The sequence below is a fragment of the Aphelocoma coerulescens genome, unplaced genomic scaffold (genome assembly GCF_041296385.1).
Source record: "Aphelocoma coerulescens isolate FSJ_1873_10779 unplaced genomic scaffold, UR_Acoe_1.0 HiC_scaffold_75, whole genome shotgun sequence".
Lineage (NCBI taxonomy): Eukaryota > Metazoa > Chordata > Aves > Passeriformes > Corvidae > Aphelocoma > Aphelocoma coerulescens.
This window is the reverse complement of record NW_027184061.1, coordinates 1851803-1920654: the sequence shown is the minus strand read 5'-3', so window position 1 is coordinate 1920654 and position 68852 is coordinate 1851803. Positions and strand designations below refer to the sequence as shown.

The 68852-nt window shown below is 60.0% G+C and overlaps 3 protein-coding genes across 4 annotated transcripts; 1 reads left to right on the top strand and 2 right to left on the bottom strand.

Annotated features, from left to right (window-relative positions):
• Window positions 1–9061: 9061 nt before the first annotated feature.
• MDC1 (mediator of DNA damage checkpoint 1) lies at window positions 9062–27231 on the bottom strand. Its single transcript, XM_069000141.1, has 8 exons — window positions 27206–27231; window positions 25651–26089; window positions 22813–25491; window positions 21395–21688; window positions 17198–17383; window positions 15085–15198; window positions 13625–13735; window positions 9062–9786 (listed from the first exon to the last, which is right to left on the bottom strand). The coding sequence occupies exons 1-8, from the start codon at window positions 27217–27219 to the stop codon at window positions 9067–9069; spliced, it is 4557 nt and encodes a 1518-aa protein (XP_068856242.1). The 5' UTR covers window positions 27220–27231; the 3' UTR covers window positions 9062–9066.
• Window positions 27232–27581: 350 nt separating this feature from the next.
• Window positions 27582–42509, top strand: TUBB (tubulin beta class I). Its single transcript, XM_069000145.1, has 4 exons — window positions 27582–27727; window positions 31995–32103; window positions 35733–35843; window positions 39366–42509. The coding sequence occupies exons 1-4, from the start codon at window positions 27671–27673 to the stop codon at window positions 40421–40423; spliced, it is 1335 nt and encodes a 444-aa protein (XP_068856246.1). The 5' UTR covers window positions 27582–27670; the 3' UTR covers window positions 40424–42509.
• Window positions 42510–45215: 2706 nt separating this feature from the next.
• Window positions 45216–64333, bottom strand: FLOT1 (flotillin 1). 2 transcript variants are annotated; one of them, XM_069000163.1, is made up of 12 exons: window positions 64175–64333; window positions 63644–63719; window positions 63471–63561; window positions 62172–62315; window positions 61413–61532; window positions 60538–60633; window positions 60142–60294; window positions 59494–59675; window positions 57981–58026; window positions 52476–52613; window positions 48175–48330; window positions 45216–45735 (listed from the first exon to the last, which is right to left on the bottom strand). In XM_069000163.1, the coding sequence occupies exons 1-12, from the start codon at window positions 64215–64217 to the stop codon at window positions 45643–45645; spliced, it is 1338 nt and encodes a 445-aa protein (XP_068856264.1). In that variant the 5' UTR covers window positions 64218–64333; the 3' UTR covers window positions 45216–45642. The 2 variants fall into 2 exon arrangements, with proteins under 2 accessions (XP_068856264.1, XP_068856263.1); XM_069000162.1 differs by having other exon boundaries at window positions 63471–63525; window positions 64175–64327.
• Window positions 64334–68852: the final 4519 nt, after the last annotated feature.

Sequence of the window (68852 nt, the reverse complement as noted above, 5' to 3'; positions counted from 1 at the left end):
CCACCCACCAGTGCCACCAGTGACCCACCAGTGCCACCAGTGCCACCAGTGCCACCCACCAGTGCCACCAGTGACCCACCAGTGCCACCCACCAGTGACCCACCAGTGCCACCAGTGCCACCAGTGCCACCCACAGAGCCACCAGTGACCCACCAGTGACCCACCAGTGCCGCCAGTGCCACCAGTGACCCACCAGTGCCACCAGTGCCGCCAGTGCCACCAGTGACCCACCAGTGCCACCCACAGAGCCACCAGTGACCCACCAGTGACCCACCAGTGCCACCAGAGCCACCAGTGCCACCAGTGCCACCCACCAGTGACCCACCAGTGACCCACCAGTGCCACCAGTGCCACCCACCAGTGCCACCAGTGACCCACCAGTGACCCACCAGTGCCACCAGTGCCACCCACCAGTGCCGCCAGTGCCCCACCAGTGCCACCAGTGCCACCAGTGCCACCCACCAGTGACCCACCAGTGCCACCCACCAGTGGCGCCAGTGCCACCAGTGCCACCCACCAGTGACCCACCAGTGACCCACCAGTGCCACCAGTGCCACCAGTGCCACCCACAGAGCCACCAGTGACCCACCAGTGACCCACCAGTGCCACCAGTGCCACCAGTGCCACCCACAGAGCCACCAGTGACCCACCAGTGACCCACCAGTGCCACCCACAGAGCCACCAGTGCCACCAGTGACCCACCAGTGCCACCCCCAGTGCCACCCCCAGAGCCACCAGTGCCACCCCCAGTGCCACCAGTGACCCACCAGTGCCACCAGTGACCCACCAGTGACCCACCAGTGACCCACCAGTGCCACCAGTGACCCACCAGTGCCACCCCCAGTGCCACCAGTGCCACCAGTGCCACCCACAGAGCCACCAGTGCCACCAGTGACCTCTCAGTGCCACCAGTGCCACCCCCAGTGCCACCCACAGAGCCACCAGTGCCACCAGTGCCACCAGTGCCACCAGTGATCTCCCAGTGCCACCCCCAGTGCCACCAGTGACCTCCCAGTCCCTCCCAGTACCCCTCCAATCCCCTCCCAGTCCCCTCCCATTCCCTCCCAGTCCCACCCAGTCCCCCCCCAATCCCCTCCCAGTGCCTCCCAGTTCCCTCCCAGTCCCTCCCAGTTCCCTCCCAGTCCCTCCCAATCCCACCCAGTCCCACCCAGTCCCCCCCAATCCCCTCTAGTTCCCTCCCAGTCCCTCCCAGTGCCCCTCCAATCCCCTCCCAGTCCCCTCCCAGTTTCCTCCAGTCCCTCCCATTCCCCCCAATCCCCTCCCAGTCCCACCCAGTCCCCCCTAACCCCTCCAGTTCCCTCCCAGTTCCCTCCCAGTTCCCTCCCAGTCCCTCCCAGTCCCCCTAATCCCCTCCAGTTCCCTCCCAGTTCCCTCCCAGTCCCTCCCAGTTCCCCCAGTACCGGCTCAGGGCCCGGCCCAGTTCCCCCAGGGCCTCCTCGGCCGCCTCCGCCCGGCGCCGCTCCCGGGACACGGCCTGGGCACGGAGCGGCCCCGGGGTCACCGAGGGCCACCAAGGGCCACCAAAGGGCCACCGAGGGCCACCAAAGTGTCACCAAGGGCCACTGAAGGGTCACCAAGGGCCACCGAGGGCCACCGAGGGCCACCAAAGTGTCACCAAGGGCCACCAAAGGGCCACCGAGGGCCACCAAAGTGTCACCAAGGGCCACCAAGGGCCACCAAAGTGTAACCGAGGGCCACCAAGGGCCACTAAAGGGCCACCGAGGGCCACCAAAGTGTCCCAAAAATGTCCCCAAAATGCCCCAAAATGCCCCGAAATGTCCCCAAAGTGTCCCCACATGGCCCCAGCTGTCCCCTCTGTCCGTCTGTCCATCCATCCCCTCTCTGTCCCCTTTGTCCGTCCCCCCATCCCCCCTGTCCGTCCGTCCGTCTGTCCCCCCACGTCCATCCGTGTCCCCCCTCTGTCCATCTGTCTGTTCCCCCCATCCGTCTGTCTGTCCACCCCCCCTTTCCCCCCGTCCGTCCTTCCCCCCCGTTCCCCCCCCATTCCCCCGTCCGTCCATCCGTCCGTCCCCCTCTGTCCCTCTCTGTCCCCCCTGTCCGTCCGTCTGTCCATCCCCACCTGTCCCCCATCCCCCTGTCTGTCCGTCTGTCCGTCTGTCCATCCCCCCGTCCCCCCTGTCCATCCGTCTGTCCGTCCCCACCTGTCCCCCATCCCCCTGTCCATCCGTCCGTCTGTCCGTCCCCCCATCCCCCCTGTCCGTCCGTCTGTCCGTCCCCACCTGTCCCCATCCCCCTGTCTGTCCGTCCATCCCCCCGTCCCCCCGTCCATCCGTCTGTCCGTCCCCACCTGTCCCCCATCCCCCTGTCCATCCGTCCGTCTGTCCGTCCCCCCATCCCCCCTGTCCGTCCGTCTGTCCGTCCCCACCTGTCCCCCATCCCCCTGTCCATCCGTCCGTCTGTCCGTCCCCCCATCCCCCCTGTCCGTCCGTCTGTCCGTCCCCACCTGTCCCCCATCCCCCTCTCCGTCCGTCCGTCTGTCCGTCCCCACCTGTCCCCCCTGTCCGTCTGTCCATCCCTCTCTGTCCCCCCCTTTCTGTCCGCCCATCCGTCCATCCCCACCTGTCCCCCCTGTCCCCCCCGTCCGTCCCCACCTGTCCCCCCGTCCGTCTGTCCGTCCGTCCGTCCGTCCCCCCCTGTCCCCCCTGTCTGTCCGTCCGTCCGTCCGTCTGTCCATCCCCCCCTGTCCCCCCTGTCTGTCCGTCCGTCCGTCCGTCCCCACCTGCTCCCGCAGCCGCTGCTCCTCTCCCCTGCTCAGGCTCAGCCGCAGCAGCAGCTCCAGAACCTTCCGGCGCCAGCGCTGCAGCAGCACCTGGGCACCAAATAATGCACCTGGGCACCCCGAAACCCACCTGGGCACCCCGAAACCCACCTGGGCACCAAATAATGCACCTGGGCACCCCGAAACTCACCTGGGCACCAAATAATGCACCTGGGCACCCCGAAACCCACCTGGGCACCCCGAAACCCACCTGGGCACCAAATAATGCACCTGGGCACCCCGAAACCCACCTGGGCACCCCGAAACTCACCTGGGCACCAAATAATGCACCTGGGCACCAAATAATGCACCTGGGCACCCCGAAACCCACCTGGGCACCCCAAAACTCACCTGGGCACCAAATAATGCACCTGGGCACCCCGAAACCCACCTGGGCACCCCAAAAATGGAACTGGGCACCAAATAATGCACCTGGGCACCAAATAATGCACCTGGGCACCCCAAAAATGCACCTGGGCACCCCGAAACCCACCTGGGCACCCCGAAACCCACCTGGGCACCCCGAAACTCACCTGGGCACCAAATAATGCACCTGGGCACCCCGAAACCCACCTGGGCACCCCGAAACCCACCTGGGCACCAAATAATGCACCTGGGCACCCCGAAACCCACCTGGGCACCCCGAAACTCACCTGGGCACCAAATAATGCACCTGGGCACCCCGAAACCCACCTGGGCACCCCGAAACTCACCTGGGCACCAAATAATGCACCTGGGCACCAAATAATGCACCTGGGCACCCCGAAACCCACCTGGGCACCCCAAAACTCACCTGGGCACCAAATAATGCACCTGGGCACCCCGAAACCCACCTGGGCACCCCAAAAATGGAACTGGGCACCAAATAATGCACCTGGGCACCAAATAATGCACCTGGGCACCCCAAAAATGCACCTGGGCACCCCGAAACCCACCTGGGCACCCCGAAACCCACCTGGGCACCCCGAAACTCACCTGGGCACCAAATAATGCACCTGGGCACCCCGAAACCCACCTGGGCACCCCGAAACCCACCTGGGCACCCCGAAACTCACCTGGGCACCAAATAATGCACCTGGGCACCCCGAAACCCACCTGGGCACCCCGAAACCCACCTGGGCACCCCGAAACTCACCTGGGCACCCCAAAACTCACCTGGGCACCAAATAATGCACCTGGGCACCCCGAAACCCACCTGGGCACCCCGAAACCCACCTGGGCACCAAATAATGCACCTGGGCACCAAATAATGCACCTGGGCACCCCGAAACTCACCTGGGCACCCCAAAAATGGAACTGGGCACCAAACAGCTCACCTGGGCACCCAAAAATGGACCTGGGACCCCCCAGTCTCCTCCCAGTCCCTCCCAGTTCTCCCAGGTAGGGGGGGAATGGGAGGGACTGGAAGAGACTGGGGCACTAGGGGGGGTAACTGGGAGCACTGGGAGTTACTGGGAGTTACTGGGAGGGTAACTGGGAGAGTAACTGGGAGTTACTGGGGGGGTAACTGGGAGTTAGTGAGAGTTACTGGGAGTTACTGGGAGTCACTGGGGAGGTAACTGGGAGTCACTGAGGGGGTAACTGGGAGTTACTGGGGAGGTAACTGGGCATTACTGGGCGTTACTGGGAGGCACTGGGAGTTACTGGGAGCACTGGGAGTCACTAGGAGTTACGGGGAGTTACTGGGGGGGTAACTGGGAGTCACTGGGAGCACTGGGCATTACTGTGGGCGTTACTGGGAGCACTGGGAGTCACTGGGAGCATTACTGGGAGTCACTGGGGGCATTACTGGGAGCACTGGGAGCACTGGGGGCATTACTGGGAGCACTGGGAGTCACTGGGGGCGTTACTGGGAGCACTGGGGGCATTACTGGGAGCACTGGGAGCGTTACTGGGAGCACTGGGAGTCACTGGGGGCGTTACTGGGAGCACTGGGGGTGTTACTGGGAGCACTGGGTGCGTTACTGGGAGCACTGGGAGCATTGGGGGCATTAAAGGGCATTACTGGGAGTCACTGGGGGTGTTACTGGGAGCACTGGGAGCATTGGGGGCGTTACTGGGAGCACTGGGGGCATTACTGGGAGCACTGGGGGAGTTACTGGGAGCACTGGGAGCACTGGGGGTGTTACTGGGAGCACTGGGGGAGTTACTGGGAGCACTGGGGGCATTACTGGGAGCACTGGGGGCGTTACTGGGAGCACTGGGGGCGTTACTGGGAGCACTGGGAGCACTGGGGGCGTTACTGGGAGCACTGGGGGCGTTACTGGAAGCACTGGGAGCACTGGGGGCGTTAAAGGGTGTTACTGGGAGCACTGGGAGCGTTACTGGGGCGTTACTGGGAGCACTGGGAGCATTGGGGGCGTTACTGGGAGCACTGGGAGTCACTGGGGGCGTTACTGGGAGCACTGGGGGCATTACTGGGAGCACTGGGAGTCACTGGGGGCGTTACTGGGAGTCACTGGGAGCGTTACTGGGGCGTTACTGGGAGCACTGGGGGCATTACTGGGAGCACTGGGGGCGTTACTGGGAGCACTGGGGGCGTTACTGGGAGCACTGGGAGCACTGGGGGCGTTACTGGGAGCACTGGGAGTCACTGGGGGCGTTACTGGGAGTCACTGGGAGCGTTACTGGGGCGTTACTGGGAGCACTGGGGGCGTTACTGGGAGTCACTGGGGGCGTTACTGGGAGCACTGGGAGCGTTACTGGGGCGTTACTGGGAGCATTGGGAGTCACTGGGGGCGTTACTGGGAGTCACTGGGAGCACTGGGGGCGTTACTGGGGCGTTACTGGGAGCACTGGGGGCGTTACTGGGAGCGTTACTGGGAGCACTGGGAGTCACTGGGGGCGTTACTGGGAGCACTGGGAGTCACTGGGGGCGTTACTGGGAGCACTGGGAGCACTGGGGGCGTTACTGGGAGCACTGGGAGCGTTACTGGGGCGTTACTGGGAGCACTGGGGGTGTTACTGGGAGCACTGGGAGCACTGGGGGCGTTACTGGGAGCACTGGGGGTGTTACTGGGGCGTTACTGGGAGCACTGGGAGCACTGGGGGCGTTACTGGGAGCACTGGGGGCGTTACTGGGGCGTTACTGGGAGCACTGGGAGCACTGGGGGCGTTACTGGGAGCACTGGGGGCGTTACTGGGGCGTTACTGGGAGCACTGGGAGCGTTACTGGGAGCATTACTGGGAGCACTGGGGGCGTTACTGGGGCGTTACTGGGAGCACTGGGAGCGTTACTGGGGCGTTACTGGGAGCACTGGGAGGCCTCACCTGCTCTGGGCTTGGCTCCGCCCCCTCCGTGCCGAGGCCCCGCCCCCTCCAGGCCGCGAGCTCCTCCTCCAGGACTTGGCCCCGCCCCTTTTGGGCCGCAAGCTCCGCCTCCAATCTCCGGTCACGCCCCCTTTCCTCAGCAAGCTCCGCCTCCAGGCTCAGACCACGCCCCCTTTCCTCAGCAAGCTCCGCCTCCAAGCGCTGGCCACGCCCCCTTTCCTCAGCAAGCTCCGCCTCCAATCTTTGGCCACGCCCCCTTTCCTCAGCAAGCTCCGCCTCCAGGCTCCGGCCACGCCCCCTTTCCTCAGCAAGCTCCGCCTCCAAGCGCTGGCCCCGCCCCTTTTGGGCCTCAAGCTCCGCCTCCAAGCGCTGGCCACGCCCCCTTTGAGCCGCAAGCTCCGCCTCCAAGCGCTGGCCCCGCCCCCTCAGGGCCTCTAGCTCCGCCCCCAGAGTCTGGCCCCGCCTCTTTTGGGCCTCCAGCTCCGCCTCCAGGGACCTGGGAAGGGGAAATGGGGTTACTGGGAGCACTGGGAGGGGGAATGGGGGTACTGGGAGGGGGAATGGGGGTACTGGGAGGGGGGAATGGGGGGAATGGGGGTACTGGGAGGGGGAATGGGGGCACTGGGGGTACTGGGAGGGGAAATGAGGACACTGGGGGTACTGGGTGCCCTGGGAGCACTGGGAGGGGAAATGGGGGCACTGGGAGGGGGAATGGGGGCACTGGGGGTACTGGGAGGGGGAATGGGGGTACTGGGAGGGGGAATGGGGGCACTGGGAACACTGGGAGGGGGAATGGGGGCACTGGGGGTACTGGGAGGGGGAAATGGGGGCACTGGGAGGGGGAATGGGGGCACTGGGGGTACTGGGAGGGGGAAATGGGGGCACTGGGAGGGGGAATGGGGGTACTGGGAGGGGGAATGGGGGCACTGGGAACACTGGGAGGGGGAATGGGGGTACTGGGGGTACTGGGAGGTAACTGGGAGGTTACTGGGCGGTAACTGGGCAGTTACTGGGTGGTTACTGGGAGCACTGGGAGGTTCCTGGGAGTCTCACCTGGGGCGCAGCACGAAGTGGGAGGGAGGAACGAGGACCCCCAGACTGGGAGGGGGTAACTGGGAGCACTGGGAGCACTGGGAGGCACTGGGAGCACTGGGAGCGGGTAACTGGGAGGAGGCACTGGGAGCACTGGGAGGGGGTAACTGGGAGGCACTGGGAGCACTGGGAGGGGGTAACTGGGAGGCACTGGGAGCACTGGGAGGGCCCCGCGGGCCCGGGCGGGGCTCGGCCATGGGCGACCTGTGAGGGGAGGGTTCCCAGTAAGGACCAGTACGGACCAGTACAGCCGATCCCCGGCCCCAGTAACCCCCAGTTCCCCCTCCCAGTCCCCCCCAGTCGCTCCCAGTTCCTCCCAGTCCCTCCCAGTTCCCCCAGTACCTCCCAGTTCCCCGCGCGGTGCACGCCGGGAATGCGCCACCGCCGCCGCCGCTTTCCCGCGCTCCCGCCTCAGCCAATCAGCGCGCGGCGCCCCCTCCGAGCCGGCCAATCAGAGGCGGCGGCTCGCAAGCCCCGCCCCTCGCTGATTGGGCGCCTGTGGGAGGGGTGGGCGGGGCTACGCTCGGCGCCCCGCCCACCTGGTAAATGGACCAATCAGAGCTCGGGGGCGGGGCCAAAGGGGAATCGGGTCCCGGAAGGGGAAATGAGGCGCTGGGGGGGTCTCGGAAGGGTAAATCGGGGTTCTGAGGGGACGAAGGGGGTCGGGGAAGGGTAAATGAGGTCTGGAGGGGTTAACGGGGTCCTGAAAGGGAAAGCGGAGCCTGAGGGGGGTCCTGGAAGGGCAAATCAGGGTCTTGAGGATGTAAATGGGAGCTTAGAGGGGTCCTGGAAGAGTAAATGGGGCTCTGGAAGGGTGAACCAGGTTCCTGAGGGGGCACGGGGTCCTGGCAGGGAAACCTCGGCTGCGCAAAGGCCCCCCGAGCATCCTGAGGGGATCCCAGTGTCCCCAGTCCCTCCCAGTCCCCCCCAGTCCCTCCCATCCCCACACAAAAAGCGCTTTCTTTGATTGATTTTTTACCTTTTTCCCGCTTTTTCCGCCTCAGGCCCGGCCGCCCCCGTTGCCATGGCGACCGCGCGGGCCCGTCCCCATGGCAACGCTGCTCCCGCCCCCGCCGCGCTCCCATTGGCCGGCGCGGCCGCGCCGCCAGCGCTGATTGGCTGAGAGCGGCAGCGGGCGGGAACAGGAAGCGGGAAGCGCCCTCGGCCGTTGCCGTGGCGATGCCGCTCGCTCGTTCCCATGGTAACGGAACTCCCGCCCCTTCCCGCGTTGCCATTGGCTGCTGTGCCGGCGGGGTGAGCGCTGATTGGCTGGGGCCGGAGGGGGCGGGGCTAAGGGCGGAACTGGGCCCGAACCAGTACGGAGTGAACTGGGATAAACTGGGATAAACTGGGATGAACTGGGCCCAACGCAGTACAGAGTGAACTGGGATAAACTGGGATGAACTGGGATGAACTGGGCCCAACGCAGTCCAGAGTGAACTGGGATAAACTGGGCCCAAACCAGTGCAGTGAACTGGGACAAACTGGGATGAACTGGGCCTGAACCAGTACAGAGTGAACTGGGATAAACTGGGACAAACTGGGATAAACTGGGCCCGAACCAGTGCAGGGTGAACTGGGATGAACTGGGACAAACTGGGATAAACTGGGCCTGAACCAGTACAGCGTGAACTGGGACAAACTGGGATAAACTGGGCCCAAATCAGGCCCAAACCAGTGCAGAGTGAACTGGGACAAACTGGGACAAACTGGGCCTGAACCAGTGCAGACTGAACTGGGATAAACTGGGACAAACTGGGACAAACTGGGCCCGAACCCCCCCTGCGCCATCCCCGGGGTGTCCCCAACCCCTCCCCCCCCCTCCAAATTCGGGATTTTTGCCGCTCCCCCAAAAAGCCCCAAAAAGCCCCAAAAAGCCCCAAATTCCGCTGCCAAAATTCGCTTTATTGGGGGCTCTGGGGGGGTCCCCGGCGGCTCCGGGTGCGGGGGGGGCTCGGGGGGAGCTCCGGGACCCCAAAATCGCCCTCGGGGGGATCCCGGGGCCGCTTTCGGGCGTTTTGGGGCACATTTGGGGTTTTTTGGGCCGTCCCTGAACTCGGGGTTTTTTTGGGGGGGTTCCGCGGGGTCCGGGGGGGATTTTGGGGGGTTCTGCGCCCACTCCGGGTCCTGGGGGGGCTCTGGGGAGGGGTCGAACCCCCCAAAAAGGGTTCAGGACCCTCTGAACGAGCCCGGGGCCGTTTTGGGGCGTTTTGGTGCCGTTTTGGGGCGTTTTGGTGCCGTTTTGGGGTATTTGGGGTGGGGTTTCGGGGCGTCCACGAATTTGGGGGGTCGCGGGGTGGATTTTGGGGGGGTCTGCGCCCGCTGCGAGTCCGGGGGGGGCTCGGGGGAGGGGTTGAGCTCCCGAATTGGGGCGGGGGCCGCTCGGGGGGGGTTTGGGGCGGGGTCGGGGGTTTTTGGGGGGGTTTTTGAGATTTTTTTTGAGGGGGTTTTTGGGGGGTTTTTTGGGGGGGTTTTTGGGGTGGTTTTGGGGGCCGGGGGAGGGCGAGGCGCTGCTGCAGGACCCCCGCCAGGAGCTGCTCGGCCGAGAGCAGGGGCAGCCCCGCGGCCACGGCCGGAGCCCACAGAGCCCGGTCCTGCGGACACGAGACCACCAGGACCCGCGGCTGCAGGGGAGGGGGAGGGGGAGGGGAGGGGGGTCAGGGCAGGGGCTGGACCCCACATCTCACCCCAAAAAACCCAAAAAAGCCCCGTGAGAAACCCCGAAACACCCCCAAATAGCCCAAAATAGCCCAACCCCCCCCAATAGCCCAAAATAACCCAAAATAGCCCAAAAGCCCCCCAAAACACCCCAAAATACCTCCAAACCTCACCCCAAATAGCCCAAAATAGCCCAACCCCCCCAAAATCCCCACAAATACCCCAAAAGACCCCCAAAACCCCCCAAAATACCCCCAAACCACCCCAAATAGCCCAAAATAGCCCAACCCCCCCAAATACCCCAAAATAGCCCAACCCCCCCCAAAACACCCCAAAATCCCCACAAATACCCCAAAAGCTCCCCAAAACCCTCCGAAATACCCCAAAACCACCCCAAATACCCCAAAATAACCCAACCCCCCCAAAATCCCCACAAATCCCCCAAAAGACCCCCAAAACCCCCCAAAACACCCCCAAACCTCACCCCAAATAGCCCAAAATAGCCCAACCCCCCCAAAAAACCCCCAAATCCCCACAAATACCCCAAAAGCCCCCCAAAACCCCCCGAAATACCCCAAAACCTCCCCAAATACCCCAAAATAGCCCAACCCCCCCAAAATCCCCCCAAATACCCCAAAAGACCCCCAAAACCCCCCAAAATACCCCAAAACCACCCCAAATAGCCCAAAATAGCCCAACCCCCCCCAAATACCCCAAAATAGCCCAACCCCCCCCCAAAACATCCCAAAATCTCCACAAATACCCCAAAAGCTCCCCAAAACCCCCCGAAATACCCCAAAACCTCCCCAAATACCCCAAAATAGCCCAACCCCCCCCCAAAACCCCCAAAATCCCCACAAATCCCCCAAAAGACCCCCCAAACTGCCCAAAATACCCCCAAACCTCACCCCAAATAGCCCAATCCCCCCAAATACCCCAAAATAGCCCAAAAGACTCCCCAAACCCCCCCAAATACCCCCAAACCTCACCCCAAATAGCCCAAAATAGCCCAACCCCCCCAAAATCCCCACAAATCCCCCAAAAGACCCCCAAAACACCCCCAAACCTCACCCCAAATAGCCCAAAATAGCCCAACCCCCCCAAAAAACCCCCAAAATCCCCACAAATCCCCCAAAAGACCCCCCAAACCGCCCAAAATACCCCCAAACCTCACCCCAAATAGCCCAATCCCCCCAAATACCCCAAAATAGCCCAAAAGACCCCCCAAACCCCCCCAAATACCCCCAAACCTCACCCCAAATAGCCCAAAATAGCCCAACCCCCCCAAAATACCCCCAAATCCCCACAAATACCCCAAAAGCCCCCCAAAACCCCCAAAATACCCTAAAACAGCCCCAAATACCCCAACCCCCCTAAAATACCCCAAAACCTCCCCAAATACCCCAAAATAGCCCAAACCCCCTCAAATAACCCAAAATAGCCCAAACCCCCCAAAACACCCCAAAATCCCCACAAATACCCCAAAAGCCCCCCAAAACCCTCTGAAATACCCCAAAACCACCCCAAATACCCCAAAATAACCCAACCCCCCCCAAAATACCCCAAAACCCCCCGAAATACCCTAAAACCACCCCAAATACCCCAACCCTCCCAAAAATACCCCAAAACCTCCCCAAATACCCCAAAATAGCCCAAACCCCCCCAAACCACCCCAAATACCCCAAACCCCCCAAAATAGCCCAAACCCCCCCCAAATACCCCAAAGCCCCCCAAGTACCCCAAAATACCCCAAAAACCCAGTGAGAAATCCCCAAAAAAACCCCAGAAATGCCCCAAAATACCCCAACCCTCCCCAAATACCCCAAAATAGCCCAAACCCCCCCAAATACCCCCAAATACCCCAAAACCCCCCAAATACCCCAATGCCCCCAATGTCCCCAAACCCCCCAAATGTCCTCCAGTGTCCCCAAACCTCCCGGTGTCCCCAAACCCCTCAATGGCCCCAAACCCCCCGGTGTCCCCCCAATGTCCCCAAATGTCCTTCACTGTCCCCGATGTCCCCAAACCCCTCCATGTCCCCAATGTCCCCTCACTTCCCCCAATGTCCCCAACACCCCCAAACCCCTCCCATCCCCAATGTCCCCAATGTCCCCAAATGTCCCCAATCCCCCAAATGTCCCCAAATGTCCCCAATCCCCCAAATGTCCCCAATCCCCCCCAATGTCCCCCCAATGTCCCCAATGTCCCCAATGTCCCCCCAATGTCCCCAATGTCCCCCCAATGTCCCCAATCCCCCCAATGTCCCCCCCCGGTGTCCCCTTGGTGTGCCCCTAATGTCCCCAACATCCCCAAACCCCCAATGTCCCCCATCTCTCCAGTGTCCCCTCGGTGTCCCCCCGATGTCCCCAAATCCCCCAGTGTCCCCAACATCCCCAAACCCCCCTCCCCAATGTCCCCAATCCCCCCCAATGTCCCCAATCCCCCAAATGTCCTCTCAATGTCCCCAAATGTCCCCAATCCTCCCTGCTGTCCCCATGTCCCCAATGCTCCTGATGTCCCCAATGTCCCCCCGGTGTCCCCCCAATGTCCCAATGTCCCCAATCTCTCCAATGTCCCCCCAGTGTCCCCTTGGTGTCCCCCCAGTGTCTCTAATGGCCCCCCAATGTCCCCCCAATGTCCCCAATCCCCCGCACTGTCCCCAATGTCCCCAATGTCCCCCCAATGTCCCCAACATCCCCAATCTCCCCAGTGTCCCCCTCGGTGTCCCCCCAATGTCCCCAAACCCCCAATGTCCCCAATCTCTCCAGTGTCCCCTCAGTGTCCCCCCGATGTCCCCAAATCTCTCAGTGTCCCCAACATCCCCAAACCCCCCTCCCCAATGTCCCCAATCCCCCCCAATGTCCCCAATCCCCCCCAGTGTCCCCCCACTGTCCCCAATCCCCCTCACTGTCCCCTCTGTCTCATCACTGTCCCCGCTCTGTCCCCTCGCTGTCCCCCACTGTCCCCGCTGTCCCCCATTGCTGTCCCCGCTGTCCCCACTGTCCCCCAGTCCCCACTGTCCCCCCATTGCTGTCCCCCCAATGTCCCCACTGTCCCCCCGCTGTCCCCGTTGCTGTCCCCCCACTGTCCTTGTTGCTGTCCCCCCAATGTCCCCACTGTCCCCCCGTTGCTGTCCCTCCAGTGTCCCCACTGTCCCCATTGCTGTCCCCGCTGTCCCCCCACTGTCCCCCACTGTCCCCACTGTCCCCCCGTTGCTGTCCCCCCGCTGTCCCCTCACTGTCCCCCAGTCCCCACTGTCCCCATTGCTGTCCCCCCAATGTCCCCACTGTCCCCCCGCTGTCCCCCGTTGCTGTCCCCTCACTGTCCCCCCGCTGTCCCCCCACTGTCCCCACTGTCCCCCCATTGCTGTCCCCACTGTCCCCACTGTCCCCCCACTGTCCCCACTGTCCCCCCGCTGTCCCCCATTGCTGTCCCCTCACTGTCCCCCCGCTGTCCCCCCACTGTCCCCACTGTCCTCCTGTTGCTGTCCCCCACTGTCCCCGCTGTCCCCCTGCTGTCCCCTCACTGTCCCCGTTGCTGTCCCCCCACTGTCCCCACTGTCCCCCCATTGCTGTTCCCATTGCTGTCCCCCCACTGTCCCCACTGTCCCCCCGTTGCTGTCCCCCCGCTGTCCCCCATTGCTGTCCCCCCACTGTCCCCGCTGTCCCCCCACTGTCCCCCCGCTGTCCCCTCACTGTCCCCCAGTCCCCACTGTCCCCATTGCTGTCCCCCCGCTGTCCCCCCTGTCCCCCCATTGCTGTCCCCATTGCTGTCCCCTCACTGTCCCCATTGCTGTCCCCTCACCGCGGGGCCCCGGGGCAGGCGGGGCAGGAAGGTGCCCCCACAGCAGGTGACGATGTCCCGAATGTCCTCGGGGCGCGGCCGCACGCTGGGGGTGACGTGCACCCCATAGCCCTGGGGACACGGGGACAGCGCTGGGGACATCGGGGGGACACGAGGGGGACATCGGGGACAGCGCTGGGGACATCGGGGACATCAGGGGACATCGGGGGGGCATTGGGGGACACGGGGACAGCGCTGGGGACATCGGGGGGGACACGGGGACAGCGCTGGGGACATCAGGGGGACATCGGGGGGACATTGGGGGGGACACGGGGACAGCGCTGGGGGCATTGGGGGGGACACGGGGACAGCGCTGGGGACATCGGGGGGACATCGGGGGGACATCAGGGACAGCGCTGGGGACATCGGGGGGACACGGGGACAGCGCTGGGGACATCAGGGGGACATCGGGGGGACATTGTGGGGGACACGGGGACAGCGCTGGGGGCATTGGGGGGGACACGGGGACAGCGCTGGGGACATCGGGGGGACATCAGGGACAGCGCTGGGGACATCGGGGGGACATTGGGGGGACACGGGGGGGACACGGGGGGGACCCGGGGACAGCACTGGGGACATCGGGGGGACACAGGGACATTGGGGACACAGGGACATTGGGGGATTGGGGACATTGGGGGTTTGGGGACATTGGGGACAATGAAGGTGTTGGGGACCTTGGGGGATTGGGGACATTTGGGGGTTTGGGAACATTTGGGGACATTGGGGGGTTGGGGGCATTGTGGGGACATTGGAGACACTCAGGGACATCGGGGACATTCAGGGACAATGAAGGTGTTGGGGACATCGGGGGCTTGGTGACATTTGGGGACATCAGAAGGGTTGGGGACATTGGGGGTTGGGGACATTGGGGGACATTGGGGGGTTGGGGACATTTGGAGACATTGGGGGGTTGGGGACATTGAGGGAATTATGGACACTCAGGGACATCGGGGACATCGGGGCCTTGGGGACATTGGGGGTTGGGGACATTGTGACGACATTGAGAGGATTGGGGACTTGGGGACATTGGGGACATCGGGGGGATTGGGGACACTCAGGGACATTGAGGGGCTTGGGGACATTGGGGGGTTGGGGACATCGTGGGGACATTGGGGGATTGGGGACATCGTGGGGACATCGGGGGATTGGGGACGTTGGGAGGTTTGGGGACATTGAGGGGATTGGGGACATTGAGGGACATTTGGGGACAGTGGGGGATTGGGGGGCTTGGGGGGATTGAGGGGACATTGGGGACAGTGGGGGGACATTGAAGGGGTTGGGGACATCAAAAGGGTGTTGGGGACATTTGGGGACATTTGGGGACAGTCACCTGCAGCAGGGGGTGACACCGAGCCCAGGGCTGGTTCAGGGCTGGGTTTGGGGACATTTGGGGACATTTGGGGACATTTGGGGACAGTCACCTGCAGCAGGGGCTGGCGCCGAGCCCGGGCCAGCGCCGGACGCAGCCGGAGGCCGAGGGGGGGACACCGGGGCAGGAACGGAGCTGGGGACAGCGGGCGGCCACCGTGGGAACTCTGGGGACACAGGGGACAGCGGGGTCACCCAGGGCCACCGTGGGAACTCTGGGGACACAGGGGACAGCGGGGTCACCCAGGGCCACCGTGGGAACTCTGGGGACACAGGGGACACCGGGGTCACCCAGGGCCACCGTGGGAACTCTGGGGTCATCGGGGTCACCCAGGGCCACCATGGGAACTCTGGGGACACAGGGGACACCGGGGTCACCCACGGCCACCGTGGGAACTCTGGGGACACCGGGGTCACCCACGGCCACCGTGGGAACTCTGGGGTCATCGGGGTCACCCACGGCCACCCCCACTCGCCGCTGTCCCCAAGGCCACCCCCCATTGTCCCCAAGCCACCTCACTGTCCCCAAGGCCACCCCCCTCCTTGTCCCTAAAGCCACCCCAGTGTCCCCAAGCCCCTCCCACTGTCCCCAAGGCCACCCTCATCCCCCAATGTCCCCAAGGCCACCCCAGTGTCCCCAAGCCCCTCCCACTGTCCCCAAGGCCACCCCAGTGTCCCCAAGTCCCCTTTCCTTGTCCTCAGAGACCCTTTTGTTGTCCCCAATGTCCCTGAGTGTCCCCAGTCCCCCCGGATGTCCCAACTCCTACAATGCCACCCCAATGTCCCCTCAATGTCCCTGATTGTCCCCAAGCCCCCAGTGTCCCCAGTGTCCCCCTGATGTCCCTGATTGTCCCCAATGTCCCCGGTGTCACCTGGAGCAGCCACTCAGGGCTGCAGTGTCCCCAGTGCCACCCCAGTGTCCCCAATGCCACCCCAATGTCCCTGATGTCCCCACTGCCACCCCAGTGTCCCCAATGCCACCCCAATGTCCCTGATGTCCCCAGTGCCACCCCAATGTCCCCAGTGCCACCCCAATGTCCCTGATGTCCCCTGATGTCCCTGATTGTCCCCAATGTCCCCAACCCCCCCCCCCAATGTCCCCGGTGTCACCTGGAGCAGCCACTCAGGGCTGCAGTGTCCCCAGTGCCACCCCAGTGTCCCCCCAGTGCCACCCCAATGTCCCTGATGTCCCCAGTGCCACCCCAATGTCCCCACTGCCACCCCAACGTCCCCGATGTCCCCTGATGTCCCTGATTGTCCCCAATGTCCCCAACCCCCCCCCCCCCCCAATGTCCCCGGTGTCACCTGGAGCAGCCACTCGGGGCTGCAGTGCCCCCAGTGCCACCCCAATGTCCCTTCAATGTCCCTGATTGTCCCCAATGCCACCCCAATGTCCCTGATGTCCCCAGTGCCACCCCAATGTCCCCTCCATGTCCCTGATTGTCCCCAAGCCCCCAGTGCCACCCCAATGTCCCTGATGTCCCCAGTGCCACCCCGCTGTCCCCGGTGTCACCTGGAGCAGCCACTCGGGGGTGACAATGGGGACGCCCCTGGCCAGGGCACAGAGCAGCTTCAGTGCCACCCCAATGTCCCCTCAATGTCCCTGATTGTCCCCGAGCCCCCAGTGCCACCCCAATGTCCCCCCAATGTCCCTGATTGTCCCCAAGCCCCCAGTGCCACCCCAATGTCCCTGATGTCCCCAGTGCCACCCCAACATCCCCAGTGTCCCCGGTGTCACCTGGAGCAGCCACTCGGGGGTGACGATGGGCACGCCCCTGGCCAGGGCACAGAGCAGCTTCAGTGCCACCCCAATGTCCCCTCAATGTCCCTGATTGTCCCCGAGCCCCCAGTGCCACCCCAATGTCCCCCCAATGTCCCTGATTGTCCCCAAGCCCCCAGTGCCACCCCAATGTCCCTGATGTCCCCAGTGCCACCCCAATGTCCCCAATACCTGATTGTCCCCAAGCCCCCAGTGCCACCCCAATGTCCCTGATGTCCCCAGTGCCACCCCAATGTCCCCGGTGTCACCTGGAGCAGCCACTCGGGGGTGACGATGGGCACGCCCCTGGCCAGGGCACAGAGCAGCTTCAGTGCCACCCCAATGTCCCCTCCATGTCCCTGATTGTCCCCAAGCCCCCAGTGCCACCCCGCTGTCCCCGGTGTCACCTGGAGCAGCCACTCGGGGGTGACGATGGGCACGCCCCTGGCCAGGGCACAGAGCAGCTTCAGCGTCCGCCGGGCGCCGTCGGTCACCAGGTGGCTGCAGTCGTGCACCGACGTGGCCTCGGTGCCACCCAGCGTCCCCAGGGCCACCAGCAGCGCCGGGGAGGCCACCAGGCCCGTGAACAGCACCTGGGGACACAGAGGGGACATTGGGGACAGCCCCGAGTGCCACCAGGCCTGGGGACACAGAGGGGACACTGGGACATGTTGGGGACACACTGGGGACACGTTGGGGACATCCCTGAGGGAGTTGGAGACACCTGGGGGACACTGGGACACGTTGGGGACACACTGGGGACATCCCTGAGGGGATTGGGGACACATTGGGGACACTGGGACACGTCAGGGACAGGTTGGGGACATCCCTGGACAGGTTGGGGACACCTGGGGGACACTGGGACACCTTGGGGACAGACTGGGGACACCCCTGGGGGGTTTGGGGACACATTGGGGACACTGGGACACGTCAGGGACATCGGTTGGGGACATCCCTGGACAGGTTGGGGACACCTGGGGGACACTGGGACACGTTGGGGACATCCCTGGATGGGTTGGGGACACATTGGGGACATCCCTGAGGGGGTTGGGGACACCTGGGGGACACTGGGACATGCTGGGGACAGGTTGGGGACAGCCCTGAGAGAGTTGGGGACACCTGAGGGGGTTGGGGACACGCTGGGGACAGGTTGGGGACATTCCTGAAGGGATCAGGGATGCCTGGGGGGGTTGGGGACACGTTGGGGACACATTGGGGGCATCCCTGAGGGGATTGGGGACACCTGGGGGACACTGGGACACATTGGGGACAGATTGGGGACATCCCTGGGGGGTTTGGGGACACGATGGGGACAACCCTGGGGGGGTCAGGGATGCCTGGAGGGGTTGGGGACACACCGGGGACACCCCTGGGGGGTTTGGGGACACATTGGGGACATCCCTGGGGGGGTTGGGGACACCTGGGGGACACTGGGACGTGTTGGGGACAGACTGGAGACATCCTGGGGGGTTTGGGGACGTCCCTGGGGACACATTGGGGGCATCCCTGAGGGGGTTGGGGACACCTGGGGGACACTGGGACACACTGGGGACAAGTTGGGGACACGTTGGGGACATCCCTGGGGGGGTTGGGGACATGTTGGGGACACTGGGACACATTGGGGACAGGTTGGGGACATCCCTGGACAAGCTGGGGACACCTGGGGGACACTGGAACACGTTGGGGACAGACTGGGGACATCCCTGAGGGGGTTTGGGGACACGTTGGGGACACCCCTGGGGGGGTCAGGGACACCTGGGGGGGTTGGGGACACGTTGGGGACACCCCTGGAGGTGGGGACACGCTGGGGACACTGGAACATGTCAGGGACACATTGGGGACATCCCTGGAGGATTGGGGACACGTTGGGGACAGACTGGGGACATCCCTGGGGGGGGTTGGGGACACGTTGGAGGCATCCCTGAGGGGGTTGGGGACACCTGGGGGACACTGGGACATGCTGGGGACAGACTGGGGACATCCCTGAGGGGGTTGGGGACACCTGGGGGGGTTGGGGACACGCTGGGGACATCCCTGGACGGATCAGGGACGCCTGGGGGGGTTGGGGACACGTTGGGACACCCTGGGGACATCCCTGAGGGGATTGGGGACACCTGGGGGACACTGGGACACGTTGGGGACAGACTGGGGACATCCCTGGGGGGTTTGGGGACACGTTGGGGACACCCCTGGGGGGGTCAGGGACACCTGGGGGGGTTTGGGGACACGTTGGGGACACCCCTGGGGGGGTCAGGGACGCCTGGGGAGGTTGGGGACACACCGGGGACATCCCTGGGGGGTTTGGGGACACATTGGGGACACTGGGACGTGTTGGGGACAGACTGGAGACATCCTGGGGGGTTTGGGGACACATTGGGGACACATTGGGGGCATCCCTGAGGGGGTTGGGGACACCTGGGGGACACTGGGACACACTGGGGACAGGTTGGGGACACATTGGGGACATCCCTGGGGGGGTTGGGGACATGTTGGGGACACTGGGACACATTGGGGACAGGTTGGGGACATCCCTGGACAAGTTGGGGACACCTGGGGGACACTGGGACACGTTGGGGACAGACTGGGGACATCCCTGGGGGGTTTGGGGACACGTTGGGGACACCCCTGGGGGGGTCAGGGACAGCTGGGGGACACTGGGACATGCTGGGGACACGTTTGGGGACAGGTTGGTGCCACCAGCCCCGGAAGAGCAGCTGGGGACAGTGGGGACACAACGGGGGGGGACTGGGAGGGGGCACTGGTCCATACTGGGAGCACTGGGAGGTCACTGGGAGGTCACTGGGAGGTCACTGGTCCATACTGGGAGCACTGGGAGGTCACTGGGAGGTCACTGGTCCATACTGGGAGGTCACTGGTCCATACTAGTCTGTACTGGTCCATACCGGGAGCACTGGGAAGTCACTGGGAGGTCACTGGGAGGTCACTGGTCCATACTGGGAGCACTGGGAGGTCACTGGGAGGTCACTGGTCCATACTGGGAGGTCACTGGTCCATACTAGTCTGTACTGGTCCATACCGGGAGCACTGGGAGGTCACTGGGAGGTCACTGGTCCATACTGGGAGCAGTAGGAGGTCACTGGGAGGTCACTGGTCCATACTGGGAGGTCACTGGTCCATACTAGTCTGTACTGGTCCATACCAGGAGCACTGGGAGGTCACTGGGAGGTCACTGGGAGGTCACTGGTCCATACTGGGAGCACTGGGAGGTCACTGGGAGGTCACTGGTCCATACTGGGAGGTCACTGGTCCATACTAGTCTGTACTGGTCCATACCGGGAGCACTGGGAGGTCACTGGGGGGGGTCAGTGGGCTGTATTGGTCTGTACTGGTTCATACTGGTCCGTACTGGGAAGATTGGGGACGGTCAGTGGCCTGTATTGGTTTCTGCTGGTCCATACTAGTCCATGCTGGTTCCTCCTGGCCTGTACTACTCGATACTGGTCCATACTGGTCTATACTGGTCCGTATCGGTCTGTACAGGCCTGTACTGGTCCATATTAGTTCATACTGGTCTATACTGATTTCTACTGGTCTGTACTGGTCCGCATTGCTCTGTACTGGTCCACGCTGGTCCCTACTGGTCCATACTGGTCGGTACTGGTCCCCCTGGTCCCCACTGTTCCCTCCTGGTCCGTATTGGTCCATACTGGTCTATAGTGGTTCCTACTGGTCCATACTAATGCACACTGGTCAGTACTAACCCATACTGGTTCATACTGGTGCATACCAGTCCCTACTGGTCTCTACAGGTGCATACTGGTCCATATTGGTCTGTATTGATCTGTACTGGTCCATACTGGTCTTTATTGATTCATACTGGTCTGTAGTGGTCTATATTGGTCCGTACTGGTCTATGCTGGTCTATAGTAGCCCGTACTAGCCCATACTGGTTTCTATTGGTCCGTAGCAGTCCATACTGGTCTTCAGTGGTCTGTACTGGTCCATGCTGGCCCATACTGGTTTGTACTGGTCTGTACTGGTCTCTACTAGTTCATATTACTCTGTATTGGTTTGTAGTGGTCCATACTGGTCTGTACTGGCCCATGCTAGTTTCTCCTGGTCCGCACCAGTCCATACTGGTCTTTACTGGTCTTTACTGGTCCGTACTGCTCTTTACTGGTCTGTACTGGTCCATACTGGTTCATACTGGTCTTTACTGATCTGTACTGGTCCTTACTGGTCTCTACTGGTCTCTGCTACTCCGTACTGCCCTATATTGGTCTGTACTGGTGTATGCTAGTCTGTACTAGTCCATACTGGTTTTTATTAGTCTATACTGGTCTGTACTCATCCATACTGGTCTCTACTGGTCCATACTGGATTTTATTAGTCTATAGTGGTCTGTACTGGCCCATACTGGTCTCTACTGGCCCATACTGGTTTTTATTAGTCTATAGTGGTCTGTACTGGCCCATATTGGTCTGTACTGGCCCATACTAGTCTGTAGTGGCCCATACTGGTCTCTGTTAGTCTATACTGGTCCCTACTGGTCCCTACTGGTCCATACTGGTCCCTACTGGTCTCTGTTAGTCTGTACTAGCCCATACTGGTCCCTACTGGTCCCTACTGGTTTCCCCCCTTACCCGGATGGGGGCGGGGCCCGGCGCCGGCCGGGGGCGGAGCCTGCGCTTGGCGCCCCCTGCTGGCTCCTCCTCCTGTGGGGGCGGGGTCACCTCCGAGCCCCGCCCACTTCCTTTTATGGGCACGGAGGGCGGGGCCTCCCCGAGCCCCTCCCCCGATTGGCTCCGCCTCCGCTGGGGGCGGGGCTTGGGCGATGGGCGGGGCCTCGGCGCTTGGCCACGCCCCCTCTCCGCGGGGGAGGGGCCGGCGGAGGCCCCGCCCCCTCTGCGCTCGGCCAATCGCAAACTGCGCCGCACCTGGGGGGGAGGGGCAACGGTGGGGACCCCAAAATCCACCCAGAGACCCCCCAAAAATCCATTCAGAGACCCCCAAAACCCACCCAGGACCCCCCAAAATCCACCTGGGACCCACCCAAATCTACCCAGAAACCCCAAAATCCTCCCAGGGACCCCAAAATCCACCCGGGACCCCCCAAAATCCACCCAGGGACCCCAAAATCCACCCGGGACCCACCAAAATCCACCCAGGAACCCCCAAAATCCACCTGGGACCCCCAAAATCCACCCAGGGGCCCCCAAAATCCATCCTGGAACCCCAAAACCCATCTGGGACACCCAAAATCCTCCCGGGACCCCCCAAAAATCCATTCAGGGACCCCCAAAATCCATTCAGGGACCCCCCAAAATCCACCCGGGGACCCCCCAAAAATCCATTCAGGGACCCCCCAAAATCCACCCGGGAACCCCAAAATCCACCCGGGACCTCCCAAAATCCACCCAGAAACCCCAAAATCCACCCGGGAACCCCCAAAATCCACCCAGAGACCCCCCAAAAATCCATTCAGGATACCCAAAAATCCATACGAGACCCCCCAAAATCCACCCGGGAAACCCCAAAATCCATCTGGGACCCCCCAAAATCCACCTTGGACCACCCAAAATCCATTCAGGGACCCCAAAATCCACCCGGGACCCCCCAAAATCCACCCGGGAACCCCAAAATCCATCAGAGACCCCCCAAAATCCACCCGGGAACCCCAAAATCCATTCAGGGACCCTCCAAAATCCACCCAGGGACCCCAAAATCCACCCGGGACCCCCAAAATCCACCCAGAAACACCAAAATCCACCTGGGGACCCCAAAATCCACCCGGGAACCCCAAAATCCTCCCGGGACCCCCCCAAAATCCATCCAGGGACCCTCAAAATCCATCCGGGAACCCCAAAATCCATCCAGGACCCCCCAAAATCCACCCAGGGACCCCCAAAATCCTCCTGGGACCCCCCAAAATCCATCCAGGGACCCCAAAATCAACCCAGGGACCCCCAAAATCGCATCTGGAACCCCCAACCCCCCCCAAATTCACCCCAAAATCCCCCTGGGACCCCCCAAACCCTTCAGGGACCCCCCCAAAATTCACCTGCGGGGTGGGCGGGGCCTCCTCTCCCTGGTGGGCGGGGCCTGGGGGACCCCCAACATCTGGATTTGGGCTCTCCCGCCGCACATCTGGAGCCCGGGGCTGGCCCGCGGCCGCCTTGGGGCTCTCCACATCTGGACCCGGGGGCGGGAACAGCTGGGTGGCCACATCTGGATCGGGGGGGCCCTCCCCCTCCTCCACATCTGGATGGGGAGCCGGGAACAGCTGGGTGGCCACATCGAAGCCCTCCCCCTCCTCCACATCTGGATCCAGGCTCCCCGCCCCCACATCTGGAGTGCTGGCCTTGTTCGGGGCCCTTCTGGGTCCTTCCGGGCCCCCAACATCTGGACCCGGGGGCGAGAACAGCTGGGTGGCCACATCTGGATCCGGGGGCGGGAACAGCTGGGTGGCCACATCTGGATCGGGGGAGGGGCTCCCCGGCCCCTCCACATCTGGAATTCCGGGGCCTTCGGGGGCTCCTCCGACATCGGGAGGGGGCAGGAACAGCTGGGTGGCCACATCTGGATCTGACTCCTCCTCCTCCTCCACATCTGGAACCCCGCGCCCACCCCGGCTCGTTCGGAGGCGTTTTGGGGGCCCAACATCTGGATCCGGGGGCGGGAAGAGCTGGGTGGCCACATCTGGATCCGGCCCTTCCTCCTCCTCCTCCTCCTCCTCCACATCTGGAATCCCGGGCGCGCTCCGGGCCCTTCGGAGCCGTTCCGGCCTCCTCCCAACATCTGGATCTGCCTCGGCCTCCCCCACATCTGGGTCCGGGGGCAGGAACAGCTGGGTGGCGGCCACATCTGGATCCAAGTCCGAGTCCGAGTCCGAGTCCCCCCCTGCCACATCTGGAATCCCGGCCACGGTTTGGGCCACCCCAAGCCTCTGGGGGCTCCCAACATCTGGATCCGGGGCTTCCGGCCCCACATCTGGAGCTCCAGGGTCGTTCTGGGCCATTCGGAGCCGTTCCAGGGGCCGAACATCTGGATCTGGCTCCTCTCCCTCCACATCTGGATCCGGGCCCGGGAACAGCTGGGTGGCCTCCACAGCTGGATCCGGGCTCCCCGCCCCCACATCTGGAGCTCCGGGGTCGTTCTGGGTCATTTGGAGCCGCTCTGGGGGCTCCACATCTGGATCCTCCTCCACATCTGTGTCGCTCTCCACCAGCAGCCCCATTTTTGGGCCCGAAACATCTGGATTTGTGGTCTCCACTGCCACATCTGGAGTTTCGGGCACGCTTTGGGTCATTTGGAGCCGCTCTGAAGCCCCAACATCTGGATCCTCCTCCACATCTGTGTCACTCTCCACCAGCTGTGCCCCAAGCCCATTTCGGGGGCCGGGAACATCTGGATTCGGGGTCTCCGCGGCCACATCTGGAGTTTCGGGCACGCTTTGGGGCATTTGGAGCCGCTCTGAAGCCCCAACATCTGGATCCTCCTCCACATCTGTGTCGCTCTCCACCAGCAGCGCCCCACGCCCCATTTTTGGGCGCGAAACATCTGGATTTGGGAGTTTCCGCCCCACATCTGGAGTTCCGGGCACGTTTTGGGTCGTTTCCAGTTGCTTTGGGGGCTCCACATCTGGATCCTCCTCCACATCTGTGTCGCTCCCCCCCAGCTGTGCCCCGAGCCCATTCTGAGGGCTGGGAACATCTGGACTCGGGGTCTCCGCTGCCACTTCTGGAGTTTCGGGCGCGCTTTGGGTCATTTTGGGCCATTTCCGGGGCTCCACATCTGGATCCTCCTCCACATCTGTGTCGCTCTCCACCAGCAGCTCCCCGGCTCTGGTTTCTGGGTGAGAAACATCTGGATTCGGGAGTTTCCGCCCCACATCTGGAGCTCCGGGCATGCTTTGGGTAATTTTGACTTGCTCTGGGGGCTCCACATCTGGATCCGCCTCCACATCTGTGTCGCTGCCCACCAGCTGTGCCCCGAGCCCATTTCGGGGACCGGGAACATCTGGACTCGGGGTCTCCGCGGCCACATCTGGAGTTTCGGGCACGCTTTGGGTCATTTGGAGCAGTTTTGGGGGCTCCACATCTGGATCCTCCTCCACATCTGTGTCGCTCTCCACCAGCAGCGCCCCACGCCCCACTTTTGGGTGCGAAACATCTGGATTCGGGAGTTTCCGCCCCACATCTGGAGTTTCAGGCACATTTCGGGGCATTTCCCGTCCTTCTGAGGTCCGAACATCTGGATCCGCCTCCTCCTCCTCCACATCTGTGTCGCTCTCCACCAGCAGCGCCCTGCAGCTGGATTTGGGGCCGGGAACATCTGGATTTGGGGTCCTCAGCTGCACATCTGGAGTTTCGGGCACGTTTTGGGTCATTTGGAGCCGTTTTTTGGGCTCCACATCTGGCTCCTCCTCCACATCTGTGTCGCTCTCCACCAGCAGCGCCCTGTGACCGGATTTGGGGCCGGGCACATCTGGATTCGGGGGTTTCCGCCCCACATCTGGAGTTTCAGGCACATTTCGGGGCATTTTCCGTCTTTTTGAGGGCCGAACATCTGGATCCGCCTCCTCTCCCTCCACATCTGTGTCGCTCTCCACCAGCAGCACCCGGGGCCTGATTTTTGGGCGTAACACATCTGGATTCGGGGGTTTCCGCCGCACATCTGGAGTTCCGGGGACATTTTGGGTCATCTTGAGCCGTTTCGGGGGCTCCACATCTGGATCCGCCTCCTCCCCCTCCACATCTGTGTCGCTGCCCACCGGCTGTGCCACACGCCCGGTTTTGGTAGCGCCAACATCTGGATTCGGGGTCTCCATCTCCACATCTGGAGCTCCGGGCACGTTCCGGGGCGCTTTCCGTCCCTTCGAGGGCCGAACATCTGGAACTATCCCCCCCCCCTCCTCCTCCTCCTCCTCCACATCTGTGTCGCTCTCCACCACCAGCACCCCGCGCCCGTTTTTAAGCCCCACAACATCTGGACTCGGGGCTTCCGGCTGCACATCTGGAGCTCCAGGGACGTTCCGGGGCACTTTCCGTCTTCCCGAGGGCCGAACATCTGGATCCGCCTCCTCCTCCTCTTCCACATCTGTGTCGCTCTCCACCAGCAGCATCCCGGCTCTGATTTTTGGGTGTAAAACACCTGGATTCGGGGGTCTCTGCCCCACATCTGGAGCCCCGGGCGCGTTTTGGGCCGCTCTTGGCGTTTCCGGGCTTCCGACATCTGGATCCGGCCCCTCCCCCGCCACATCTGGGGCGTTTCGGGGGCAGGGAAGGCGTTTTGGGGGCCCCTCAACATCTGGGGGCACAGCTGGATCCTCCAGGGCGCTGGAAAGGGGGAGGAGTAGGAGGGGGGAGGGGCTCAGAAATTTGGGACCCCCCCCCAAAAATCCCCCAGGGACCCAAAAATGACCCAAAGAGCCCCAACTCCCCCCAAACTGCCCCAAAACCGTCAAAAAATCCCCCAGGGAGCCCAGAACCCTCACAGGGACCCCCAAAAATGCCCCCAAACTGTCCCTGGGACCCCCAACCCCCCCAAAATGCCCCTAAAACCCCCCCAAAAATGCCCCAAGGAGCCCCAGCTGCTCCAGGGACCCCCAAATCCCCCTAAACCACCCCAGGACCCTCCCAAAATGTCCCAGAGACCCCCAAAATCCCCTCAGTTCCCCTCCCCCCCCCAAACTGCCCAAATTACCCCAAGGACCCCCAAAATCGCTCAGAGACCCCAAAACCGCCCCCAAAGGGCCCAAACCACCCCAGGACCCCCCAAGATCCCTCAGGGACCCCAAAGCCCCCTCAGAGACCCCAAACTCCCCTCAGGGATCCCCAATCCCCTCAGGGACCCCAAACTCCCCTCAGAGACCCCAAACTCCCCTCAGAGATCCCCAATCCCCTCAGGGACCCCAAACTCCCCTCAGGGACCCCAAAGCCCCCTCAGAGACCCCAAACTCCCCTCAGGGATCCCCAATCCCCTCAGGGACCCCCAAACTTCCCTCAGGGACCCCAAACTCCCCTCAGGGACCCCAAATCCCCTCAGAAACCCCCAATCCCCCTCAGGGACCCCATAAACTTCCCACAGGAGCCCCCAAACTCCCTCAAGAACTCCCATCTTCCCTCAGGAACATCCAAGCCCCCCCTCAGGGACCTCAAACTTCCCTCAGGAACCCCAAATTCCCTCACAGAACCCCCAACTCCCCTCAGGCACCCCCAATCCCCCCTCAGGGACCCCAAACTCCCCTCAGGAAGGCCCAACCTCCCTCAGGAACCCCCCAAAACTGATCGCCCTGAGACTCCAACCCCCACCAAGGACCCCTGCAACCCCTCTTGTGGCCCCCAAATCCCCTCCAGGAGCCCTCAACCCCACCCCGGAACCCCAAATCCCCCCAAATTCCCCCCAAACTCCCTCAGAGTCCCCCAAAAGCGGCCCCGACCCCCCCCGCTCACCCCTCCCGCGCCATCACCGCCGGGCCCCGCCCCCCGCGCTCCCATTGGCGGCTCTCTCCGCGCGCCACCGCCCATCCGCGCTTTCCATTGGCCGCCGCGGACGTCAATCATCGCCAGACCACCGAGACGAGGCGGGGCGGTCCTCCGAGAGCGGCGGAGCGCCGGTGGGAGGGGTTTAAAAGGGGTTTTGACTAATGGAGGGACAGAATGATGGATTGACAGAGGGATTGACCAATGGAATCGCGGGGAGCGGGCGGTGCCGACCAATGGGAGCCGCGGCTTTGTCCTATATGAGCGCGCGCGGGGCCGCGACGGCCGCCATTTTCGTCGCCGCCGCCGCGCTCGTGCTTTTGCTCCGCTCTTAAAGGGGCCGCGCCGCCTCTTTTTTTTTTCTATTCCCTTTTCCGAGCGCCTCAGCGCCGTCCGGGTGGGCCCGAGACCCCCCCATCACACACCGCCGCCGCCATGAGGGAGATCGTCCACATCCAGGCGGGCCAATGCGGCAACCAGATCGGCGCCAAGGTGAGCGGGGCGGGCCCCACCTCCATCCCCCGCCGCGGCGGCGTTGCCCCTTTAAGAGCCCCCCCACCCCCCGCGCGCGAAGACAAAGGGTGACCCAAAACAGGGCGATTTCCCCCCAAAATCGGCGTTTTCTCGCCGAAACGACACCTGTGAGGGAAGGACGCGGTGCCAAATTTAGCGGATTTGGGTTAAAATGAGGCGATTTTGTCGCTGAATGAGGATTTGCGGCGTCTGACCGCGCCCCCCCCCCACACGCGGCCGCAAAATGGCGGCTCTGGGCGGCGGCCCCGAAACGCGGCGGTTTCGCCCCCAAAACCGCTTTTTTTGGGTTGTTTTAAGAAGAAATAATGATTCTTTGCTCGTTTAAATGCGTATTTTAAAGATTCGGCTGCAAATGGCGCTTTTTGCCCAAAATCGTGGAGGGTTCAGCCGAGAATGGGCGGGGAAGGCGCCAAAATGGCGGCGGAGAGCCCCGAAATTAAAGGATTTATCCCCAAAATTGAGATTCTCACAATGATTTCTTCTGAATTTAGTGCAAAAAGTGATTTTTTTAGGGGTTTTTAAAACGCGGATGTTTAAATGCTGCATTTCCAGCCCCGAAATCGGTTGTTTCCACCTCAACATTCGGGGTTTTTTTCCCTAATTTTGTCTATTTTCACGCCCAAATGATCAAATTTCACCTGAAAAGGGTGGATTTTGTGCCCCAAAAAGAAGATTTTTCTGACCTTCAAACGGGGCGTGAACCCGGAGGGGTTCCAGACCTGAGAATGGGAGGATGTAAGCTAAGGAAAAAAGCGATTTAATCGTCACAATGAAGCTTTTTAGCCCCAAAATCCGAGCCGTGGCGCCGCTTTTTGTTCCAAAATCGGGGTTTTTTATCCCAAACCGGTTTTTTTTCCCCTGCTAAATAAAGGGTTTGAAGTTGCAGGATTTTATACCCAAATCCATTCCTTTTTCATGCTTCAAATGCGGATTTTGTACCTTTAAATTGTGATTTTTCAGCCCCTAAAATGATGTTTGTACTCTCTGGTTTCAGCTTTGTTCCCCGAAATGCTCTTTTTTTCCTAAAAAATGAATATCTTCTTTCCCAAAAAATGTTTTAATTCTTAAAACGTTAACATTTGGATGTTAAATGGGATTTTTATTTCGTTTATGAGCGGTTTTGTTGCTAAAAATGTGGATTTTTGTCCCTCTAAAACCTTTCCCAGCCCCAAAATGGAGCTCGGCAGCTCCAGCTCAGCATCTTTGTTCTCCAAAACGCCGATTTTGCTCCAAAATGAGAATTTTGATCCCTCAGCGCGGATTTTTGAGGCTAAAAAGGGATGAATTGGTTTCCTGAAAAGACGATTTTGGGTTAAAATCGGGTTTTTTTTGCATTCCGAAGGGAGTTCCTAGCTCCAAAATGGAGGTTTCCAGCCCCAAAATGGAGGTTCGGGGGAAGAACCGCAGCTTTGTGCTCCTAAATCCGCTTTTTTTACCTCAAAAGCACCGCTTCGGCTCCGAAATTCACTTTTTTAATTTCAATTTTCTTTTTAATTGAACAAATTGGGGATTTTTGCCCCAAAAAACGTCGTTTTAGGCCTCGGAATTTGTGATTTTTCGCACCGCAGTGTTGTTTTTTGTGCTTCAAAAACCCCTTTTTGCCCCCCAAAATTTACTTCAACCCCAAAACCGTCAGTTTTATCCCGAAATTTGGTTTTTTATTTTTCTCTAAATGTCCATTTCTGTCCGGAAATCGCCATTTTCAGCCCCAAATTCGCCTCTTTGTGTCCGCAGACCGCATTTCCTCCGCCCTGAAGGGACTTTTTCCGCCCCAAACCCAAATCTTTGTTCTCCCAAAAGCCTCAAATTGGAGTTTTTAGCCCCAAATTGGGATTTTTTTTTTTCGGTTTTTAAAGGAGGTGTTGAACCAAAATTGTGGTTTTGGCGCTGAAAAAAAAGGTTCTTTTTTTCTACAGAAAATTTTAGCATTCAAGAGGTCAAATTTATTGTCAAAAACCGAATTTTAGCCCCAAACCCCCATTTTTTCACCCCAAGATTGGCTTTTTTACCCTTAAAAGCCCTTTTTTATTCCATAATCCACGTTTCTGTCATTAAATTCTCAATTTCTGCTCCGAATTCCCATTTTTAACCAAAAATTGCGATTTTTAACCTCCTGTGTTCCAAACCTCCAAAACGCAGGGATTTTTCCCAAAAATGCTGATTTTTTTTAAACCCAGTTTGACCTTTTTAAAATCCTTTTTTTCCTCACTTCCCTAAAATCTCCATTTTTTCCCCCAAATTGACACTTTTTGGAGCCGTTTCTTTCCTACAACCCCCAAAATTGCCCTTTTTAACCCTTTTCTCCCCACAGCCCCAAAATCACCAGGTTTTAACCCATTTCTACCCACAGCCCCCAAAAATGCCGGGTTTTAACCCATTCCTTTCCTTAGCTCCAAAATCTGCATTTTTAAGCCTATTTCTGCCTTATTTTCACCCCAAATTGGTGGTTTTTAATCTGCTTTTCTCATTCAGCCCCAAAATTGACATTTTTGAACCCATTTTTGCTTTTTGGTGCTAAAATTGTCATTTTTTGTATAAATTTCTGCCTCATAATTCTCAATGCTCTATTTTTATTTCAAACCGCTGGTTTTTAAACTTTTTTCTTTTTTTTGCCAATCCAAAAATAACCATTTTTTAACCCAAATTCCTGTTTCAACCCCATTCCTTCCTCCACGGTCCCAAAGTCGCCGTTTTTCACCTTATTTTCCCCCTCAGGCCGGGCTCCCTCCTCTCCTTCCCTTGTGCCCATTTTTAACCCCAAACCCCCAAAGTTGGGGAGCCCCAATTTTCGGAGGGGAATTTTGGGTGTAAAAACCCTGATTTTGGGGTCCGAAAGAGCTGATTTTGGGTCCAAAAGTGCCGATTTTGGGGGCGTTTGTTTGAATTTTAACGTTTTTGCCGCCCTTTCCCCCTGTTCCCGCCCTTTTTAGGGGGCGGGGCCGCGCTGCTCTGGCCACGCCCCTCCCTCGCCAAGCCACGCCCACTCCGTGTGGCCACGCCCGCAAACGCTTTAAAAGCCTAAAAATCGCCTTTTTTACCCCAAAATGTGGCCGTGGGTTAGTGGGAGGGGCTTGTCTGATCCCACCTCTCAAGCCCCGCCCACCCCAGTTTGACCACGCCCCCAATCTCACCCTTAAAGTCCCCAAATTGGGGTTTTTTACCCCAAAATTTCTTCCAGGTGTGGGCGGGGTTTTCCTGGGTCTCCCCTTCCTTAAGCCCCGCCCCTTTTATCCTTGGCCACGCCCCAAATTTCTCCTAAATACTCCCTAAATCCTCGTTTTTCTACCCAAAACAAATCCTGGCTGTGGGTGGGGTGTGGCTGACCCCACCCCTGCCTTGGCCACACCCCCAAATTCCTTTAAATTCCCTAAATCCTTCAGTTTTCCCCCAAAAACGCAGCCATGGGGAGGTGGGTGTGGCCAGACTCAAACCCTCCTTTTCCTTTAAGGTCCCAAAATCCCCTTTTTTGCCCCCAAACTAAACCCCAGGCAGAACAAAGTGGTCGTGGCTCATGTGACCCCACCCCCTCCTTAAGCCCCACCCCCCTTTAACCACGCCCCCCCACTTCCACCCTAAAATCCCCATTTTTCACCCCCAAATTCCAGGTTTTTTCCCCCAAAATGGTGCCTGGGTTGGGTGTGGCCCATGTGACCCCACCCCTCCACAAGCCACGCCCCCTTCAGCCCCGGACCACGCCCCCAATTCTCATTTAATTCCCTTTGCACCCAAAAATCACCATTTTTTAGACCCAGATTCCCGGTTTTTTCCCCCAAAATCCAGTCCCAGCTGTAGCGAAGTGGGCGTGGCCCCGACCCCACCCCTGCCCAAGCCCCCCCCCCTTTAACCCCTGGCCACGCCCCCACCTCCATTTTGGCCTCCCAAACCCCCATTTCCCACCTGAAAACCCCCATTATTTTTTTCCCCAAATCCTCCTTTTTTCCCTCAAAACCCTGCCTGGGGTGGGTGTGGCCACTCGTTTTTTTTTTCCCCAAATCCTCCTTTTTTCCCCTCAAAACCCTTTCTGGGGTGGGTGTGGCCACGTGACCCCACCCCTCCCCAAGCCCCGCCCCCTCTAACCCCCGACCACGCCCCCAATTTCCCCCTAAAATCCCTGTTTCTCCACCTAAAACCCCTGTTTTTCCACCTAAAATCCTGCTCTTTTCACCAAAAATCCTCTTTTTTGCCCGAAACACCCGTTTTTCACCCCAACGCCGCGGCCCCGCAGTTCTGGGAGGTGATCAGCGACGAGCACGGCATCGACCCCACGGGCACCTACCACGGCGACAGCGACCTGCAGCTGGACCGCATCAGCGTCTACTACAACGAGGCCACGGGTGGGGACACCGGGGGCGTTTGGGGACAGCCGGGGGCACTCGGAGACAGCTGTCACCCCCCATCCTGGGTGGCACCGGGTGGCATCTGTCACCTCAGCCGGTGGCACTGTCGATGTCGTCTGCGTTTGTTACCTTCTCCCGGTGTTGCTTTGTCACCTTTGGTGTCACCCTGAGTGTCACCTGTTGGTGTCACCCTGTCCTGTGTCACCTTGGTGTCACCCTGTGCTTTGTCACCTTCTTGATGTCACCTTGAGTGTTACCTTCTTGGTGTCATCCTGTCCTGTGTCACCTTCCTGGTGTCACCCTGTGCTTTGTCACCTTCTTGGTGTCACCTTCTTGGTGTCACCCTGTTCTCTGTCACGTCTTGGTGTCACCCTGTGCTTTCTCACCTCTTGGTGTCACCTTGAGTGTCACCTTCTTGATGTCACCCTGTTCTCAGTCACCCCCTGGTGTCACCCTGAGTGTCATCTGTTGGTGTCACCCTGTCCTGTGTCACCTTCCTGGTGTCACCCTGTCCTTTGTGCCCTCCTAGGTGCCATCCTATCCCCTGTCACCTGTGGGTGTCACGCTGTTCTTTGTCACCCCCTGGTGTCACCCTGTCCCCTGTCACCTTCCTGGTGTCACCCTGTCCTTTGTGCCCTCCCTGCTGCCACCCTGTCCTGTGTCACTCTCTGGGTGTCACTTTGTTCTCTGCCACCCCCTGTCACCCTGAGCATCGTCTCTTGTTGTCACCCTGTTTTCTGTCACCTTTCTGGTGTCACCCTGTGCTTTCTGCGCTCTTGGTGTCACCCTGAGCATCATCTTTTGTCTCTGTCACCAGTTGTGTCATCCTGTCCTTTGTGCCTTCCTAGGTGCCATCCTGTTACCTGTGGGTGTCACCCTGTCCTTTGTCACCCTCTAGGTGTCACTTTGTTCCTTGTCACCCCCTGGTGTCACCCTGTTCTGTGTCCCCTCCCTGGTCTCATGTGTCCCTTGTCACCTTCCAGGTGTCACTCTGTGTTCTGTCACCTCTTGGTGTCACCCTGTCCTTTGTGCCCTCTCTGGTGCCACCCTGTCCTGTGTCACCCTGTGGGTGTCACCCTGTTCTCTGTCACCTCGTGGTGTCACCCTGAGCGCCATCTCTTGGTGTCATCCTGTTCTCTGTCACCTTCCTGGTGTCACCCTGTGCTTTCTGCCCTCTTGGTGTCACCCTGAGCATCATCTTTTGTCTTTGTCACCAGTTGGTGTCACCCTGTCCTTTGTGCCTTCCTAGGTGCCATCCTGTTACCTGTGGGTGTCACCCTGTTCTCTGTCACCCCCTGGTGTCACCCTGTCCTTTTGTCACCCCCTGGTGTCACCTTGTTCTCTGTCACCCCCTGGTGTCACCCTGTCCTTTGTCCCCTCCCCCGTCTCATTTGTCCCTTGTCACCTTCCAGGTGTCACTCTTGTGTTCTGTCACCTCTCGGTGTCACCCTGTCCTTTGTGCCTTCCCTGGTGCCACCCTGTCCTGTGTCACCCTCTGGGTGTCACCCTGTTTTCTGTCACCCCCTGGTGTCACCCTGAGCGTCATCTCTTGGTGTCACCCTGTGCTCTGTCACCTTCCTGGTGTCACCCTGTCCTGTGTCCCCTCCCTGGTCTCGTGTCCCTTGTCACCTTCCAGGTGTCACTCTGTTCTGTCACCTCTTGGTGCCACCCTGTCCTTTGTCACCCTCTGGGTGTCACTTTGTTCCCTGTCACCCCTTGGTGTCACCCCCTGGTGTCACCCAGTTCTCTGTCACCCCCTGGTGTCACATTGTCCTTTGTCCCCTCCCTGGTCTCATCTGTCCCTTGTCATCTCCCAGGTGTCACCGTGTTTTCTGTCACCCCCAGGTGGCACCCTGTCCTTTGTGCCCTCCCTGCTGCCACCCTGTTCTCTGTCACCCCCTGGTGTCACCCTGAGCGTCATCTCTTGTTGTCACCCTGTCCTCTGTCACCTTCCTGGTGTCACCCTGTCCTTTGTGCCCTCCCTGTTCCCTGTCACCCCCTGGTGTCACCCTGTCCTTTGTCACCCTCTGGGTGTCACTTTGTTCCCTGTCACCCTGTCATGTGTCCTCTCCCTGGTCTCATCTGTCCCTTGTCATCTCCCAGGTGTCACCGTGTTTTCTGTCACCCCAGGTGGCACCCTGTCCTTTGTGCCCTCTCTGGTGCCACCCTGTCCTGTGTTATCCTGTGGGTGTCACTCTGTTCTCTGTCACCTCTTGGTGTCACCCTGTCCGCTGTCATCTCTTGGTGTCACCCTGTTCTCTGTCTCCTTCCTGGTGTCACCCTGTTCTGTGTCACATCTCAGTGGCACCCTGTCCCATGTCACCCTGTCCCATGTCACCCCCACCCAGTGCCACCTTCTCCATTGTCACCCCCAGTCCTGTCACCCCCCCAGTGTCACCTGTCCCCTGTGACCTGCCTGGTGTCACCCTGTCCCTTGTCACCCCCTGGTGTCACCCAGTTCTGTATCACCCCCTGGTGTCACCCTGGGGGTCCCCTGTTACCCCCTGGTGTCACCCTGTTCTCTGTCACGTGTCTGGTGCCACCTTGTTCTTTGTCCCCTCCCTGGTTTCATCTGTCCCTTGTCATCTCCCAGGTGTCACCCTGTTGTCTATCACCTCTTGGTCTCACCCTGTCTTTTGTGCTCTCCTTGCTGCCACCCTGTCCTGTGTCACCCTGTGGGTGTCACCTTGTCCTCTGTCACCCCTTGGTGTCACCTTGTCTGTTGTCACCTCTTGGTGTCACCCTATTCTCTGTCCCTCCCTGGTCCCATCTGTCCCCTGTCACCGCCGTGGTGTCACCCTGTCCTGTGTCACATCTCAGTGGCACCCTGTCCCTTGTCACCCTGTCCCTTGTCACCCTGTCCCATGTCACCCTGTCCCCTGTCACCCCCACCCAGTGCCACCTTCTCCATTGTCACCCCCAGTCCTGTCACCCCCCCAGTGTCACCTGTCTCCTGTGACCTGCCTGGTGTCACCCTGTCCTGTGTCACATCTCAGTGTCACCCTGTCACCCCCTGGTGCCACCCTGTTTTCTGTCATCTCTTGGTGTCACCCTGTCCCTTGTCACCCCCTGGTGTCACCCTGTTCCCTGTCACCCCCTGGTGTTGCTTTGTCCCATCTTGGGTTGGTTTGGGGTGATTTTGGGTAGGTTTGGGGTGATTTTGGGTAGGTTTGGGGTGATTTTGGGTGGGTTTGGGTTGATTTTGGGTGGGTTTGAGGTGATTTTAGGTGGGTTTGGATGATTTGGGTGGGTTTGAGGTGATTTTAGGTGGGTCTGAGGTGATATAGGGTGGGTTTGAGTGATTTGGGATGTGTTTGAGGTGGTTTTGGGTGGGTCTGAGGTGGTTTTGGGTGGGTTTGGGGTAATTCCAGGTGGTTTTGGGGCCATCCCGGGTGGTTTTGGGGCCATTCCAGGTCGTTTTGGGGCCATTCCAGGTCATTTTGGGACAGTTCCACATGGTTTTGGGGCTATTCCAGGTGCTTTTGGGGCCATTCTAAGTGCTTTTGTAGCTATTTTGAGTGCTTTTGGGGCCGCTCCGGATGCTTTTGGGGCAGTTTGGCCGTTACGGGGCCGCTCGGGGCCGTGTCCCCTGCGCGTGCCCCCGCTGACGTGCCCGCTGTCCCCAGGGGGTAAATACGTGCCCAGGGCCATCCTGGTGGACCTGGAGCCCGGCACGATGGACTCGGTGCGCTCCGGCCCCTTCGGGCAGATCTTCCGGCCCGACAACTTCGTCTTCGGTGAGTGACCTGGGGGGACACTGGGACACCTGGAGGGACACTGGGGACACCTGGAGGGACACTGGGGACACCTGGGGCTGTTTGGGGACACCTGGGGGGGACATTGGGGACACCTGGAGACACCTGGAGGGACACTGGGGACACCTGGGGGGGACATTGGGGACACCTGGGGGGGACATTGGGGACACCTGGGAGGAACATTAGGGACACTTGGGGGGAACATCAGGGACATGTGGGAGGACATCAGGGACACCTGGGGGCTCCTGAGGGACATCTGGGGGCTCCTGAGGGACATCTGGAGACACCTGAGGACATTTGGGGAAACTTGGGGGCTCCTGAGGGACATTTGGGGACACCTGGGGGTGAGTGGGGGCCTCTAGGACACACCTGGGGACTTCTGAGGGATACTGGGGACACTTGGGGGTGAGTGAGGGACATTTAGGGACACTTGGGGGTGAGTGGGGACATCAGGGACACACATGGGGACACCTGGGGGCTCCTGAGGGACATTTGGGGACACCTGGAGCTGAGCAGGGACACCTGGGGACATCAGGGACACTCAGTGGCTGCTGAGGAATATTTAGGGACACCTGGGGGTGAGTGAGGGATATTTAGGGACACCTGGGGGTGAGTGGGGACATCAGGGACACACCTGGGGACACCTGGGAGTGTTTGGGACACACTTGGGGACACCTGGGGGCTCCTGAGGGACATCTGGGGACACCTGGGGCTGAGCAGGGACACCTGGGGGCATCAGGGACACTTGGTGGCTCCTGAGGGACATTTAGAGACGGCTGGGGGTGAGTGGGGACCCCTAGGACAGACCCTGGGGACTCCTGGGGGACATCGGGGACACCTGGGACACTTGAGGGACACCTGGGGGACATTTAGGGACACCTGGGGGTGAGTGGGGACCTCTAGGACACATCTGGGGACACCTGGGAGTGTTTGGGACAACCCTGGGGGCTCCTGAGGGACATTTGGGGACACCTGGATGTGAGTGACGGACGCCTGGGGATCTTGGGGACATCAGGAACACCTGGGGGACACAGCTGGAGATGTTGGGGGCTCCTGAAGGTATCTGGGGGTACCTGGGGGTGAGTGAGGGACATTTGGGGACATCTGGGGACACCTGGGGGTTCCTGGAGGCATCTGGGGACTCCTGAGGGGCACCTGGGGACATCCGGGGACACCTGGGAAGCATCTGGAGACATTGGGGACACCTGGGGGCTGCTGAGGGACAGTGGGGACACCTTGGGGACAGCTGGGATGGGACACCTGGGACACGCTCCAGGACATCGGGGCCACACGTGGGACACCGGGGTGGTGGCCTCAAGGGGTGGCAGGGCCCCAAAGGGGACATCAAGGTCCCCAAGTGTCCCCAGAGTGGAGTCTGAAGGTCCCTGAGGGCCCCAGAGGTGGCATCAAGGTCCCCAAGGAGGGGAGGAAGGTCCCCAAGGGTGGTCTGGGGCTCTCTCAGGTCTCCAGAGGTGGTTTGAGGTCCCCAGAGATGGTTTGATGGCCATCAAGAGCCTCAGGCTTGGTTCAGGGTCTCCAGAGGTGCTTTGGGGGTCTCCAAGGATTTCAACGTTGGTTCGAAGGTCTCCAGAGGTGTTTAAAGGTTCTCCAAGCGGTGATGGTGGTGCTCGAGCTCCTCAGGGGTGGTTTGAGGTCCTCAGTGGTGGTTTAAAGGCCCCTAGAAATGCCTTGAAGGCCATCAAGAACCCCGAGGTTGGGTTTAGGGTCTCCAAAGGTGCTTTGAAGTTCCTTAAAGGTGGTTTGAAGGTCAGCAAGAACCCCAAGGTTGGTTGAGGGTCTCTAAAGGTGCTTTGAGATCTCCATAGGTGGTTTGAAGCTCCTCAGAGATGGTTTGAAGGTCAACAAGAACCCCAAGGTTGGTTGAGGGATTCCAGAGGTGGTTTGAGGTCCCCAACGATGGTTTGAGATCTCCAGAGGTGCTTTGATGGCCATCAAGAACCCCAAGGTTGGTTGAGGGTCTTCAAAGGTGCTTTGAGGTCTCCAAGGATCTCAACCTTGGTTCGAAGGTCTCCAGAGGTGCTTTGAAGGTTTTCCAAGTGGCGACGGTGGTGCTTGAGGTCCCCAGGGGTGCTTTGAGGTCTCCAGAGGTGCTTTGAGGTCTCCAAAGATGGTTTGAGATCCCCAGAGGTGGTTTGATGGTCATCAAGAACCTCAAGGTTGGGCTGAGTCTCCAAAGGTGCTTTGAGGTCTCCAAAGGTGGTTTAAAGCCTCTCAGAGATGGTTTGAAGGTCATCAAGAAACCCAGGGTTGGGTTGATGGTTCCCAGAGGTGGTTTGAGGTCCCCAACGATGGTTTGAGATCTCCAGAGGTGGTTTGATGGTCATCAAGAACCTCAAGGTTGAGTTAAGGGTCTCCAAAGGTGTTTTGAGGACTCCAGCAGTGGTTTGAAGGTCCCTTAAGGTGGTTTGATGGTCATCAAGAACCTCAGGGTTGGGTTGATGGTTCCCAGAGGTGCTTTGAGGTCCCCAACGATGGTTTGAGATCCCCAGAGGTGGTTTGATGGTCATCAAGAACTCCAAGGTTGGGTTGAGGGTCTCCAAAAGTGCTTTGAGGTCTCCAAACGTGTGTTGAAGGTCCCCAAAGGTGGTTTGGTGGTCCTCAAGAACCTCAAGGTTGGGTTGAGAGTCTCCAAAGCTCTTTAAGGGTCCCCAAGGTCCTCCAGCTCGGTTCGAAGGCCTCCAGGGGCGGTCGGCCGCCCCCAGCCCCAGCTCACGCCGCTCTCTGTCCTCCTCCTCCCCCCTTCTCAGGCCAAAGCGGCGCCGGCAACAACTGGGCCAAGGGTCACTACACGGAGGGCGCCGAGCTGGGGGGGTCAGCGGCCCTGAGGTTGGGGTGAAGGTTCCCAAGGTGGTTGGAGGTCCCCAGAGATGGGTTGAAGATGTTTGAGAACGTCAGGGTTGGGTTGATGTCTCCAAAGGTGGTTTGAGGTCCCCAAAGGTGATTTGAGGATCTTCAAGAATCCCAATGTTGGTTGAGGGTCTCCCAAGGTGCTTTAAAGTCTCCAAAGGTGGTTTAAAGCTCCTCAGAGATGGTTTGAAGGTCATCAAGAACCCCAGGGTTGGGTTGAGGGATCCCAGAGGTGGTTTGAGATCCCCAGAGATGGTTTGATGGTCATCAAGAACCTCAAGGTTGAGTTAAGGGTTTCCAAAGGTGTTTTGAGGTCTCCAGCAGTGGTTTGAAGGTCCCTTAAGGTGGTTTGATGGTCATCAAGAACCTCAGGGTTGGGTTGAGGGTCTCCAAAAGTGCTTTGAAGGTCGCTCTCCAAAGGTGGTTTGATGGTCATCAAGTTGGGTTGAGGGTCTCCAAAGGTGCTTTGAAGGTCTGTACAGGTGGTTTGATGGTCGTCAAGTTGGGTTGAGGGTCTCCAAAGCTCTTTAAGGGTCCCCAAAATCCCCAGGCTCAGTCCGAAGGCCTCCAGGGGCGGTCGGCCGCCCCCAGCCCCAGCTCACGCCGCTCTCTGTCCTCCTCCTCCCCCCTTCTCAGGCCAAAGCGGCGCCGGCAACAACTGGGCCAAGGGTCACTACACGGAGGGCGCCGAGCTGGTGGACTCGGTGCTGGACGTGGTGCGCAAGGAGGCCGAGAGCTGCGACTGCCTGCAGGGCTTCCAGCTGACGCACTCGCTGGGCGGCGGCACCGGCTCGGGCATGGGCACGCTGCTGATCTCCAAGATCCGCGAGGAGTACCCCGACCGCATCATGAACACCTTCAGCGTGGTGCCGTCGCCCAAGGTGTCGGACACGGTGGTGGAGCCCTACAACGCCACGCTGTCGGTGCACCAGCTGGTGGAGAACACGGACGAGACGTACTGCATCGACAACGAGGCGCTCTATGACATCTGCTTCCGCACCCTCAAGCTGACCACGCCCACCTACGGCGACCTCAACCACCTGGTGTCGGCCACCATGAGCGGCGTCACCACCTGCCTGCGCTTCCCCGGGCAGCTCAACGCCGACCTGCGCAAGCTGGCCGTCAACATGGTGCCCTTCCCCCGGCTGCACTTCTTCATGCCCGGCTTCGCGCCGCTGACGTCGCGCGGCAGCCAGCAGTACCGCGCCCTCACCGTGCCCGAGCTCACCCAGCAGGTGTTCGACGCCAAGAACATGATGGCCGCCTGCGACCCGCGGCACGGCCGCTACCTCACCGTGGCCGCCGTCTTCCGCGGCCGCATGTCCATGAAGGAGGTGGACGAGCAGATGCTCAACGTGCAGAACAAGAACAGCTCCTACTTCGTGGAGTGGATCCCCAACAACGTGAAGACGGCCGTGTGCGACATCCCGCCGCGCGGCCTCAAGATGGCCGTCACCTTCATCGGCAACAGCACGGCCATCCAGGAGCTCTTCAAGCGCATCTCGGAGCAGTTCACGGCCATGTTCCGCCGCAAGGCCTTCCTGCACTGGTACACGGGCGAGGGCATGGACGAGATGGAGTTCACCGAGGCCGAGAGCAACATGAACGACCTCGTCTCCGAGTACCAGCAGTACCAGGACGCCACGGCCGAGGAGGAGGAGGATTTCGGCGAGGAGGCCGAGGAGGAGGCCTGAGGGGCCCTCACCGGTGGCGTCAACACGACCCCTCCCCCCCACCCCCGGCATCGTTGGAGGGCGGCGCTTTCGGCGTCGTCGTCATCGTCCTTCGTCATCGTCGTCCTTCGTCAGCGGTGGCAGCGGAGTCCCCACCTGACCTTCATCGTTGTCCTCGTAGTGCTCGAGCTTCATCGTCGGCATCCTCGGAGAGTCCCTGGTCTTCATCCTCGGAGAGTCCCTGGTCTTCATCGGCATCTTTGGAGAATCCCTGGTCTTCATCGTCGTTGTTGAAGAGTTCCCAGCTTTCATCATCATGGTCAGAGCTCCCAACCTTCATCATCGTCATCCTCCAAGAGTCCCTGGTCTTCATCGTCATCGTTGAAGAGTCCCCAACCTTCCTCATCACGGTCAGAGCGCCCAACCTTCATCATCATCACCCTTGAAGAGTCCCTGGTCTTCATCATTGAAGAGTCCCCAACCTTCATCGTCATCCTCCAAGAGTCCCCAGCCTTCATCATCATGGTCAGAGCGCCCAACCTTCATCATCATCATTCTCCAAGAGTCCCCCGTCTTCATCATCGTTGAAGAGTCCCCAACCTTCCTCATCATGGTCAGAGTCCCCAACCTTCATCATCATCATCCTTGAAGAGTCCCCGGCCTTCATCATCGTCATCATTGAAGAGTCTCCAGTCTTGATCGCGGTCAGAGCTCCCGACCTTCGTCATCGTCAGCAGTGAAGAGTTCTCCAACCTTCATCATCATCGTTGAGAGTCCCCGGCCTTCATCATCATCATCAGAGAGTCCCCGAGAGTCTCCAGCCTTCAGCACCGAGGAGCCCTTGACCTTCATCATCCTCACCATGGAGGAGCCCTTGACCTTCCTCATCGGCGTTGGACCTTCGCCCTCCTCATCCTCACGAGCTCCTGGCCTTCACCATCAGCACCGGGACCTTCATCCTCCTCATCCTCCTCGTCCCCCGCGCCCCTCCCCCGCTGCCGCCGCGGCCTCGCGTCCCCTCCCCCGCCCCCCGTCGGTTCCGCTTCCTTTTCCCCAATTTTCCTTCATTTTTCCCCAAATTTTCATTGATTTTCCCCATTTTCGTTCATTTCCCCCAATTTTCGTTCATTTTCCCCAGATTTTTATTGATTTTGCCCAATTTTGAGCCGTTTCCCCCCATTTTGGGGCGGTTTTGCCCCAATTTTCGTCATTTTTTTCCCCAATTTTTCTCCATTTTTCCCAATTTCTGTCCATTTTCCCCACTTTTTTGTTCATTTCTCCCCAATTTCTGTTTTTCTCCGTTTTTGTTCATTTTCCCCATTTTTTTTCTTTTTCCCCCACTTTTTTGATCATTTTTCCCATTTTTTGTTCATCCTTTTCCAAATTTTTTCCATTTTCCCCTGTTTTTCTCCATTTTTTAAAGCTTTTGTTTGTTTTTCCCACTTTTTTATTAATTTTTGCCATTTTTTGTCCATTTTCCCCAATTTTTTCTCCATTTCCCCCAATTTTTCTTCATCTTTTCCCCACTTTTTTCCTCTACTTTTCCCCAATTTTTCTCCATTTCCCCCCATTTTTGTTTATCTTTTTCTCCATTTTTTCCCTTTTTCCCAATTTTTTCTCCGTTTTTCCCCATTTCCGTTCATTTTTCTCCATTTTCCTCCATTTTCCTCAGTTTTCCTCCTTTTTTCCCACTTTTTGTTCATTTTTCCCCATTTCTCTTTCATTTCTTCCCAATTTTATTTTTTCCAATTTTTGTTCATTTTCCCCCAAATTTTCCTCCATTTTTCCCAATTTCTGTTCATTTTTCCCCAATTTTCGTTCATTTTCCCCAATTTTTTATCCATTTTTCCCCAATTTCCGTTCATTTTCCCCAATTTCCGTTCATTTTCCCCAATTTCCGTTCATTTTCCCCATTTCCGTTCATTTTGCCCAGTTTCCCTCCGTTTTTCCCCGTTCCCGTTGCCCTTTGCCCGTTTTCCCCCCGTTTTGCCCCATTCCTGGATGGTTTTTTTGCCCCGTTCCCGGATGGTTTTTTTTGCCCGTTTCTTTGGTTTTTCATATTGAAAAGTCGCCCCCGGGTCCGGAATAAACTCGGGATGGAAAAGCGGCTCCGGCCCCGTCCTGCGGCCACCGGGGGGTCCTGGGGTCACTTGGGGGGTCCTGGGGGTCACTCTGGGGTCACCTGGGGGTTCCTGGGGGTCACTGGGGTCACTCTGTGGCCACTGCGGCCACCAGGGGGTCCTGGGGTCACCTGGGGTCACTCTGCAGCCACTGCGGCCACCGGGGGGGTCCTGGGGTCACTCTGGGGTCACTGTGGCCACCAGGGGATGCTGGGGTCACTTGGGGGGTCCTGGGGTCACTCTTGGGCCACTGGGGGGTGCTGGGGTCACCTGGGGGGTCCTGAGGTCACTGGGGTCACCTGGGGTCACTCTGCAGCCACTGGGGTCACCTGGGGTCACTCTGCGGCCACTGCGGCCACCGGGGGGTCCTGGGGTCACCTGGGGGGTCCTGGGGTCACCTGAGGGGTCCTGGGGTCACTGTGGCCACCAGGGGATGCTGGGGTCACTCTAGGGTCAGTTGGGGGGTCCTGGGGTCACTCTGCGGCCACTGCAGCCACCGGGGGGTCCTGGGGTCACTCTGGGGTCAGTTGGGGGGTCCTGGGGTCACTCTGGCCACTGGGGGGTCCTGGGGTCGCTCTGGGGTCAGTTGGGGGGTCCTGGGGTCACTCCGTGGCTACTGTGGCCACCGGGGGGTGCTGGGGTCACTTGGGGGTCCTGGAGTCACTGAGGTCACTCTGTGGCCACTGCGGCCACCAGGGGGGTCCTGGGGGTCACTTTGGGGTCACCTGGGGGGTCCTGGGGTCATTCTGGGGTCAGTTGGGGAGTCCTGGGGTCACTGGGGTCACTCTGTGGCCACTGGGGGATCCTGGGGTCACTTCAGGGTCACCTGGGGGGTCACTCTGTGGTCACTGCAGCCACCGGGGGGGTCCTGGGGTCACTTGGGGGTCACCTGGGGGGTCCTGGGGTCACCTGAGGAGTCCTGAGGTCACTGGGGTCACCTGGGGTCACTCTGCGGCCACTGTGGCCACCGGGGGGTCCTGGGGTCACCTGGGGGGTCACTGGGGTCACTCTGCAGCCACTGCGGCCACCGGGGGATCCTGGGGTCACTCTTGGGTCACTTGGGGGGTCCTGGGAGTTCCTGGGGTCATTTCAGGGTCACTTCGGGGTCACCTGGGGTCACTCTGTGGTCACTGCGGCCACCAGGGGGGTCCTGGAGTCACTTGGGGGGTCCTGGGGGATCCTGGGGTCACTCTGGAGTCACCTGAGGGGTTCTGGGGTCACTTTGGGGTCACCTGGCATCACTTGGGGGATCACTGGGGTCACTTTGCGGCCATTGCAGCCACTGGGGGGTTCTGGGGTCACCTGGGGGGTCACTGGGGTCACTCTGCAGCCACTGCGGCCACCAGGGGGTCCTGGGGTCACTCTGGGGTCACTTGGGGTGTCCTGGGAGTTCCTGGGGTCACGTCAGGGTCACTTTGGGGTCACCTGAGAGGTCCTGGGGTCACTTGAGGGTCCCCAGTGTCATCTGGAGGGTCCTGGGGTCACCTGAGGGGTCTCAGGGTCACTCTGGGGTCACTTGGGGGTTCCCCAATGTCACCTGGGGGGTCCTGGGGTCACTCTGGGGTCACTCTGGGGTCCCCAATGTCCCCTGGGGGTCACTTTGGGCTCACCTGAGGGGTCTCAGGGTGACTTTGGGGTCACTTGGAGGGTCCTGGGGTCACTGTGGGGTCACCAGGGGGGTCCTGGGGTCACTTTGGGGTCACCCGGGGGGTCCTGGGGTCACTTTGGGGTCACCTCCCAGCTCCCCGTGTCCCTTTGGGGTCCCCTCTGTCCCCTGGGGGGTCCCTGGGTCACTCTCGGGGTCCCCAATGTCCCCTCCCGGCTCCCCCATGTCCCCTCCCCATTCTCGGGGTCCCCCCCAATGTCCTTGGGGTGTCCCCAGGGTGTCCCCAACCCCTCCCCCCATGTCCCCAGGGTGTCCCCAGGGTGTCCCCAACCCCTCCCCCCATGTCCCCAGGGTGTCCCCAGGGTGTCCCCAACCCCCCCGATGTCCTCGGGGTGTCCCTGGGGTGTCCCCAACCCCCCCCCCGATGTCCTCGGGGTGTCCCCGGGGTGTCCCCAACCCCCCCACGATGTCCCCAGGGTGTCCCCGGGGTGTCCCCAGGGTGTCCCCAACCCCTCCCCCCATGTCCCCAGGGTGTCCCCGGGGTGTCCCCAAACCCCCCAGGGTGTCCCCACCCCCCCGATGTCCCTGGGGTGTCCCTGGGGTGTCCCCAGGGTGTCCCCAACCCCTCCCCTGATGTCCCCAGGGTGTCCCCAACCCCCCCAGCGTGTCCCCAGGGTGTCCCCACCCCCCCCCCGATGTCCCCAGGGTGTCCCTGGGGTGTCCCCACCCCCCCCCGATGTCCCCAGGGTGTCCCAGCCCCCCCAGGGTGTCCCCAACCCCACTCAATGTCCCCAGGGTGTCCCCAACCCCCCACCCCCGATGTCCCTCGGGTGTCCCCACCCCCCCCCCATGTCCCTTTTGTGTCCCCAACCCCCCCAGGGTGTCCCAACCCCCCCCCGATGTCCCCAGGGTGTCCCCGGGGTGTCCCCAGGGTGTCCCAACCCCCCCCCCCCCGATGTCCCCAGGGTGTCCCCAACCCCCCCAGGGTGTCCCCAGGGTGTCCCTGGGGTGTCCCCACCCCCCCCCCGATGTCCCCAGGGTGTCCCCAGGGTGTCCCCAACCCCCCCGAGGTGGCTCCGTCGGTGCAGGGACTTTTATTGCTTTGGGGACACCGGGGTGGCACCGGGGGGTGGTGGCACCTTGGGGACACTGCCAGGGGTGGCGGTGGCACCTCAGGGACGCTTTGGGGACTCCTTGGGGGTGGCGGTGGCACCTTGGGGACACTTTGGGGACGCTTTGGTGGCGCTGAGGTGGTGGCACTTTGGGACCTGGTGGCACCAGGGGGGTGGTGGCACTTTGGGGACACGGTGGCACTTTGGGGACACGGTGGCACCGGGGGGTGGTGGCATTTTGGGGACACGGTGGCACTTTGGGGACCCGGGGGGTGGTGGCACTTTGGGGACACGGTGGCACTTTGGGGACACTTTGGGGACCCGGGGGGTGGTGGCACTTTGGGGACACGGTGGCACCGGGGGGTGGTGGCACTTGGGTGTCACTTGGGGGGCGCTGCGGGGTCACTGCGAGGTGCTGGCACTCGGGGAGGTTTTGGGGACGTTCGGGGAGGTTTTGGGGACGTTCGGGGACGTTTCGGGGTCCGTCGGGGTCACCTGAGGGGACAAACGGGAGTGGAGGTGGCACCAATCCCCCAAACGGCCCCAAATCCACCCGGGAGCACCAAAATGCCCCGAATTCACCCCAAACCCACCCAGGAGCCCCAAAATCCCCCGAATTCACCCCAAAATCCCTCAAATACACCCCAAACCTACCCAGGAGCTCCAAAATCCCCGGAATTCGCCCCAATCCCACCTGGCAGCTCCCAAAACCCCCAAATTCACCCCCAAAAGCCCGGAATTCACCCCAAAACCCCCCAAATTTACCCCAATCCCACCTGGCAGCCCCAAAATCCCCCGAATTCACCCCAAAAACCCCAAATTCCCCGGAATTCACCCCAAAATCTCCGGAATTCGCCCCCAACCCCACCTGGCAACCCCAAAAACCCCAAAACCCCCCGAATTCACCCCAAAACCCCACCTGGCAGCCCCAAAATCCCCCGAATTCCCCCCCAAAACCCCAAATTCCCCGGAATTCCCCCCCAAATCCCCACCTGGCAGCCCCAAAACCCCCAAATCCCCCCAAATCCCCCAAATCCCCCCGAATTTCCCCCCAAAAACCCCAAATCCCCCCAAAAACCCCAAATCCCCCGGAATTCCCCCAAAACCTCCCGGCCTCCCCCCAGCCCCTCCCCCACCTGGCAGCCCCAAAAACACCAGAATTCCCTCCAAAAAACCCAAATCCCCCGAATTCCCCCAAAAAAACCCAAAACCCCCCAAATTTCCCCCAAACCCCACCTGGCAGCCCCAAATCCCCCCAAAAACCCCAAAACCCCTGGAATTCCCCCCCAAAAACCCGAATCCCCCGGAATTCCCCCCAAATCCCCCCGAATCCTCCCCAAAAACCCCAAAACCCCCGGAATTCCCCCCAAACACCCCAAATCCCCCGCAATTCCCCCCAGATGCCCCCGAATTCCCCCCAAATCCCCCCCGAATTCCCCCCAAAAACCCCAAATCCCCTGGAATTCCCCCCAAATCCCCCCAAAAACCCCAAAACCCCTGGAATTCTACCCAAACACCCCGAATCCCCCCCAAAAACCCCAAATCCCTCCAAATTCCCCCCAAAAAACCCCCAGAATTCCCCCCCAAAAACCCCAAAACCCCCGGAATTCCCCCCAAAACCCCAAATCCCCCCGAATTCCCCCCAAAAACCCCAAATCCCCCGGAATTCCCCCAAATCCCCCCGAATTCCCCCCAAATCCCTCCGGAGTCCCCCAGAAAACCCCAATCCCCCGGAATTCCCCCCAAAAACCCCAAAACCTCCGGAATTCCCCCCAAAAACCCCAAATCCCCCCGAATTCCCCCCAAATCCCCCCCAAATCCCCCTGGATCCCCCCGAATTCCCCCCAAACACCCCAAATCCCCCCCAAATTCCCCCCAAATCCCCCCGAATTCCCCCCCAAAACCCCAAATCCCCCCGAATTCCCCCCAAATCCCCCCGGATCCCCCCCACCCTTCCCCGGCCCCGCCCCCACCTGGCAGCCCCAAATCCCCCCCAAAACCCCCCCAAAAAAACCCAAATTCCCCCAAATTCCCCCCAAATCCCACCGAAGTCCCCCAGAAAACCCCAAATCCCCCCGAATTCCCCCCAAATCCCTCCGAAGTCCCCCAGAAAACCCCAATCCCCCGGAATTCCCCCCAAAAACCCCAAATCCCCCCGAATCCCCCCCAAAAACCCCAAAACCCCCCAAATCCCCCCGAAGTCCCCCAAAAACCCCAAAATGCCCCGAATTCCCCCCAAATCCCCCCGAATTCCCCCCCAAAAACCCCAAATCCCCCCGAATTCCCCCCAAATCCCCCCCAAATCCCCCTGGATCCCCCCGAATTCCCCCCAAAACCCCCCGAATTCCCCCCAAAAAACCCCAAATCCCCCCAAATCCCCCCGGATCCCCCCCACCCTCCCCCGGCCCCGCCCCCACCTGGCAGCCCCAAATCCCCCCAAAAACCCCCCAAAAAAACCCAAATTCCCCCGAACTCCCCCCCAAACCCCAAATCCCCCCGAATTCCCCCCAAAACCCCCCGAATTCCCCCCAAACCCCCCCGAATCCCCCCAGAACCCCAAATCCCCCCGAATTACCCCCAAACCCCCCGAATTCCCCCCAAATCCCCCCGAATCCCCCCGAAGTCCCCCCAAAACCCCCAAATCCCCCCGAATCCCCCCGAAGTCCCCCCAAAACCCCCAAATCCCCCCGAATTCCCCCCAAATGCCCCCAAATCCTCCCGAATCCCCCGGAATTCCCCCCAAAACCCCCCGAATTCCCCCCAAAAAACCACAAATTTCCCCCGAATTCCCCCCAAAAACCCCAAGTCCCCCCCGAATTCCCCCCGAATCCCCCCAAATCCCCCCCGAATTCCCCCCAAAAACCCCAAATCCCCCCGAATTCCCCCCAAATCCCCCCCAATCCCCCCCCGAATCCCCCCCGGCCCCGCCCCCACCTGGCAGCCGCGCGCCAGCTCCCCCACGGCGCGGGGCAGGCACGTGACCAGCTCCAGGATTTCGGCGGGAACTTTGGCCACGCCCACAGCGCCGGCCCCGCCCACCAGCGTCAGCCGCTGCATCGCCGCCAGGGGGCGCGCTACGGCCTCGGCCACCTGAGGGGGACGGGAAGGGCCCGGTCAGGTTTGGGGTCGGGTTTGGGATTTGGGGTCGGGTTTGGGGTCGGGTTTGGGATTTGGGGCAGGTTTGGGGTCGGGTTTGGGATTTGGGGTCGGGTTTGGGGTCGGGTTTGGGGTTTGGGGCAGGTTTGGGGTCGGGTTTGGGATTTGGGGTCAGGTTTGGGGCAGGTTTGGGGTCGGGTTTGGGATTTGGGGTCGGGTTTGGGATTTGGGGCAGGTTTGGGGTCGGGTTTGGGATTTGGGGTCAGGTTTGGGGTCGGGTTTGGGATTTGGGGCAGGTTTGGGGTCGGGTTTGGGGTTTGGGGTCGGGTTTGGGATTTGGGTCAGGTTTGGGGTTTGGGGTCAGGTTTGGGGTCGGGTTTGGGATTTGGGGTCAGGTTTGGGGTCGGGTTTGGGGTTTGGGGTCAGGTTTGGGGTCGGGTTTGGGATTTGGGGTCAGGTTTGGGGCAGGTTTGGGGTCGGGTTTGGGATTTGGGGTCGGGTTTGGGATTTGGGGCAGGTTTGGGGTCGGGTTTGGGATTTGGGGTCAGGTTTGGGGTCGGGTTTGGGATTTGGGGCAGGTTTGGGGTCGGGTTTGGGGTTTGGGGTCAGGTTTGGGATTTGGGTCAGGTTTGGGGTCGGGTTTGGGGTCGGGTTTGGGATTTGGGGCAGGTTTGGGGTCGGGTTTGGGGTTTGGGGCAGGTTTGGGGTCAGGTTTGGGGTCGGGTTTGGGATTTGGGGTCGGGTTTGGGATTTGGGTCAGGTTTGGGGTCGGGTTTGGGATTTGGGGCAGGTTTGGGGTCGGGTTTGGGATTTGGGGTCAGGTTTGGGTCAGGTTTGGGGTTTGGGGTCAGGTTTGGGGTCGGGTTTGGGGTTTGGGGTCAGGTTTGGGGTCAGGTTTGGGATTTGGGTCAGGTTTGGGGTCGGGTTTGGGATTCGGGGTTTGGGATTTGGGGTTTGGGGGTCACATTTGGGGTTTGGGGGTCACATTTGGGGTTTGGGGTCACATTTGGGGTTTGGGGTGCGGGATTGGGGTTTGGGGATTGGGGTTTGGGGTCAGGTTTGGGGTTTGGGAATGAGGGGATTTGGGATTGGGGATTTGGGATTCGGGGATTTGGGGTCAAATTTGGGGATTTGGGACCAGAGTTGGAGATTTGGGGATTTGGGAATGAGGGGATTTGGGGTCAAATTTGGGAGTTTGGAGCTGAAATTTGGGGGTTCGGGGTTGAATTTGGGAATTGGGGAATACGGGAATGTGGGATTGGGGGATTGGGGATTTGGGGCTGAAATTTGGGAATTCAGAGCCAGAATTTGAGGAGCTGGGGTCAAATTTGGGGATTTGGGGTTTGGGGTTGGGTTTGGGGTTTGGGGCTGAAATTTGGGGATTTGGGATCGGATTTGGGAATTTGGGGAGTCAGGATTTCGGAGATTCGGGGTTTAGGGGTTCGGAATTTGGGGATTTGGGGCTGAAATTTGGGGATTTGGGATCAAATTCGGGGATTTGGGGCCGGAATTTGGGGGGTTGGGGGATGAAATTTGGGGCTTTGGGCAGGAATTGGTCAATTTGGGGCTGAAATTCAGGAATTTGGGGTTTTGAGAGCAAATTTGAGGATTTGGGGCTGGAATTTGGGGATTTGGGGCTGGAATTTGGGGATTTGGGGCTGGAATTTGGGGATTTGGGGCTGGAATTGGGGGTCAAATTTGGGGATTTGGGGCTGAAACTCGGGAATTCGGGTCCAAATTTGGGAAAAATGTTGAGGTTGGGGCTGAAATTTGGGAATTTTGGAGGAAAACTGGAATTCTGGGCTGAAATTTGGGAATTTGGAGCTGATAATTGGGAATTTTTATCCAAAAATTGGGGATTTGGGGCCAAAATGGGGAGATTTTTGGGGGCAATGTTGAGTTCGGGGCTGAAATCTGGGAATTCCAGAGGAAAACGCTGAATTTGGGGGGAAATTCGGGGATTTGGGGAATTCTGGGAATGCCGGGGCCGAAACCTGGGAATGGGGGGGGGGGAATCGGGAATTTGGGGCCACCGAAATGTCCCCAAAGGGTCCCGGAGCTGCCACCCCCAAATGTCCCCAAATGTCCCCCCCAACCCCCCAAAAATGTCCCCAGAGTGTCCCCAAAATGTCCCCAAAGTGTCCCCAAAAGTCCCAAAATGTCCCCAAAGTGTCCCCAAAATGTCCCCAAAGTGTCCCCAAAGTGTCCTCAAAAATGTCCCCAAATGTCCCCAAGGTGCCACCACCCCCCAAAATGTCCCCAAATGTCCCCAAAGTGTCCCAAAATGTCCCCGAATGTCCTAAAATGTCCCCAAATGTCCCCAAAGTGTCCCCAAAATGTCCCCAAGGTGCCACCACCCCCAAAATGTCCCCAAATGTCCCCAAAATGCTCCCAAAATGTCCCCAAAGTGTCCCAGAGCTGCCACCCCCCAAAGTGTCCCCAAAATGTCACAAAATACCCCAAAATGTCCCCAAAGTGTCCCCAAGGTGCCACCCCCTCCCTGTCACGGTGTCCCCAGAGTGTCCCAGAGGTGCTGCCCCAAAATGTTCCCAAAATGTCCCCGAAGTGTCCCAAAATGTCCCAAAATGTCCCCAAAGTGTCCCCAAAGTGTCCCCAAAGTGTCCCAGAGCTGCCACCCCCCAAATGTCCCCAAAATGTTCCCAAAATGTCCCCAAATGTCCCCAAGGTGTCCCCAAGGTGCCACTCCCACCTCTGTGTCCCCAAAAATGTCCCTGAAGAGTCCCAGAGCTGCCACCCCCCAAAAGGTCCTCAAAATGTCCCCAAATGTCCCCAAAGTGGCCCAAAAGTGTCCCCAAAATGTCCCCAAATATTCCCAGAGTGTCCCAAAATGTCCCAAATGTCCCCAAAATGTCCCCAAATGTCCCCAAAATGTCCCCAAAATGCCGCCACTAGCATGTCCCTGAAGTGTCCCCAAATGTCCCAAAATGGCCCCCAAATGTCTCCCAATGTCCCCAAAGTGCCCGAAAGTGTCCCCAAGTGTCCCAAATGTCCCCAAAATGTCCCAAATGTTCCCCAAGTGTCCCCAAATGTCCCAAATGTCTCCAAAATGTCCCCAAATATTCCCAGAGTGTCCCAAAATGTCCCCAAATGTCCCCAAAATGTCCCCAAAATGCCACCACTAGCATGTCCCTGAAGTGTCCCCAAATGTCCCAAAATGTCCCCAAAATGTCCCCAGATGTCCCCAAAGTGTCCCCAAATGTCCCAAAATGTCCCCAAAGTGTCCCCAAAGTGCCCCAAAGTCACCAAAGTGTCCCAGAGCTGCTCCCCCCAAAGTGTCCCCAAAATGTTCCCAAAGTGTCCCCCAAATGTCCCCAAGGTGCCACCACCTCCCAGAGTGCCCCCAAAATGTCCCCAAATGTCCCCAAAATGCCACCACTAGCATGTCCCTGAAGTGTTCCCAAATGTCCCAAAATGGCCCCAAAATGTCCCCAAATGTCCCAAAAGTGTCCCAAATTTCCCCAAATGTCCCCAAGTGTCCCAAATGTCCCCAAATATTCCCAGAGTGTCCCAAAATGTCCCAAATGTCCCCAAAAAGTCCCCAAATGTCCCCAAAATGCCGCCACTAGCATGTCCCTGAAGTGTCCCCAAATGTCCCAAAATGGCCCCAAAATGTCCCCAGATGGCCCCAAAGTGTCCCCAAAGTGCCCCAAAGTCACCAAAGTGTCCCAGAGCTGCCTCCCCCAAAGTCCCTAAATGTCCCCAAGGTGCCACCACCTCCCAGAGTGCCCCCAAAATGTCCCAAAATGTCCCCAAAATGCCACCACTAGCATGTCCCCAAATGTCCCAAAATGGCCCCAAATGTCCCCAAGTGTCCCCAAATATTCCCAGTGTCCCCAAAATGTCCCAAATGTCCCCAAAATGTCCCCAAAATGTCCCCAAATGTCCCCAAATGTCCCCCAAAACGTCCCCAAATGTCCCCCCAAATGTCCCCCAAATGTCCCCAAATGTCCCAAATGTTCCCAAATGTCCCCCAAATGTCCCCAAAATGTCCCCCAAGTGCCCAAAAGTGTCCCCAAGTGTCCCAAATGTCCCCAAAATGTCCCCGAATGTCCCCAAATGTCCCCAAAATGTCCCCAAATGTCCCCAAATGTCCCCGAATGTCCCTCTCGTGTCCCCACCTGGGGCAGCCTCTGCAGCACCAGATCCACCACGGCCGCGTCCCGGAACTGCCCGAAGGCCTCGGCCTTGGCCGCCGCCGCCGCCGCCTCGGCCCGAGCCCGGGAGCCCAGGGCCGCAGCCCGGGCACAGCCCGTCACCTGGGGAGGGGGGAAATGGGATCGGGGACCCCAAAAATGGGGTCAGGGACCCCAAAAATGGGATCGGGGACCCCAAAAATGGGGTCAGGGACCCTAAAAATGGGATCGGGGACCCTAAAAATGGGGTCAGGGACCCCGAAAATGGGATCAGGGACCCTAAAAATGGGATCGGGGACCCCGAAAATGGGATCGGGGACCCCAAAAATGGGATCGGGGACCCCAAAAATGGGGTCAGGGACCCTAAAAATGGGATCGGGGACCCCAAAAATGGCATCAGGAGCCCCAAAAATGGGATCGGGACCCCAAAAATGGCCCAGGGCCGCAGCCCGGGCACAGCCCGTCACCTGGGGAGGGGGGGGAAATGGGATCGGGGACCCCAAAAATGGGGTCAGGGACCCCAAAAACGGGATCGGGGACCCTAAAAATGGGATCGGGGACCCCAAAAATGGGATCGGGGACCCTAAAAATGGGGTCAGGGACCCTAAAAGTGGGGTCAGGAGCCCCAAAAATGGGGTCAGGGACCCTAAAAATGGCCCAGGGCTGCAGCCCGGGCACAGTCCGTCACCTGGGGGGGGGGAAAAATGGGATCGGGGACCCCAAAAATGGGGTCAGGGACCCCAAAAATGGGATCGGGGAACCCAAAAATGGGATTGGGGACCCCAAAAATGGGATCGGGGATCCCAGAAACGGAGTCAGGGACCCCAAAAATGGGAACGGGGACCCCAAAAATGGGGTCAGGGACCCCAAAAATGGCCCAGGGCCGCAGCCCGGGCACAGCCCGTCACCTGGGGAGGGAAAAATGGGATCGGGGACCCCAAAAATGGGATCGGGGACCCTAAAAATGGGGTCAGGGACCCCGAAAATGGGATCGGGGACCCCAAAAATGGGGTCAGGGACCCCAAAAATGGGATGGGGGACCCCGAAAATGGGATCGGGGACCCCAAAAATGGGGTCAGGGACCCCAAAAATGGGATGGGGGACCCCAGAAATGGGATGGGGGACCCCAAAAATGGGGTCAGGGACCCTAAAAATGGGATCGGGGACCCCGAAAATGGGATCGGGGACCCCAAAAATGGGATCGGGGACCCCAAAAATGGGGTCAGGGACCCCGAAAATGGGATCGGGGACCCCAAAAATGGGATCGGGGACCCTAAAAATGGAGTCAGGAGCCCCAAAAACGGGGTCAGGGACCCCAAAAATGGCCCAGGGCTGCAGCCCGGGCACAGCCCGTCACCTGGGGGGGGGGAAAACGGGATTGGGGACCCCAAAAATGGGGTCAGGGACCCCAAAAATGGGATTGGGGACCCCGAAAATGGGGTCAGGGACCCTAAAAATGGGATCGGGACCCTAAAAATGGGGTCAGGGACCCTAAAAATGGGATGGGGGACCCCGAAAATGGGATCGGGGACCCCAAAAATGGGGTCAGGGACCCTAAAAATGGGATCGGGACCCCCACAATGGCCCAGGGCTGCAGCCCGGGCACAGCCCGTCACCTGGGGGGGGAAAATGGGATCGGGGACCCCAAAAATGGGGTCAGGGACCCCAAAAATGGGATCGGGGACCCCAAAAATGGGATTGGGGACCCTAAAAATGGGATGGGGGACCCCAAAAATGGGATGGGGGACCCTAAAAAAGGGATCAGGGACCCTAAAAATGGGGTCAGGGACCCCGAAAATGGGATCGGGGACCCCAAAAATGGGATCGGGGACCCCAAAAATGGGGTCAGGGACCCCAAAAACGGGATCGGGGACCCCAAAAATGGGGTCAGGGACCCTAAAAATGGGATGGGGGACCCCGAAAATGGGATCGGGGACCCCAAAAATGGGGTCAGGGACCGTAAAAATGGGATCGGGACCCCCACAATGGCCCAGGGCTGCAGCCCGGGCGGAGCCCGTCACCTGGGGAGGGGGGAAATGGGATCGGGGACCCCAAAAATGGGATCGGGGACCCCAAAAACGGGATCGGGGACCCCAAAAATGGGGTCAGGGACCCCAAAAATGGGATTGGGGACCCCAAAAATGGGGTCAGGGACCCCAAAAATGGGATCGGGAACCCCAAAAATGGGATCAGGGACCCTAAAAATGGCCCAGGGCCGCAGCCCGGGCACAGCCCGTCACCTGGGGGGGGGGGGAAACGGGATCGGGGACCCCAAAAATGGGGTCAGGGACCCCAAAAATGGGATCGGGGACCCGAAAAACGGGGTTAGGGACCCTAAAAATGGGATCGGGGACCCCAAAAATGGCATCAGGAGCCCCAAAAATGGGATCGGGACCCCAAAAATGGCCCAGGGCCGCAGCCTGGGCAGAGCCCGTCACCTGAGGGGAGAGGGGGCAGGGACCCCGAAAATGGGGTCAGGGACCCCAAAAATGGGGTCAGGAACCCTAAAAATGGGATCAGGGACCCTAAAAATGGCCCAGGGCTGCAGCCCGGGCAGAGCCCGTCACCTGGGGGGGGGGGAAAAATGGGATCGGGGACCCCAAAAATGGGGTCAGGGACCCCAAAAATGGGATCGGGGAACCCAAAAATGGGATTGGGGACCCCAAAAATGGGATCGGGGATCCCAGAAACGGAGTCAGGGACCCCAAAAATGGGGTCAGGGACCCCAAAAATGGCCCAGGGCCGCAGCCTGGGCAGAGCCCGTCACCTGGGGGTGGGGAAATGGGATCGGGGACCCCAAAAATGGGATTGGGAACACTGAAAATGGGATTGGGGACATCCTAAATGGGATTGGGGTCCTAAAAAATGGGGTCAGGACCCCCAGAAACGGGATCGGGGATATCGAAAATGGGATCAGGGACCCCCAAAATGGGATCGGGAACCCCAAAAACGGGATCAGGACGCCAAAAATGGGGCTGGGACCCCCAAAAATGGGATTGGGGACCCCCAAAAACGGGGTTGGGATCTCCGGAAATGGGATTGGGAATTCCCGGGAATGACGAGAAACCCCAAAAATCCCCCAGAAACACAAAAAAATCCCAGATGTGGGACCCCCAAAATCCCCCTGGGGCCCCCCGAACCCCCCCGGGACCCCCAAAATCCCCCTGGGGCCCCCTTAAACCCCCCAGGACTCCCCAAAATCCCTTCAGGGACCCCCAAAACCCCCCACAGGACCCCCCAAACCCCACCTGAAACCCCCCCAAATCCCTTCAGGACCCCCCAAAATCCCCGTGGGACCCCCAAAAACCCCCCCGGGACCCTCCAAATGCCACTTGGGACCCCCTAAAATCCCCTCAAGGACCCCCAATTCCCCCTCAGGACCCCCCCAAATCCTCCCAGGACCCCCCAAATCCCACCCAGGAGCCCCCAAAATCCCTCTGGGACCCCCCAAAATCTCTCTGGGACCCCCTAAACCCCCCCGGGACCCTCGAAAATCCCCCCCGGGACCCTCGAAACGCTGCCTGGGACCCCCCAAAATCCCCCTGGGACCCCCAGCCCACCCCCAGGACCCCCCAAAATCCCCCCAGGACCCCCCAAAGGCCACCTGGGACCCCCCAAAACCCCCACGGGACCCCCCAAAATCCCCTTGGGACCCCTCAAAATCCCCCAGGATGCCCCGAACGCTGCCTGGGACCCCTCAAAAACCCCCCAGGACCCCCCAAAATCCCCTCAGGACCCCCCAAACTCCCCCCGGGACCCCTCAAAACCCCCCACGGGACCCTCCAAAAACCCCCCAGGACCCCGCAAAATCCCCTCAGGATCCCCTCAAACCTCCTCGGGACCACCCAAAATCCACCTGGGACCCCCCAAAAACCCCCCAGGACACCCCAAACCCCACTTGAAACCCCCCAAAATCCCCTCAGGACCCCCCAAACACCACCTGGGACCCCCCAAAATCCCCCTGGGACCTCCCAAAATCCCCTCAAGGACCCCCCAAATCCCCCTGGGACCCCCCAGATCCCACCCGGGACCCCCCAAACCCCCCCAGGACCGCCCAAATTCCGCCAGGACCCCCCAAAATCCCCTCGGGGACCCCCAAATCCCACCACAGGACCCCCTAAAATCCCCCCACGATCCCCCAAATCCCACCTGGGACCCCTCAAACCCCCCCACGACCCCCCCAGAATCCCCTCGGGACCCCCCAAATCCACTCAAGGACCCCCAAACCCCCCACAGGACCCCCCAAAATCCCCTCGGGGAACTCCCAAAATCTCTCTGGGACCCCCTAAACCCTCCCGGGACCCTCGAAAATCCCCCCTAGGACCCTCCAAATGCTGCTTGGGACCCCCCAAAATGCCCCTGGGACCCCCCAAATGCCACCTGGGACCCCCCCAAAACCCCCACGGGACCCCCCAAAATCCCCCAGAATGCCCCGAACGCTGCCTGGGACCCCTCAAAAAGCCCCTAGGACCCCCCAAACTCCCCCCGGGACCCCTCAAAACCCCCCACGGGACCCTCCAAAAACCCCCCAGTACGCCCCAAACCCCCCCAGGACCCCCCAAAATCCCCTCGGGATCCCCTCAAACCTCCTCGGGACCACCCAAAATCCACCTGGGACCCCCCAAAAACCCCCCAGGACACCCCAAACCCCACTTGAAACCCCCCAAAATCCCCTCAGGACCCCCCAGACACCACCTGGGGCCCCCCAAAATCCCCCCCAGAACCCCCCTGGGACTCCCAAAATCCCCTCAAGGACCCCCAACCCCCCCCCCCCACGATCCCCCAAACCCCCCCAGGACCCCCCAAAAACCCCTCTGGACCTCCCAAAATCCCCTCAGGACCCCCCAAATCCCCCCATGACCCCCCAAAATCCCCCCAGGACTCCCCAAAATCCCCCCCCAGGACCCTCCAAATGCCGCCTGGGACCACCCAAAATCCCCCTGGGATCCCCCAAACCCCCCCAGGACCCCCCAAAAACCCCTCTGGACCTCCCAAAATCCCCTCAGAATCCCCCCCAAACCTCCTCAGGACCACCCAAAATCCACCTGGGACCCCCCCCAAAATCCCCCCAGAACCCCCCAAAACCCCCCACGGGACCCCCCCAAATCCCACCCGGGACCCCCCAAACCCCCCCAGGACCCCCCAAATTCCCCCATGACCCCCCAAAATCCCCTCGGGGACCCCCAAATCCCCCCACAGGACCCCCCAAAATCCCCCCACGATCCCCCAAATCCCACCTGGGACCCCTCAAACCCCCCCACGACCCCCCCAGAATCCCCTCGGGACCCCCCAAATCCACTCAAGGACCCCCAAACCCCCCACAGGACCCCCCAAAACCCCCCCAGGACCCCCCAAACCCCCCCCAGGACCGCCCAAATCCCCCCCAGGACCCCCCAAAATCCTCCCAGGACCCCCCAAATCTCCCCCAGGACCCCCCAGAATCCCCCCGGGACCCCCCAAACCCCCCCAGCCCCCCCGGCCCCCGCTCACCCTGAGGGCCTCGGCCTCGGCCTCTGCCTGCAGCAGCACCTGCATCCTGTAGGGGGCGCCAAGTCAGGGGGGAGGGGCCTCTCTTAAAGGGGCAATGGCTCACCGTGAGTGGGCCCACAAGGGTGGGGGAGTGGCTGATTTGAAGTGGGCGTGGCTTCTCCTAAAAGGGGCCGGGGTCTTAAAAGGGCAATGACATCACCTGAGGTGCGGGCCATGTGCTTCTTAAAGGGGCAATGGCTCCAGACAAACCGGTGGGGCCCATCAAAGTGGGATCATGGCTGACTGGGAGGCGTGGCTTAACTCTAAAGGGGCGTGGCTCCCCTTAAAAGGGCCATGGCTTTACCCAACAGGGTGGGACCCACAGGGTGAAGGTGTGGCCCCATTTAATGGGAGGAGCTTCTCCTCCAAAAGGCTCTCTTAAAGGGGCCATGGGTTCCCACAAAAGGGTGGGGCCCACCAGTTGGGTGCGACTCACTTTAAGGGGGCAGGGCCTCTCTTAAAGGGGCAATGGCTCCATTTATACTAGTGGGGCCCACCATGGTGGGGGTGCCTTTACTCTTTGAACTGGCAACACTTTTCTTAAAGGGGCAATGGCTCTGCTTACACTGGCGGGACCCACTATGGTGGGGGTGTGGTTTGTTCTTCAAAGGGCAACACCTCTGCTAAAAGGGCAAGAGCTCCACCAAAACTGGTGGGTCCCCCCAAAACGGGGCAGTTGGTCCCTTAAAATGGCAATGCCATCAGCTACGCTGGTGGGACCCCCCCCAAAACACCACCACAGATGACTGGGAGAGGCCATGACGCCTCCTTAAAGGGGCAATGGCTTTGCCCTTAAAAGTGGGACCCACCAGGGCATCTCTTACAAGAGATAACAGCTCTCTTAAAAGGGCAATGGCTCCACTTACACTGGTAGGACCCACCACGGGTGAGGGTGTGGCTCCTTCTTAAATGGGCAATTCTTCTCTTAAAGGGGCAACAGCTTCACTTCTAAGGGTGGGACCCACGGGGGGTGTGAGTCACTTTAAGGGGCAGGGCTCCTCTTAAAGTGGCAATACTTCTCTTAAAAGGGCAATAGTTTCATCCGAACCAGTGGGACCCACCAAGAATGCAATTGTGGCTGACTGGAGGAGCTGTGACTCCTTCTTAAAAGGGCAATGCTTTTCTTAAAAAGGCAACAGCCCCTCCCAAACTGATGGAACCCACTGGGGGTGTGGCTCCTTTAAGGGGTGGGGCTTCTCTTAAAAGGGGCAACACCTCTCTTAAAGGGGCGATGGCTCCACTTGCACTTGTGGGACCCACCAATACAGCAATCTTGGTGCCCTTAAAAGGGCAACAGCTTCACCAAAGCGGTGGGGCCCACTACTGCGAGCAGTGTGGACTCTCCTTAAAAGGGCAACGCTTCTCTTAAAAGGGCAACACCTCCACCCAAACTGGTGTGACCCCCCCCCCCAAATGCCTCTGGGCCTGACCGGGGGAGGGGGGACGTGGCTGCCCTTAAAGGGGCCGTGCTCACTTCTGTGCCTCAGCCAGCTGCTCCAGCCGGTAGCGCTCGGCCTCGGCCGGTTTGCGCACGGTGGCCTCGAGCTCCTGCTGGCGCCGCCCGACCTCCTGCTCCTGCAGCTGCGCCCGCTGCGCCCGCTCCACCAGCGCCACCTCGCCGCGCTGCGCCGCGATCGCCTGCTGGGAGCGCGCCGCCTGCGCGGCCACGGGGCACCGGTGACACCGGGGAGGGTCCCGGGGACCTCGGGGTGAGGGGCAGGGGGGTCCTCAGGTGACCCAAGGGGCAGAAATTTGGGGGGAAACGCCAGGATTGGGAGGTTCCCAGTTTTCTGGAGGGGTCTCAGGTGCTCCCAAAGCCTTTGGGGGGTGATCTCAGGTGTCCTGGGGGTGGCCCAGGTGGCCCTGGGGTGGTCCCAGGTGTCCCGGGAGGGGTGTTCCAGGTGACCCAGGAGACCCAAATTTGGGGGGGGTCCCAAGGAATGGTGAGTCCCAAGCTCCAGATGAGCTCCCAAACCCTTCTCATATCCCAGGTGAGACCTCCCCCCAGATGGCCCTGGGGTGGTCCCAGGTGGCCCAGGGGGCCCAGGTGGCCCAGGTGGCCCTGGGGTGGTCCCAGGTGGCCCAGGGAGCCCAGGTGAGGCCCCCCAGGTCGAGCAGGTACCTGCAGCTGGAAGGCCAGCTCGGCCGTGGCCCTGCGGGCGCTGACGGCTCCGTCGCACTCGGCCTGGGCCACCTGGAAGTCGCGCTGGGCCCGCGCCGTGGCCTCCTCGCTCAGCAGCTGCGCCGACACCTGCTCCTGCCGCGCCCGCGCCTCCTGTAGGGACTGGGCTCAACTGGGAGCACTGGGAGGGGCTGGGGGATGGGGTACTGGGGGTACTGGGAGGGGCTGGAATGGGACTAGAAGGGTACTGGGCGTACTGGGAGGGACTGGGAGGGCACTGCAGGGCACTGGGAATACTGGGAATACTGGGGGGTGACTGACAGGGAGGTGCCCCAGCTGCCCCCAGCTGTCCCCAGCTGTCCCCGGGTGGCCCCGGGTGGCCCCAGGGTCACTCACGCGGATCCCGGCGTCGCGTTTGGCCTCGGCCTCTCCCACGCGGGCGTCGCGCTGCACCTGCGCCGTGCGGCCCTTCCCGAGGGAGCGCAGGTAATCCTGCCGTGGGGACAGCCCTGTGTCACCTCCTGTCACCTCCTGTCAGCCCTGTGTCATCTCCTGTCACCTCCTGTCAGCCCTGTGTCACCTCTGTCACCTCCTGTCACACCTGTGTCACCTCCTGTCACCCCTGTCAGCCCTGTGTCACCTCTGTCACCTCCTGTCAGACCTGTGTCACCTCTGTCACACCTGTGTCACCTCCTGTCACCTCCTGTCACCTCCTGTCAGCCCTGTGTCACCTCTGTCACCTCCTGTCACCCCTGTCACCCCTGTCAGCCCTGTGTCACCATCTCCTGTCACCGACTGTCACCTGTGTCATCCCCTGTCACACCTGTGTCACCTCTGTCACATCCTGTCCCACCTGTGCCACCACCTCCTGTCACCTGTGTCACCTCCTGTCTCACCTCCTGTCACCGCCTGTCACCTCCTGTCCTCTCCTGTCACACCTGTGTCACCCCTGTCACCTCCTTTCACACCTGTGCCACCACCTCCTGTCACCCCTGTCTCACCCCCTGTCCCCCCTGTGTCACTTCTGTCACCTCCTGTCACCCCCTGTCCCCCCTGTGTCACCCCCTGTCCCCCCTGTGTCACCTCTGTCCCCCCCCATCACCCGGGCCCAGGTAACCCCGGGACTCGGTCACACCTGGGTCACACCCAGGACATCCCAGGTGTCCCCCCAGGGCTTCCCAGGTGTGCCCTAAGCCCCCCCAGCTGTGCCCAGCTGTGCCCAGCTGTGCCCAGGTGTGCCCAGGGGTGTGCCCAGGGGTGCCCGGTGCCACCTGCTCGTCGTGCACGTCCTTGAGGGTGTAGCTGACCACGGAGATGCCCATGTTCACCAGGTCGGACGAGGCCACGCGGAAAACCTGATCCGAGAACTTCTGCCGGTCCTTGTAGATCTCCTGGGCGGGGCCGGGGGCGGGGCTTAGCAGGGTGGGGCTTAGCGGGGCTGGGCTGGGGGCGGGGCTTAGCAGGGCGGGACCATGGGGGAGGAGCTTAGCGGGGCGTGGTTGGAGGTGAGGGGTGGGTCAGAGTGGGCATGGCTTGGAGCCGGGGGGGTGGCTGTGGCCAGGTGGGCGTGGCTTGAGCCGAGGGGCGGGGTCAGGATTGGGGGCGTGGCTTAACGGGGGCGTGGCTTCTGGTGGGTGTGGTCAGGGGGCAGGGCATGGGGTGGGTGGGGCTTTGGCAAAGGGGCGGGGCTTCTGTGGGGTGGAACTGGGGGCGTGGCCTTGCCAGTGGGTGTGGCCTCTTGGGGTGTGGCTTTTCAAGGGGAGGAGCTTATGGGTCACATGGGGAGGGGACATTTAAAGGGCCACGTCCCTTTTAAGTGGGGGGTGTGGTCATCCAAGGGGGTGTGGCCATCCAGGTGGGCGTGGCTATCTCAGGGGCGTGGCTTATGGCCCCCTGGATCTTCCAAGTGGATCTGGGAGTTCTTAAAGGGCCCATGTCCCATCCCAAGGGGCAGGGAGTCCATGATACTCCCAAGTGGGCGTGGCTTCCCCGGGGTGGGCGTGGCTCCCCAGCTCGGGGCGTGTCCCCACCTCCACGGTCATGTGGGCCATGATGGCGCGCTGGTGGCCCTCCAGCGTCTCCAGGGCGATCTGGCCGATCTCGCTCTCCGACTTGCCCAGGAACATCTGGCAGGCGGCCGCCAGCATCTCCTTGTTCTGCCCCTGGATCTTCACCTGCGGGGGGCGGGGGATGGGGGGGCTGGGATCACCTGGGGACACCCCCCAGGCCACCCCTGGGACCCCCAAATGAGTGCGGCCCCTTTAAGGTGTCATTGCGGCATTGCCCTTTTAAGAGGCTGCTTTCTTGACTGGGTGGGCCCCACCAGAACAGAGCCCTTTTAAGGGGTCTCCCCACCTTGGAGGGGGTTTGGGGGTGCCCACCACCCCAAGCCCCTTTCCAGGGAGGTTTTGCCTCCTTTAAGGGGGTCCCCACCACCCCAAGCCCCTTTTAAGGGGGGTTTGGACCCCTCTAATGAGATTTGGGGGTCCCCCCACCCCAAGACCCTTAAAGGGTTGGATCATGGCCCCTTTAAGAAGCTTTTAGGGAGGCCCCACCACCACAAACCCTTTTTAAGGAGAGTTTTTCCCCCCCTTAAGGATTTTTAGGGGTCCCCACCACTCCGTGCCCCTTTTAAGGGGGTTTTGCCCTCCCACTACAGGGGGTTGGGGGTCCCCAAAACTTCGAGCCCCTTTTAATGCGGTCCCCGTCTCTGAGTGCCCTTTTTAAGAAGGCTTTTTTACCCCTTTAAAGGTTCCTGGTGGGCCCCACCACTCCGAACCCCCCTTAAAGGGCTCCTTCCTTCTCCCCGCTTTACTTCGAGGGTCCTTCTGCCATCGCCGCTTTAAGGGCGCTCTGAGGTTGGCCCCACCATAACCCTCATTTAAAAGGGCAACACCACCCCCGTTGGTTCCGGCAGGGGAGACTCGGGGGGGGGGGGTGCGAGTCCCAAGGGGGAATTTGGGGGTCCTGGGGGAGAATTTGGGGGTCCCGAAGCGCTTTTTGGAGGTTTCCAAGAGATTTTGGGGGTCCTGAGAGCGTTTTTTGAGGTTCCAGGGTGGTTTTGGGGTACCCGCCTGGGATATTTGAGGGTCCCGGGGAGGACTTGGGGCATCCCGGGGAGGTTTTTGGGGGTCCCGGAGGAGATTTTGGGGGGTCCTGGAGGAGATTTTGGGGGGTCCTGAGTGGATATTTTTTGTGGTTTTGGGCGGGGTTTTTGGTGTTCCAGGGGTTTAAGTGGGGGTTTGGGGGTCCGGGGGGAGCTGGGGGGTTCCGAGGGGGATTTTGGGGATCCCGAAGGGATTTTTTGGGGGGGGGGGGTTTGGGGTTACCTGAGCGATGCCGGTGACAGAGATGGGGACCCCGTGCCGGGTATAAACCTTCTCACTGCGCACGGGCAGCGTCAGCGTGTTCAGGGAGATCCTGGGGGGCCCGGGGGGGGTCACCCCAAATCCCGGGGGACCCCCCCCAAATCCCAAAAGCTCCCCCCCAGCCCCCTCCTCACCGCTGGATCTGCTGCAGGCACGGGATCACCAACACCCGGCCCCCCGCCACCATCACGGGGGGGCTGCGGCAGAAACCTGGGGGGGCACGGACGGCTCGGGGGGGGACCCCAAAATCCCGGGGAGTGGGGGGGAACACGGGGAGACCCCCAGGAATCCCCGGGAGGGGTCCCAGGAGGGGTTTGGGGGGGGGTGGGGGGGTTCTCAGGAGTCCCGGGGGGGGGAATGGATGGGGGGGACCCTCGGGAAGGGGTTGGGGGGACCCAGGGGTTTTGGGGTGGGGGGGTTGGGAGGGGTCCGAGGGTTCCCAGGGTGGGTTTGGGGGTCCCGGGGGGGGGTTGCCAGGAGGTTTTGGGGAGGATTCTGGGGGTTCCCAGGAGGTTTTGGGGGGATTCTGGGTGTTCCCGGGAGTTTTGGGGGAGTTCCGGGGAGGTTTTGGGGGATTCTGAGGGTTCCCGGGAGTTTTGGGGGATTCTGGGGGTTCCCGGGAGTTCGGGGGGGTCCCCAGGAGCCCCCGGGCCCCCCGAACTCACCCGACACCACCATGGCCTCGTTGGGACCGCAGGTGAAGAACATCGCGGCGGGGGAGAGCGCGGGGCCGATCGGGATCGATCGGGATCGATCGGGATCAGTCGGGGCCGATCGGGATCGATCGCGATCCGCGACCGCCGCCCCGATCCCGACAGCCCCCGCGCTCGGCACTTCCGCATTAGAGCGGTGACGTCATCGAAGCGGCCATTTTCCATTGGCTGATTTCCTCGGGCGGGAAAGGGAGCCTATCCTGCCTGGTAACCGATGACGTCACGGATGTCCCGGATTCCCATTGGCCGCTCCGCGCCCTGGAAAACGTTATCCATGGAAAATGAACCATTCCAGTAACGGCCGAGCCCGGAGGCTGAGGGGAGTGACGGGGACTGGGCAGCTCCAGACCATGGCTGGGTCATGGTCACGGTCATCTCATGGTCATGGTCATCTCATGGTCATCTCATGGTCACAATCACATCCCGATCATGGTCATCTCCTGCTCATGGTCATCTCATTGTTACGGTCATCTCATGGTCTTGCTCAACACATGGCCATGGTGAGTTGTGGTCATCTCACGGTCATCTCTTGGTCACAATCATCTCATGCTGATGGTCATCTCACAGTGAAGGTCATGTCACGGTCACAGTCGTGGTCATCTCACGGTCACCTCATGGTCATCTAATGATTGTCTTGTGGTCAACTCATGGCCACAATCATATCATGGTCATCTCACAGCGACGGTTGTGCCATGGTCATCTCATGGTCATGGTCATTTTCTGATCACCATCATCTCATGCTCATGGTCATCTCTCTGAAATGGTCATTTCATGGTCACGGCCATCTCATGGTCACCTCATTGTCATGGATCACCTCATGGGCATGGTCGTGTTGCAGTCACCTCATGGTCATCTCTTGCTCCCAATTATCACATCCTCATGGTCATCTCACAGTCACGGTTATCTCACTGTAATGGTCATGTCATGGTTGTGTCATAGTCATGGTCATGGTCATTGCATGCTCATGGTCATCTCAGGAGCCTCTCATACTGTGGTGGTCAGCAGCTGGCCTGAAAGCCTCACAATAAGAATTAATCCCATTTTAGAACTCCCTGGTTTATAACTGAAATAATGAAGACAGAACTGAAATTATAGCAGTGCCCTGACCGGTGGGTTGTGTAATCTGACCAGTGTGGAGTGTTGGAGAGCTGGCCCCGGCCAATGAGAACGCAAGGAGCTCTTGGCTGGTTGGTTGGGTGGCCACTGGTTCAGCCAATAGGGATGGACCACACAGAGCTTCGACTCTGTGTAAGTAAAGGAGGACTCCATAAACGTTGGCCGTTGTGCATGAAACCCGTGTGTCTTGTGGCTTCTCTGTCTCCAAAACTGCCACAGTCTCATTGGTAACTTATGGCCACAATCATATCCTGGTCATCTCACAGCTGTGCTTGTGTCATGGTCATGGTCATGGTCATCTCATGGTCACAAGCATCTCATGCTTGTGGTCATCTGACTGTAATGGGCATCTCATGGTCTTCTTGTGGTCATAGTTGTGTCAAGTTCATTGTCTGGTCATGGTCATCTCATGATCATCTGGTGGTCATCTCATGGTTATGATCGTGGTCATCTCATGTTCCTGGTAATGTCATGGTCACAGTCATGGTCATCTCATGATTGTCTCGTGGTCAACTCATGGCCACAATCATGTCACCGTCATCTCATGGCTGTGGTTATGTCATGGTCATCTCATGAGCACGGTCACTTCATGGCCATCTCCTGGCCATGGTCATTTCCCGATCATCCTCACCTCATGCTCACAGTCATCTCATTGTTATGGTCATCTCATGGTCACAATGATCTCATGCTCATGTTGTGGTCACCTCATGGTCATCTCTTAGTCACAATCATCACATGCTCGCGGTCATCTCATGGTCATGGTTCTGCTCTGGACACAGCCATGGACATCTCATGGTCAGAGTCATTTCCGGATCACCATCATCTCATGCTCATTGTCATCTCACCATAATGGTCATCTCATGGTCATCTCTTGGTCACAAGCATCTCATGCTCATGGTCATCTCACTGTCACAGTTACCTCATTGTAATGGTCATCTCATGGTCATGGTTGCATCGTAGTCATGGTCATTGCATGGTCGTGGTCATCTCAGGATCATGTCATGGTTAACTTATGGCCACAATCATATCCTGGTCAGCTCACAGCTGTGCTTGTGTCATGGTCATGGCCATCTCATGGTCATCTCTTGGTTACAAGCATCTCATGCTCATGGTCATCTCACTGTAATGGGCATCTCATGGTCTTCTCGTGGTCATAGTTGTGTCAAGCTCATTGACTGGTCATGGTCATCTCATCATCATCTGGTGGTCATCTCATGGTCATGGTACTGTCATGGTCACAGTCATGGTCATCTCATGATTGTCTTGTGGTCAGCTCATGGCCACAATCATGTCACCGTCATCTCTTGGCTATGGTTGTGTCAAGGTCATCTCATGAGCACAGTCACTTTTTGGTCATCTCACATCATGGTCATCTTATGGCCATCTCATGATTATGGTCATTTCATTCTAATTGTCATCTCATGGTCATGATCATGTCATGGTCTCAGTCATGGCCATCTCATGGTCATGGTCATTTCCTGGTCACCATTATCTTACGTTCACTGTCATCTCTCTTTAATGGCCATCTCATGGTCATCTCACAGTCACCTCATGGTCACGACTGTCTCACAGCCATGGTCAAGTCATGATCATCTCATGGTCTTGATCACCACATGGCTGTGGTGTGTTGTGGTCATCTCATGGTCATTTAATGGTCAAAGTCATGGTCATGGTCATGGTCAGGGTCATCTCATGGTCATGGCCATCTCATGGTCATGGTCATTTCCCCATCACCATCATCTCATGCTCACAGTCACCTCATGCTCACGGTAATGGTTGTGGTCGTGTCATTGTGTCAGGGACCGAAGACGGGTCTGAGGCCTGACGTATTTGGTCCGTGGTTGTGCACATTGACGAGATAATGCAGAAGAAGACCTTGGTGTTGGTTAGTAGAATTGACCTGTAGCAATGAAGCTCTGTATCGGCCACCTGGTGGGACTCATCCTGGGCAAGGAGGAGCAGTACATCACAGAGCCCTTGTTGGCACGGAGGTGTGATCGTGGGCCCATGGGACCTCACCTCCTGCGCTGGCCCCGCATCAGATGCTGTTGAAACCGGCCGCTCCTGAGGAGGAGATACAAGGGGTGGCCCTGGGCTGGAGGGCAGGGGTGACAGGATGCCGGCCGCTTTCATCCCGGGCACGCCCTGAAGCTGCGCTGCCCTCCTGCCCCTCCTGCTCGGGAGCCGGGCTCTGTCTCCTCCTCCTGCTCTGCGGCTTCTCCAGCATCCAGGAGTCGGCATTTACTGTTGTGTCTTGGTTTGAAAGGCAGGTGTCTGCTAAGGAAGGCAGGAGCCTCCCTTGGAATGGCAGATGCAACCCCCTTCCCTCCGAATTATTATAATTTAGAAATCAAGGGGCTTTCTGGCAAAGATGTGGGAAATAGGAATAACAGTTCTTTACTATTATATATCTATATGTGTATAACCAGTCAAACAAACAGCAATAACTATGGCAGTAACAGCAAACAATCCCAAACCCAGTCCCAGCCTTCTCGGCTGTCAGGCCCTTTCCCCTCGGGTGCAGTTCCGCTCGCAGCCGGCAGGGACGCTGGCGGCTCCCGGTGAGCAGGGCAGGTGCGATGGTTCCCCCGCGCCTGCAGGGGGCGCTCCGGAGCGAGCTCGGGGAGCACGCGGCACTGGTGGCCTGGGATCCCGGGAAGGGATGGAACAAAGGCTTCACAAACCACTTGGCAGCCAATCCCGGTGTCCGGCCAGACCCTCGGGAAAGGCAGGCTGAAAGGGCAGGGATGAGCACAAATCCTTGGTGGCAGACGAGATGTATCCAAACAGGGAACCCCCTGGAGGTCTGGGCAGGCAGGGCGAGCACGGCTCCAATGTAGCAAAGGCTCAAAGCAACAGCGGGGCAGGGCGGCCACGGCCGGGCTCTCAACGGGGCAGGGACGGCGGATGTGGGATCCCCGGGTTTCTCCAGCAGGAGGAGATAAAACAGCCGAAGAAAGCAGCCTCCCTCTCTGTCCAACTGCAGGAGACCGACTGCCCGCACACCCAGGTAAAACAAAAGAGTAGCCAGATGCACCCCACTCCCAATGGCTGGCTCTTTGTTTTTCTGAAGAACCCAGCCATTTGTCCCCCTAGCAACACCAAGGGGGAAAATTCCTTGAACAGAAAAAAGAGGAACAGAGAGCTCCTAAAACCCCAACACATGGATCATCTCATGCTCTTGATCCCTACACGGCCATGGTTGTGTTGTGGTCATCTCATGGTCATCTCTTGGTCACAAGCATCTCATGCTCGTGGTCATCTAACTGTACTGGGCATCTCATGGTCCTCTAGTGGTCACAGTGGTGTCAAGTTCATTGCCTGGTCATGGTCATCTCATGATCACCTTGTGGTCATCTCAAGGTTATGGTCATGGTCATCTCATGGTCATGGTACTGTCATGGTCAGAGTCTGGTCATCTCATGATTGTCTCGTGGTCAACTTATCGCCACAATCATACCACGGTCATCTCTTGGCTGTAGTTATGTCATGGTCATCTCATGAGCACAGTCAC

Coding starts and splice junctions, on each gene's coding strand:
- MDC1 (XM_069000141.1), bottom strand. Junction 15,199..17,197: donor CCCCCGAGTGGCTGCTCCAG/GTGACACCGGGG, acceptor CTGTGTCCCCAG/AGTTCCCACGGTGGCCGCCC. Junction 13,736..15,084: donor GGCGCCAGCCCCTGCTGCAG/GTGACTGTCCCC, acceptor CCGTGTCCCCAG/GGCTATGGGGTGCACGTCAC.
- TUBB (XM_069000145.1), top strand. CDS start 27,671: ATGAGGGAGATCGTCCACATCCAGGCGGGCCAATGCGGCAACCAGATC. Junction 27,728..31,994: donor GCAACCAGATCGGCGCCAAG/GTGAGCGGGGCG, acceptor GCGGCCCCGCAG/TTCTGGGAGGTGATCAGCGA. Junction 35,844..39,365: donor GCCCGACAACTTCGTCTTCG/GTGAGTGACCTG, acceptor CCCCCTTCTCAG/GCCAAAGCGGCGCCGGCAAC.
- FLOT1 (XM_069000163.1), bottom strand. CDS start 64,217: ATGTTCTTCACCTGCGGTCCCAACGAGGCCATGGTGGTGTCGG. Junction 59,676..60,141: donor AGCTGGCCTTCCAGCTGCAG/GTACCTGCTCGA, acceptor GTGGCCGCGCAG/GCGGCGCGCTCCCAGCAGGC. Junction 58,027..59,493: donor CAGCTGGCTGAGGCACAGAA/GTGAGCACGGCC, acceptor CGCCCCCTACAG/GATGCAGGTGCTGCTGCAGG.